The following is a 72089-nucleotide window of genomic DNA, read 5'->3' on the forward strand; positions in this document are numbered from 1 at the left end:
ATTTCAGGACAGTCATATACAGTCAATCAGACTAGTTCTTCATAATCAGAATTATCAGGAATAGTCATTCCTTTATCAATAATACGACATCAGTTCTGCTGTACTTTATAGACTCAGTTACTCAGTATCCCAGTACTAGTACCAAGATATCAGTAAATCCATATTATTAGAATTCATGAGTAAGTGTTATGATGATCTCAGTTACTGTTATGTATCCAGGTATGTATTCTCACGTTCATGTTATACAGTCAGTTATTATTGTTTATGTATATGGCTCCTTGCATTTAGCCTACCTCATATGCATACTATTACATTCAAAGTACAAACGCATTTGCACTATGGTGAATTACACCATAGGTTTAGAATTACGAGCTCCCAAGCATCCTTAGTAGATCAGACATTTAGCATCCAGACTAGCAGTGAGTCATCATCATTCGAGGATCACATGATTATTTTATTATTTTACTATTTTAGTAGTCTAGAGTTAGTTGGGGAAATGTCCCATCCACTCCGTAGATTTCAGATAGTTTAGAGGTTTTCAGACTTTAGTATTTTCAAACTACAGTATTTTCAGATTACAGCATGTTTTCAGATAGTTTATTTTAGTTTTTTGGGTATTTTTATGCCTCATTTAAAACATTATTCTATATTCAGTATTAGTTCAGTTTTGAAACTTATGTCCTTACAACTTACATTCCACATCTTTACAGTATGTTATTCAGTGCTCAGTTACTGATATCATTCATGGGTTAACTTGTGTTCCTTTGAGTTTATGAGCACCGTGTAGTATTTCGGGTACTATATTTGGGGTGTTACAAACTTTGTATCAGAGCCTAAGGTTCAACAGTGTCCTAGGAAGTCTGAAAACCGACATCTAGTAAAGTCTTGTGCATGGGTGTGTTGTGCACCACAATTATGGATAGGAGGTTATGAGATGTTTTAGGAATAGTTCCCTTCTTTCATGTCTCAGATCATGCTCTAGAAAGGTTCTTTAAGAAACTCATGTAGATTCTCCTCATGCTTCTCTTATGTCAACTTCACCTTACTTTCAAGGTAACAGAAATAGTTAAGCTCAAAGTCCTAGAGATAGGGCTTTATTAGAAAGTCCTCACCGATAGTTAGTATGGGATTGCCCATAGGCTCAAAAAGTATCCCATCAGTTCAGTTATGTTCTAGAGTTGTACAGATCCCATTTATGATTATGAGAACTCATTAGCAAACCTAAAATTAGATATGTCATTAGATCCCTTCTCTGAATCCTATGATAGCATATGACTTAGAGTTAGAGGCATAAACTTAGGAGTTTAACAGTACTAGAGTTTGGATAATATTATCCAGCTTAAACAAATTATGTATTCATGGGGATAGATGTACCAGAGTAAATCGTTAGTCTTTAATAGTACAAGCTAGCACTTAAGTTATTAATTTGATACTAAGACGGAAGGTGTGGATATGAATAAGGTGATGTGGTATTAGTAGTCTATGAAGAAACAAAAGCAGATAATGTGTTTAGTAAGGTAAGTATGTGTTGAATAGAGTATTAGTAGGTGACGATGATAAAGTGCTCACATACTTACAATGATGGCTTAAAGCTAAGGTGGAGATGATCAATCCAGTGACAGAGTAGGTTCTCACATCCTGTAGTAGTGCCAGTACGTACAGAAAAGAAGTAAGGGGAAGTTAATTCCCTGACTCATCCTTATCTCAATGTAAAGTTTGGTACTTCAGTTAGTATAATTCCTACACATGCTTCACATCTCAGTTCCATGAATGTAACTTATATTCATATGCTTTCCAAAGAATAATGTTCAAATCTAGTTCCCAGAATAAGGAGTTCAAGTCTATTCTCCTCAGTAATACAAATCATGTCCCATGAATGCAGAGAACTCCCAAATTTAGGTCATGTAACTCACAACTCATGTACTCATGCTATGTTTTACTTTAAGTTGATCCCACATGACTTATGTTCCACTCCTAGTGATTAGCCAAGCTCAGACTATGTTATATATATTCTCAGCTCAAAACTTTTTGGTAAATCCATGTTGTTGATATTCTATTCCTCAAGTATCGGTCATGTGTTAAGTTCTTTTAGTGTCCATTCATGCTTCATGTCCTCCTGATTTAACCCTTTAGTGAACACTCTTTATGAAAATAGTGTATTAGAGAGCCACTGCTTAGAAGGAAGAGAGTGGATATTTTATGTTAAGATAAGATTATTGCTTGCTTATTTTATACGAGGGTGTAGTGCTAAAGATACGCTTGAATGTCATTTTAGTATGCAAGTAAATGGCTAGCAAGAGATTGTATTTAGAAGTTGGAAAAGTGTAGATTGTGAGTGTGCTTATGGATCCCAGACTTATGTCAGCCCCCATCAGGTAACTTTCAGAATTCAGTTGCTATATCAATTAAAGTTTTAGTGTTTATTACTCTATATTCAGTGTTCAGTCTCAAAATTTAGTACTTCAACACCAGTCTAAACCTTAGTTATCAGAAACCAATATTCAGTCCCAGCTATAGTCTTAGTTATGGTTACACTCTCAATTACAGTCTTATCTATAATCTCAGTCTAAGTCTCAGTCCCAGTTTAGTAATCAGTTCGATAACTCAGTTGAATTTTAGGATTATCAACAATAGCATATAGCTATTAGTAACTCAATCATTAGTATTTCAGTACCTCAGTTATGGAACATTTTTGAATCATGTCATATGCTTGGTCTCACAATTTCAAGTAATACAATTTTCATAAATTTATGCCCAGTCATCTCATGTCACTCAGTCATTCCTTATCTCATATTCATAATGCTCTACAGTTGTAGTCCAATTATTCAAGACTAAGTACAGTTCTATCTTGCAGATGCAGTATTCAGCTATCAGTCATTTAGTTAATCAGACAAGTTATTATGTTTAGGTATTCGTGCTCAGCACTCATGCGAATATTTTCAGTTGTCTCAAGTAAAGAAGAAGTTCTTGAATTAAGTGTAAGTATTCAGTATGAGTTAAATTGACCAGCCAGTAATCCAGTTTAGAAATCAAGCATCAAGTTCATATGGTATAGTTTCCCATCTTTCCACTTAGTCCTACTATCAGAAATCTTAGGAATATAACTATTCCAAGATAGAAAGTCCCAGTAGTTATGAGATCAACTCAGTTTATGTATTATGCCTTAGTTTCAAATCCTAAATATTCAGTCATGATTAAGTTCGTAGGTGCCCTATGCATCATCCTAGTTTTCCTTAGTAACACAGTCAAGTCAGTGTTCTTCTAGGTACATAGTCCCAAGATGGAGATACACTATGAACCCCCAAACTTTCATGACAAAAACATCCCATTCTTTCTTCACGTAACTAATCCAGTTTGGAGTAGTGGCTACCCATAGGTTGACCCTCTATCTCCAATCTCGATCGTATGCCATGTGTTCAAGGTACTCAGTTCAGATCATGATATTCAGCTCATGTATCACCTTCCAGACCTAGTTACATTCTCATGTTTCTGCTAATGCATATTTAGTAATTAAGCTTAGGCCTAGCCCAAGGTAATAGCTTTGCTTAAGCTTATCTAGTTACATGTTCATATTTCAGTTACAAATGTTGTATTCAGTTCCATGCTCAGTTTTTATTTCAAACCTTGTATCTTTAACCTTACATTTTCATTTTCATATTCATGAGTTGGTTAAGTCATGTATTTATGCATTAGATATGCTTGATTAGCTTATCAGTACTCTTATTCGTGTAGTCATGCATCAGCTCAGTCATAAAATCATGCATTAGATATGCATTCTCAGTATGAATCTTAGTAATGTTAGTCATGTAATCATGTTTAAGTTGTTCATGTTCAGAATGAACTTTAGCATATCATTTTGCCCATCTTAGTCAGTCTCATTCAAGGATGAATGTTCGCAAGAGGGAGATATTGTAATACCTCACACTTCTACCTAGCTTGAATTGGTCCTAAAAATACTAAAGACCTATTTCAAAGATGAATCCACTTTTATACATGTAGTATTTTCAATATTTTCACTTTTTTCATATGGAAAATTCAATAAGCTTTCCATCAATATAAAATTTTCCCAAATCCGACACCCGGGTAAAGATTTAGAGCCATTTTAGTAAGACAGGGTCCCACCTGAGCCATCAGTGCATCACGGAGTAGGGCAAAGTGAAAATTTTCAGAATCCGATGAGCCCCAACGATTATAGCATATTGTGCCAGGGCTTAAATTCAGAATTATCTTTTTTTCGGTGTCTCAGCGCGATACCACTACATCGTGGTAAACTTCCAGGTCCCATCCAGTATTGCAATGCGATTTCCTCGTGTCACGCCATCAACCCAGTTTCCATTTGGAAATTTCCAATGACACGACTTGATAATTCCATATCGCGCCAACCTGCCAAATTAAGAAATTTTCTCAGAAATAAAATATATGTCCAAGGGTTAAAATGGTCAACTTCTCAACCCTATATAAACAAAATAACATGTGATTCAGCCATATTTCACCCAAAATATATAGTTTCTCTTAAGTTTCTCTCAAGAACAATAAAGGGTTTTCAATTAGGGGTTCAAATTCAAGAATCTCTCCATCAATATTTGTAGAATCAAGAACTAAGGTATGCGTAGTGTTCATTCATGGACTCCTTTTGTCCATTAAGCTCAAGAATATCTTTTCAAAGTTCAAGTATATGGATTTTGTATGATTTCCATGTTGGGTTTGTTTTTGTTCATGTTGATAATAACCAATTGAATTCTAATCTATGTTTGGTGATAAATTTTATGTGGAATTAGTTATTATATGTGTAGATTCATGAGGACCCATGTTTAAAACCCTTGAATTCTGAAACTAGAATTTAATCATGATGTTTACTTGTTGTGAAATATAGTCTAGATATACTATGTTCACTATGTGTTTGATTAAATACCTATGGGAAGGAAAAGTTCCATACTAGTATGATAATATGAAATGCCCATTCATATGCATGTTCATGCATGTCAAGTGTTTGATGAAATGTCTTAGTCAATGTATTATGGATATATGTATTGCCATTGTTGTGCTTTAGAATTTATGCCATGAATTACTTTTATTATATCAAGTCTTGGGGGTATTTAATACCTAATAATATAGCCATGTGACTAGAGCTAGTATCATGTTTTCAAGATATTCTCAGTCAAGACTAGTTCAGTAAATTCAGCTAGTCATGTGACTCAGGAAAACTCAGTAAAGTCAGTATCAGTCCAGAAATCTCAGAAATTCCAATTAATTTCAGTAATCTAGTAATTTCATTGATCTCAGTACTCAATAATCTTTGTAACCTCAGTATTCCTACAAATATCAGTAACTTCAGTACTCTCTGTCAGTCCTCAGATCTAGGAAGCTTCCGTCAATCAACAGAACTTAGTGAACTAAGATTTGCTCTAATAAACAATACCATTAGTATCAGTTTAGTTCAGTTAATCAGTTTAGTGTCTATTCAGTTCGGAGTAGGAATTAGCAATGAATGAATCCAAGGATGGGAACACACACTGTCAGATAAGGGTATGATTCTTAAAAGTCATCCTTGCATTCAAGAACTTTGTAGCCAACATAGGTTGAGACATCAACACTGTCAGGTGAGGGTTGATAAGGTGGATAAACTCTATCAGATGAGGGCCCTACCATTTTCTTTTGGGGAAACTGTCAGTTGAAGATCACTCACAGTTTATCCTTACCAGTGGCACGGTATTGACACCCTTCCAATTGGGGTTATATATTGGACCCTAACTCAGCCATAATGGCATATTGGGGGAATGTAGGTTAGATATCTACCTCCCACCATATCAATTTAAGATCTAGTCTCAGTGATAAAACTCAGTTTAGTTCTACAGATTTCAGGACTGTCAGTGCTCAGTACGAAACTCAGCTAGGTCCATTAATATTAGGACAATCAAATATAGTTACTCATGTTATCAGTATTCAGACTCATTAATCATGCTATCACAAACCTAGTTAATAGTATTTTAATTTATACGAAACTCATGTGATCAGCATTCAATTTTAGGATTAACATATATAGTCAATCAAATCAATCCTTCATAATTAGAACTGTTATGAATAGTCATTCCTTTATCAGTAATACGATATCAGTTCCTCAGTTCTCTATAGACTTAGTTACTCAGTATCCCATTATTAGTACCTAGATATCAGTAAATCCACATTATCAGAATTCATAAGTCAGTGTAATCACGATCTTAGTTACAGTTATGTATCCATCCATGTGTTCTCACATTTATGTTATACAGTTAGTTATTATTGTTCATTCATATAAACCGTTTCATTTAGCCTACCTCACTTGCATACAAATACTTTCAAAGTACTGATGTATTTGCGCTCTGTGTGTTTTATACCATAGGTTTAGAAGCATGAGCTCCCGAGCATCCTTAGTAGATTAGGCATTCAACAGCTAGACTAGCAGTGAGTCCTTATCATTTAAGGATAGCATGATTATTTTATTACTTTATTATTTCATTAGTTTGGAGTTAGTTGGGGGACATGTCCCATCAACTCCACAGATTATAGATAGTCTAAGGTTTTTATACTATAGTGTTTTCAGACTACAACGTATTTTCAGACAGTTTATTTCTATTTTTTAGGTATTTTATACTGCATTTCAGACATTATTCTTTATTCAGTATTAGTTTAGTTTTGAACCTTATGGCCTTACATCTTAGATTTCACATATTTACAGTATATTATTTAGTGCATAGTTATAGATATCATTCATGGGTTAGCTTATGGTTCTTCGGGGTCATGAGTACCTTGTAGCATTTTGGGTACCAGATTTGGGGCGTTACACACACTTTTATGCATTGTATTAATATTCTTATGCCATTATTGCTATCGCGTTAGAGAAAATTTTGAAGTTTATAAAGGGGTTAGATGTTTCTCTTTATCTTGCTATTACTGAGATGGTAGAGTATGGAGTATCATTTTCAAGTATTATGGATCATGCTTAGTTGACAAAGTCTATTTTTCAAGCGTCTTAGGAAGGTACCAAAAACATATGCCATTAGGGTGAGTTCATGGGTCACACTTCTCAAGGTAGAGATTTTAGAGTCTTTCATGGGTATCATGGTAGACCATTATAGGAACTTTGTAGAGTTTAGGTAGTGGGTCTTATGGTTTAGTATCTTTGGGTGGTCGTCCTAGTTCAGCTACCCCACCTTTCATTGAGTTGGGTCATAAGATTTTTTATGTATGTGATGAGATGGGACATTTAGCTGAGGACCTTTGTTATTATGTTTTCGGGGCTACTCCTATACTGGCTGTGAGAGGTAGAGGTTCTACAAGGGGTTTAAGAAATAGATATGGTGGTGCCATGGTGGTGGTAGCAGGGTTACTCAACTAAGTAGTGGTCATGGTTAGTCTTATGCTACACCTATCAGGCCAGAGGTAGAGGCCTCTGATCCTGTCATCATAGTTATCTTCACTATTTGTTTCAGATTTGCATCTATAGTATTTGATCCAAGATTTACTTTTTTCTATGTTTTATATATATTGATTTGAGTTTTGATTCTGCTTGAGAGACTTTTGATGTGGTTATCTGTGTATCTACCCTCGTAAGAGACTCTTTAGTGGTGGATTAAGTGTACTCATCTTGTGTTGTAACTTATTCTAGGTGTGATACTTGGGTAGATCTAATTATCGTTAATATGGTATATTTTTATGTCATCTTGGGGACGGATTGGTTAGCTCCTTATCATAATGTCTTAGATTGTTATGTTAAGTCTGTGACTTCAGCTTCGTAGGGGTGCCAAGGTAACATGAAAGGGTATGCTTCATTTGGGTCTCAAAATATTTTTATATTTCCTTAAGGCTTATCATTTTGTAGAGAGAGGATATTTCTCTTATGTTTCAAATATTAGTGATACTAGTATTGCTTCCTCTCCTTTTATAGATTTTGTTTATGGTGTCTGCGAATTTATGGATATTTTCTCGATGAATTTATCTATATGCCTCTAAGTTGTGATATTGACTTTGCTATTAATGTCAAGATGTGCACTTATCCCATTTCTATTCCACCTTATAAGATGGTCCAAAAATAGTTAAGGGAATGGAAAAATAAGCTATAGGAGTTGCTGGATAATGGATTTATCTCACTTAGTGTATCACCTTGGTTTGTGCCCATCTTATTTATGAAGAAAAAAGCTGGGTTTATGCATATATGCATTGATTATCGATAGTTAAAAAAGGTGACTTTAAGAATAAGTATCCTTTTCCTCGTATTAATAATTTTTCAATCATCTTTAGGGTGCTTGTATGTTTTTAAAAATTGATTTGAGGTTTGAGTATCACAGTTGTGTAATACCCCTAAAATAATGCAAATCAATATTTTGTTCCATATTTCAAGCTTATGTATAGTACATCAGGGTTCTTTGGTTGTTTAATGATCAAGTTTGTTGTCAATTAAGGTCTCAAATAAGTCCTAGCTATTAGGCAAATCAAAACATTCCTTACCGATTGAATTTTTGGGAAGGATATTAGTATAGTCAACTTCAAACAACCATATCTCTTGTTAAACTATGAATTTTTGAGCTCATGACCCACCAACAGATACATAATTTAATTAGATTTTCAACGGTACCAATTTCACACATTTGATATCGGAGCAAAGAGTTACAACCATTTTACTCTAGCATGTTAGCCTGGCAACTAGGTGATGACATGAGCTGACAACTTATCACACATCTGTCGACTTATAAGCTAATGTTGTCAGCCTTAGGTATAAAGTCATAAATTCCAGCATCAAGTGATGACATGAACTGACGGCTTGTCACATATGTGATGACATCAGCCCAATGTCGTCAGCTGTAGAATTCAGCATTTTCCAAATGGTTTTGGAGGGGTATTTTTGTAATTTCCCTTAACCCCAAAGCTCCATAAACACTAAATTCAGCCTTCATTTAACCAAAATAAATTCTTTTCTCTTAAATTCTTCCAAGAACAAGAAGAGGGGTTTCCAATTCAAGATCCAAATTTCAAAGATTCTTCCATCAATCTTCCTAGATCAAGTATCAAGGTATGTCATGTGTTGATTCATGGGTCTCTTTCACCCATGAAACTCAAGAGTCTCTTTTCAAAATCAAGGATTTGTGTATTGATGAATGTTCATGATTTAAATTTAATTGAAATTCTTGTTCATGTTGTTTTGGGTTTTGATTCATGTTTTAAATTACATGTTCCAATGATTAATCCTAGTATATGAAGATTTGTATAATAATCATGATAAACCCCCTTTAATTTACAAGTTGATTATGGTATACCCAAAGCATGCTCCACATGTGTTTGACTAAATTTCTATGTAAAGGAAAAGTGTCCTACTAGTATAATAATATGAAATCTCCATTCATGTACAAGTTTATGCATGTCAAGTGTTTGATGAAATGTCTTAGTCAATGAAGTATGGATATATGTATAGCCATTGTGGTGCTTCAGAACTTGTACTTCATGAAATCTCCAACTTATTATATTATAGATTATGATGTTGGTCATATATTCAAAAAAGTCATTCTTTGTCAGTTTCTTCCCATCGAGTCCTAGGGGTACTTGTACCCAAAAAATATAGGTATGTTCCTAGAGGTAGTGTCATGTTTTCACAATTTCCTCAGTCAAGCCATGGTCCATAGAACTCACTCAGTCATGTGACTTAGGAAAATGTAGTAATACAGTAATCTCAGTACTATTTCGTCAATCAATGAAAATTCAGTTAAATCAGTCCAGTTTAGTTTAATAATCCAAGTTTAGTGTCTGTTTAGATGAGATTAGGAATTGGCCTTGAGTAAACCCAAGGATAGGAACACACACTATCAGATGAGGGTGTAATTCTTAGAAGTCATCCTTGCATTCCAGAACTATGTAGCCAGCGTAGGTTGAGACATCAACACTATCAGATAAGAGTTGTTGAGGTGGATAAACACTATCAGATGAGGGTCCCACCATTCTCTTTTGAGGAGACTGTCAGATAATGGTTACCCATAGCTTGTACTTACTAGTGGCGCGGTATTGACACCCTTCTAATTGGGGTTACAAATTAGATACCAGCACAACTATATTGCATTATATGAGGCATGTCGATTAGATAACTACTTCTCACTGTTTTAGTTACAGATTAGGACTATCCGATACAATCATTCAGTCTCAGTAATAGAACTCAGATAGTTCTACAAAATTCAAGACTGTCAGATATATTTACTTCAGAGCAGAACGGAACTCATCTAGTTCAATCAGAAACTAGACTATCGAATACAGTCACTCAACATTAATTATTTTAGTTATACGGTTATCAGTATTTCTTGTTATCAGTACTCAGATTCAGTAATCATGTTATTACAAACTCAGTTACAGTTATTATGCATTCACACATATATTCTCATGTTTATATTGTTCAGTCAGTTAGTATAGTTCATGCATGTGAATCCTTTGTATTCATCCTACCTCACATGTATACCAGTATATTCAATTATACTGACCCATTTGCACTATGGTGTTTTATACCATAGGTTTGAAAGCACGAGCTCCAAAGCATTAGTAGCATTCTAGTACTCAGCAGTAAGAGTCAGAAGTGAGTCATCATCCTTTGAAGACATGAGCTTTATCTTATTATTTCAATACCTAGTTTATTTTTGTAGTTGGAGTTAGTTGGGAACATATCCTATCAATTCCTTATTCAGACAATTATAGGCTTTTCAGACTATCATGTTCAGTTAATTTATTAGTTTGTTTTGGGTATTTCTACCCCATACAGATGTTATATTTTATTAGATATTGTGTTTCAGTATGAACCTTATGGCCTTATAACCTTTATTTACATATTTACATAGTATATTATGTAATGTTCAGGTATAGATATTAGTCATGGGTTAGCTTTTGGTCCTTCGAGGTGATAAGCACCGTGTAGCATTCTGGGTATAAGATTTAGGGCATTACAAGTTGAGGATTAGAGCTTTAGATATCCCAAAGATAACCTTTTAGACTTAGTATGATCATTGGTTATATACTTTAGGTTGACTAATGCCTAAGTCGCATTTATGGAAATATTGAACTGGGTATTTTGATTGTTTCGCGGCTTTTTTTTTATTGAATTTTTAGATGATATCTTGATTTATTCCAAAAGTGAGGCCGATTATAAAGAGCATTTACGAATTATGCTTTATGAATTAAGGGATGAAAAGTTGTATGCAATGTTCTCCAAGTGTGAGTTTTGGTTGGAGTCCATTTCTTTCTTGGGTCACGTGGTTATCAAGGGTTGAATTATGGTCGATCCATCCAAGATTCTAGTGGTTTGAGATTGGTCTAGGCCTACCTCTCCTATTGAGATTTAGATTTTTGTTGGTTTTAGCAGACCACTATCGGCATTTTGTCGAGCCTTTTTAATCTATTGCAGCTTCATTTACTAAGTTGACTCAAAAGAAGATTTCCTTTTCAATGGTTCAATGTTTGTGAGGTAAGCTTTCAAAAGATCAAGGATTTGTTGACTTCAACTTCTATCTTGACTGTGCCCAAGGAGGGCATGGGTTTACCAGCCACTATGATGGTTTTGGTGTTGGGTTAAGTGTTGAGTTGATGAAAGAGGGTAAGGTTATTTCTTATTATTCTCGCCAATTAAATCTCCTTAACATGAATTAGACTACCCATGATTTGGAGTTGTGCGTGGTTGTTTTTCATTGAAGTTGTGGAGGCACTACTTATATGTAGCACACTATGAGATTTTCTCGGTTCATCATAGCCGCCAGTATTTCTTTATCTAGATAGATATTAATATGAGGCTTATCTATTGGCTTGAGTTACTTAAGAATCATGACTTTACTATTTTCTACCATTCGGGCAAGGCTAATGTGGTTGTGGATGCCTTGTGCTCGAAGTCGACAAGCATGAGTAGCTTGGTGTATCCTTTTATCCAAGATGGGCCTTTCTCCTTATAGGTTCAGTGTTTGGATAAATAAATGGCTAGGCTTGGTATTTGTACACTTGGTGTGTTTTAGATTTCACGAAGTCTAGGTCTTCCTTGATACAACAGATTCGGACTCATTAGTTTTATAATGTTGGTTTAAGAGTGATTCAGGATAAGATGTTGAGTGATAAATCTAAGGAAGTGCCACTTTATCCAGATGGTGTCTAGAGGATTAGTTATCTAGTTGGTGTACCGAGAGCGGGTGATTAGATTAGATTGATTTTGGAGAAGGCTCATTGTTTCGAGTATTCCATACATTCAAGAATGACTAAGATGTTTTGTGATCTAAGATAACATTATTGGAGGTATGGTATAAGGAAGGTTGTAGCGGATTTTATAGTTCGTTGCCTTTGTTGCCACCATGTAAAGGGAAAGCACTTGAGACCTAGTGGTTTGCCTTATAGGTTACCCAGGCATATTTGGAAATGTTAATAGATCACTACGGACTTCTTTACTGGGTTTCCTTGTACTTCATGTGGTTTGTATAGTATTTGGGACATTGTTAATCGATTGACCGAATCTTCTTATTTTATTTTGATTTAGGTCTCTATTTGTATTGAGAAGTTGACCCGTATGTATATTAGTGAGGTATTTCATCTTTGTTGTGTGCTAGTTTCTATCATCATAAATTGAGGTTCAGTATTCACATCTCAATTTTGGATGACTTTATGGGAGGATTTTTGTCCCTAGGTTCATCATAGTATAGATTTTCACCCTACACTAACGGTCAAATTGAGAGAACTATTCAGGTTTTGGAGGATACGCTCTATGCATGTGTTGTGGACTTTGGAGGATAGATGGAGAAATATATAGCTTTTGCCAAGTTTGCATATAATAATAGATACCATTACAGTATTGAGATAGCTTATTTTGAGGTTTTGTATGGTAGGTTTTGTTGCCCTCTAGATTGTTGGTTTGAGGTTTTAGTGATTACGCCTCAAGGTATGTGCTTTCTTAGTGAGTCTTTGGATAGAGGTCATTCGGCATAGAGTACGAGCAGCTTAGAGTACGCAAAAGGGCTATGCGGATCGTAGACTTTGTACCTTGAGATTTAGTGTTTATGATTATTTCTTTCTTCATGTGTCACATATGAAGGGCGTTATAAGGAGAGGAAGAGGGGTAAGCTTTGCCCCAGGTGTATTATACCTTTTGAGATCCTACAGACTATTGGAGCCATTTCTTATGAGTTAGCAATACCTCTAGATTTATTAGCTATTCAACCAGTTTATTATGTTTCTATGCTTCGGCATTACATTGTAGATGAGTCTCATGTTATTCGTTGGCATTCAAGTTAGATGAGTCATTGTCTTTTGTAGAGAAGCTTGTCTCCATTATAGCCAGGGACGTTAGACTGTTGTATTCTAGAGTTACTCTTTTGGTTAAAGTCCACTAGAGGCAACAACATGTAGTTGAGTCTAATTGGGAGACCACGTCTAATATGCATAGAAGTTATCCCAACTTTTTGTTGATTCAGGTATTTCTTTAGTCCTTAGTTTGAGGCAAAAGATTCTTAGCGATGGATGATGTAATGAACTAATTTTTTGTAATTTGTGTGTAATATATATATTTTTATCTGATTAGACCATTTTACCCTTGCCTAGTGTTTTCATTATGGTATTTTTAGAGTATGGGGATGTTTTGAATGATTCCTGATGCATTTCAGTGTGATTTATGTGGAAATCTGATTTTTATTGTAGAAAGGCTTACTAATTAAGTTCGGTCAACATCTTTTGATTTCTAGATCAGATGGCAAAACCGATAATGCAAGGAGATTTAAAACATTGATTTCAGGTAGGTAACATAGTTGGTGTGGTTTTTTGGCTTTAATTTCTTATTTTGGGTATCAATTCAGAAAAGTGCAAAAATAGGTCTCGAGGGTCAATTATGTGATAATAACTTTTTTCAAAAATTTGATATCTTCATTGTGTTTGGAGCATCAAATTTGATAGGGTAGCATTATTTGTTGGCCTTCTTGAGATTTAAGAGGAATCCAGGGGGTCTGCGGAGACTTGGAAATTTCTAAGTCTCCATAGTTGGTGCACCACTCAGCTGGTGCAGCTGCTAAAGTGCCACTTTGGCCTCTTTAGCAGTAGGCTCTAAATCTCTACTTGACCGCTTTATTGGCCAGCTACCAGCTAGGCAACGACATTATAGTGGGCCTCGTCCGCATTAGCCGAGGTCACTAAAGTGAACCTTGTCCGCTTTAGAAGACAGAAATGCATTGGCGGATACCACCAAGCTATACTTGACCGCTTTAACGGCGATCGCTAAAGCGACCACTTGGCACCTAGGTATATAATATTCTATTCTCATTTTTTCACCATTTTTGACACTTAGATATTTGAGTTTTAGGGAGTTTACGTGATTTCCTCCATATCCAAGCTTGGGTAATCTCTAAACTCCTATTTCAACTACTTTTCTTGATGCTATTATCTAAATATTTTTTAAACTCGGATTTAAAGGTGGAATATGGGCATTCGGCCCCAAAGTCCCAAAAAAGTATTTTTCATATTTAAACACAAATTTCACCCCATTTTGCATGGGTTTTCTCCTATGAGTTTCTTTAATCTCGAAAAAAAACTTTTGGATGAAAAATGCAGTCTTACCCTTTATTTTTGTAACCCATTTTAGGGGTCCATTTTGACCCTTATTTAGAAATGGCCAATATGGATATCATTGGCTTTTGTTTGCCACATAGATTCTAATTTTTTGTGTTTTAGCTAATTACGGGTTTTTTCATGAGGTGAAAACATGGTGATAGAGGCTTATTTATTCCAGTTTCAACATTATATGTAGGTTATGGCTTAACTTTCTTTAAACTGGGTTGGGTAGCTAGTAATAATGTAAAAGCATGCTATAGGTATGGAGTTGTGATGAGTGGTAAATTTATCACTCATTTACATCCAAATTCGCGCGTACTACTATGGTTAAAAGGTGCTAATGAGATGAATTTGTCATTTGAATGCACTAATTCTCATGTTTTGCAAGCTATAGGTAATGGTAACAAAATAAGAGAAGTGAGATTAAAATAGATCAAGGAGGGAAGAAGTAGTGCAAAAAGGCTGGAAAAGCAGGAGCTAGGATCAACCTTAGTTACCATGATCGTAGTCTGAGGACCACGATCACGTCTAATCAAGACCAGGTAAACTCATGGCGATCATGATAGGTCCAATGTGATGGCAAGAGTCGTGATTGCGGTGAAGGAATAGCGATCATGTTGGAGCGGGATTCTCCCAATGGAAGACTTGTTATTTCACATAGCTGAATCTAATTATTTAAAGGGAAAAAATCATTTAACTTTCGGATCATCTCCCAACTACCTTTGCAGAATATAGAGAGAACACATCCAATTAGTGTGAAAAGAATAATCGAGTTAAATCTTAAAAAATGAGGATATTTTTAGTTGTATTTGAGCTTAGGATTTTTGGATTACTCTCGCTTTATTTTCAAATGAGGAAATTAATGTCAACCTGGGTAATTCTTTTTTCCCTATTTTCATGACTAGTTAAATATTCAACTTTGGATTATGTTTGAATAGGGTGCAAATATTTGTGGGTTTTAATAGTTAGTTTAAATTCTAAGTTGATGATGGTGGGTTTCACAAACACTAGATTGATAAGTTGGGATTTGTGGGTGAAAGCCCAAATTTTCCTAACCTGCACATCATCCTTGAAAGAGGGATGTGGTGAATAGCATTTGTGAACATTAATTAGATATTAACTTATACATTGTCTTATAAATAAGGGTGGATTGTGACTTCGCTATATTTTGGGCAGTTTCCTAGAAATTGGAATGTCCAATTAAGGCTTTGGGTGGATTTTCTTTTCATACCCATGACCTATCCAAAAGGATCCATGGGTGATATATTTTGTGTTTGGTTGAAAAACTAGCATCAAAACCCCTAACTTAGCATACCCATATAGCGATCAACTAGAATTTGTATTTGATTATCATGAACCCATGCACTATTTAACCCTAGGAAAAAATAATCCCAAGACTCTTATCCTACAAAAATTCTATCTAAAATTGTTGCTCTAATTTGGTAGTTCAAGTAGTTTCATTTGGATAATCTTCAAAACCATAAACCCACTATTTTAATTTATGTCTTTCATTTTATTTACATTATGGGTATACCATGAGTATCTCTCAACGCGCATACTATTTAAATAGTAATTCAAATCCTTGGGTATTCAACTCCAAATCAAGTGGGTTATTATATTTTATAATGATCTCCTTTCCCATAAATCATGGAGTAAGTTGAGCGTGATCAAAATGGCATTATTGCCGGGAAGTTAAAATTAGTTTTGTCTGTGTAGTGTTGTTTGTAACTTTGAAATTACTCGTAGTTTCTTATTTCAATTTAGTTGTTGTTTCTAGTTTTGATTAGGTAATCATTATTTCATCCAAATAACCATGAGTCAAGTGGGAATCATCAACAACACATCATATGATCATGTTGAGACTTTTGATTATCTTTGCGACGAAGAGCATGCAAGTTCCATACGTATCCCTGCTACTGAGGGAAATGGAGTATTTTATGTCACAAACATGATGATCCAATTTATTTATAAGAAGGGTTTGTTTAGGGGTGAATCTCATGAAGACCCAAACTTGCACTTGAAGAATTTTTTGAAAGTATGTACTCCTTTGGACATTGCTCAAATATCACAAGAGTTCATAAGGTTATGCTTCTTCCCGTACTCACTGACGGGTGAGATTATTGTGGGTATGATCTCTACCTACTTGGTCCATCACCTTAATGGTATAACTCACAATGACTTTCTTGGATCAATACTTCCTAGCTTCAAAGTTATTAAAATTGCAGGACAAAATCATAATTTTTGGTCGATTTAATGGACAACATTAGTATAAAGCATGGGGATATTTAAGCATAAGATTAAGAAATTCCCTAACCACAATGTTCTGTAGAAGATGATTCTCCAAATATTCTATAGGGTGTTGGACCAAATCAACAAAGATATAGTGCACAATGTAACCGATGGATCATTTGTGAAATCATCGTATGGAGTCGCATAAAATGTGTTAGATCAAGTGGCTAGTTTTGCTAGTGGTTGGCATATAAAAGATGTTGAGGTGGAATTGGAGTTCCCTCTTCATACTTTATGTGTCAAGATTGAATATTGAAAGAGGTGAAAAGAGAAACAAATATGATCAAGGTGATTTCACACCTTGAAATTCTTACAAAATATGTGTTGGGAGCCTCCATTACAAGAGTCAACATTATAATTGCAAGGGTAACTAGGGCATATAAAGATTCAAAAGAAGAGATACTTGATAATTAAATGAGACTGTTTCCTAAGTATTCGGAGGGTTTCCATGTTGCCTCTCAAAGGCAAGGTGGGAATCAAGGTCAGAACAATGAGAACCAGAGCATGACTCAATGCGAAAAGAAGGGGTGCCTTAATAAAGATATTTTGTCCAAAATTTTAACTACCCAAAATCGTCACACGGTGCTTAAGGCTACAAGTAGCCCCAAGCTAAACCTTTGAGCCTACTTCTACTAATAAAACTCATTTCAAGATGAAATAATTCAAACACTAGCATAGTCATATCATATGAGAAAAACTACGGAGAAAATGCTCGGTCCAAACGACCACAGTACTGGAAACGTCAACGCAACCACCACTGATAACTAGTCTGACAAAGCCTCTACTAATCCATGAACAAGAGAGCCATTGGGACAGGTCCCTAATTGACTCAAAATGAACTGAGAGTAATAACATAGTCTCTCAAATTCTGAAATCTCTGACGATAGGTCCTCGAACCATGAGGACTCACCACTGTAGATATGTAGACAGAGGTACTCGAAATTCACTGACGAGGCTAGGACTGAGCACCTGAACCTATATTATAAGACAATGTAGCACATAGATGTATATATTGATCAGGACTTGTGAATGTACTGAGTATGTGGGGGTGCATGCATTTATGTAAAACAACATCAATACTCTTTAATCAAATCATGCATGAAATAAGTAATGACTCACATGGCTTTAATAAGTATAAAATGTAAAGCTGATGAATCATGTAGAATGGAGCATGTATAAAAAATCTCGTGAGCCATTATACTTTCATATTTGAAATTTGTACTCTTCTCTTATTCTCATTACTCAAGGCTAAAGGAAACTTTAAGCAATACTTTGAACTCATGCATATGTATTATGGAGAGTAAAACTTCTTCAATGCTCAAGAACTCATAACTCTTTTGAACTTAGATACTTGGAATTCGAAATCATATAACTCTGGAACATACTTGAAGGCATTTCATTCACGTTAGGAAAATATCTCATTTCAAGCTTAAGGGAAAAATACTCATATCAAGGAAAAGTATTTTAGTTTTAAAGGAAAATATCTTATCTCAATGGAAAATACATTAGTTTAGGGAGTTTCTCTTAACTGACATAAACCATGCGAGCTACATGGAGTCCAACGTTTCGTCCTCCTAAGGAAGAGACCTCACAGTGGGGAGAGGCACCATACTCTTGCCAGGGAGTATAACCTAGGTCCAGTGATCACTAAACAAACTCAGCCTCGGGCATAATATCAACTCGGCTTTAGACCTAATAATAATCATAAACTCAGCCTCAGGCCCAATCTACTGTGGCATGTAGTTTTGGGGTAAGAAATCGTAGTAACTTACTCGCTCGATGCTAAATGCTTCCTCCTTTAGATTATCTGCGCTCATCTCATAAAAATCAACTTTAGAATAATCTCATGGTTTAATAAGAACCTAATAATCAAATCTATAATATCATGTAGTAGAGTAAATTTCAAAACTCAATGACCATTAGGTCAAAACATTTCTAAATAATCTCAGAATACTCTAATCATGGGTGCTTATAGCATAATAGTTCATAAAATCTCAAGTCTCAAGTAGGGATTAATAAACCATAATTCAATCTCAAGTTAGAACTCATCAAAAGCATAATAGATAGAATATAGATTCATAACTCATGTAGAAATCTGAAAATTTCAGCAATTTATCTGAAAATCTTAACATACTCATATACTTCAATGTTTCAAACATTTCAACTATTAACTTCTCAAGTATTAAAATCATGGGGTATAGACCCAGCTACAATTTCTCAAGAAAACATGTAAAAATCATGCCATTAGACTCTAAATTCAAGGGAAACATCAAAAGCTTGCAAACAATAACAATGGGTGAAAACCCCCAATTCAATTTCATGTAAAATCTCATAAACTGCAGAGAATTGTAGTTTGACTAAGCCTTCGGGCAGAAGGGTGAAAGGATTACCCTTGTTCAAAACCCCACATACCTTAGATTACGAAATTAAATGAACAATCTTACATTAAACTCTTCTTATTAATCTTGAGAGAGGGTTCTTGCAACCTTTGAACTTTGAGAACTCAAATATCAACTCAATTTGTAGAATCCATGGTGAGTTTAAGATTTCTTAGAGTAGAATTTCAGATTTGGTCTTGAGGGAGAAACCATATCCTTTGGATGTTTTGGGAGATAACGAGGCTATCAAGTTTAATTGGAATATATATATGATTGATAAAAGAATGGTAAAGACCGAAAAAACCTTTTAAAAATGAGCTAAGAATACTAAACGGGGTCTGCGACGGTCGGAACGACGGTCTATTGTAAGTCTGACGGTCTGTCGGGTCATCCGTCGGATGATGACCAAGAAAGGGACATACTTCCTTGATACGATGGTAGGATCTACGGTCCATCATAGGATTAGCGATCCATCGGATCGTCCGTTGCTCGATGGCCAAGATGAGACCACACTGCCTTAGTGCCGACGATCTCGACGTTCGCGATGGTACAAGTGACTGTCCGTCACAGACTCGATGGTCCGTCGGATCGTCCATTGCATCAGGCGGTTCCAAAAACTCTCAGTAAAACGGCTATAACTGCTCACTCCGATGCCAGATTTGGACGAAATTTGTATCATTGGAAAGCTAATTCAATTCACTACATTACAAAATGTCAAATTTAAGAAAATTCTATATAGTTTAAATACCAATCACTTGGGAAGTCTCTTCTCTATCTTTTAGGGCCAAAATTATACTTCACTTGACACGCTCTAAGGCCCGGACTATGAGGGAACTTTGTGGGGTCTTACAATATCTCCCCCTTGGAAATATTCATACTCGAATGTCACTAGTTAGACTAGGAACACAAGAAAAAATAGAGTACACATAGCTGAAGTAATTTGCTAAAAGGCTCAAAATCTCTTTAAACTCTTGAATACCCAAGAAATTGCAAGAACTCATGCAAGAATAGATACATAGCTGAAATTTAGATTAGAAGGGCTGAATTAAGGTAGAATAATACCTTCAGATCGATCTGAACTCACAGAAAAGAGGTGCGGATACTGTGCTCGCATGTCTTCTTCTTCCTCCCAAGTAGCGCCCTCAACAAACTTGTTCTGCCACAACACTTTGACCCAGGAAACCTCTTTGTTCCTCAGTCTACGGATCTACAAATATAGGGTCTCAACGTGAATCTCATCGAATGAAAGACTATTCTGAATATCAACATTCTATGAAGGATCTACCACAAGAAAATCACCAATATGCTTTTTAAGAATGGAGATATGTAAAACAGGATGAACAGATGACAACTCTGCATGCAACTCAACCTCATAGGCTATTTTCCCAACACGTTTCAAAAATCTATACGAACCAACATAATAGGGACTAAGGTTTCCCTTTTTACCAGACCTCTTCACCCCTTTCATGGGTGAAATCTTCAAGTGCACCAAATCACCCACCTCAAACTTAAGATCTCTTCTCCTCACATTGGCATATGACTTTTGACAACTCTGAGCAGTCTTAAACCTCTCTTTAATCAACTTAACTTTCTCCATAGCCTCAAACACTGCATCAGGTGTAATCATGGCAGCTTCACCCACTTTAAACCAACCTATGGGTGACCTACATCTCCTACTATACAAGTCTTCAAATGGTGCCATTCCGATGCTAGCATGGTAACTGTTGTTATAAGAAAACTCTATCAATGGAAAATGCTCATTCAAACTACCCTTGAAATCAAGAGCGCACACCCACAACATATCCTCTAGGGTTTGAATGGTCCTCTCAACCTGACCATCTATCTGCAGGTAAAAAGAGAAACTCAAAAGAACTTAGGTACGAAGACCCTGTAGAAATGCCCTTCATAACTAAGAAGTAAATTCAGTACCCCTATACAAAAAGATAGATGAGGTAACTCTGTGCAGGACTAACTCCCAATTATATAATCTAGCATAATCCTTCGCTATATAAGATATGGGAATGGGCCAAAAATGTAGGAACTTAGTTAGCCTATCGGCAATTGCCAAAATCAAATCATGATGACGATGCAAAAAAGGTCACCTGGTCACAAAGTCCATATTCACCACCTCCCACTTCCAAGTGGGTCTACCAAACTCTTGCATCACACCACCAGGTCTTTGGTGCTCTATGTTAACCTGTTGGCACGTTACAGACTTTGCTACAAACCCAGCTATATGTTTTTTTATGCCATTCCACCAATAGATTTCCATATAAGTCACAGTACATCTAGGTAGTGCCGAGATGAATGAAATACTGTGCACCTTGCGCTTCTGCGAAAATCCTCTACCTCAAATCATCAATACGCGAAACACACAATCTACCCTCGTAGTCTCATCATACCATCTCCCCCTTGGGTGAAAACCTCTACCTTTTGGTCCTTAACTGACTCCTTCAGTCTAAAAAACTAGGATTTTTCTCTTCCTTCTCCTTTACTTTCAAAACTAAATAGGATTTGAACTACTCTATACCAAAGTACTTACCTCTGCTGAATCAAGAAACCTAATGTCCAATCTATCCAAATAATGCACATTACTAGCTAAATCTTTCTTACCTTCCTCTACATGGGCAGCACTACCCATAAACGATTTGCTAAGGGCATCTTCCACTATATTGGCCTTGCCTAGGTGATACAACACACTCATATCATGGCTTTGTAACAACTCCAACCACCTCTTCTACCTAAGATTCAACTCCCTCTAAGTGAACACATACTGCAAGATCTTATGATCAGTAAACACATCAACATGAACACCACAAATATAGTGTCTCCAGATTTTAAAAGCAAAGACTATAGTAGCTAACTCAAGATCATGGGTTGGGTAATTCTTCTCATGCGACTTCAACTTCCTAGAGGCATAAGCTAAGAACTTACCTTTTTGCATTAACACACAACCCAAACTAATTCTAGAGGCTTCATAATACACCACAAAACCATCTGTACCATCCGACAAAGTCAACACAAGGGCTGAAATAAGACGAGTCTTCAACTCCTGAAAACTCTCCTCACAGGAATCTAACCACTGGAACATAACTTTCATTTGGATTAATCGGGTTATGGAAGACACAATAGAAGAGAAACACTCAACAAAATAGTGGTAGTATTAGCTAGACCCAAGAAACTCCTAATGTCAGATGGGGAGATAGGTCTAGGCCAATTTCTTATAGTTTCTATCTTTTGGGGATCAACTCTAATACCCTCGGCTGAAATAATATAACCCATAAAGGCTACAGACCTTAGCCAAAATTTGTACTTCCTAAATTTGGTGAACAACCGGTGATCTCTAAGAGTTTGCAAGACAATTTTAACGTAGTTCGCATAGTCATTCTCATTACGGAAGTACGCAAGGAAGAAATCTATGAAGATGGTGACAAATATATCAAGATATTTCTTAAATACTTAGTTCATATGGTCCATAGAGGCTGTCGGGGCATTGGTTATCCCAAAAGATATGACTAGAAACTTAAAGTGACCATAGTGGGTTCAGAAGACTGTCTTTGGAATATCGCATTCCCTCACTTTAAGTTGATGATAGTCGAATCAAAGGTCTATCTTGGAGAAATAAATTGCACCTAGCAACTAATCAAACAGGTCATTAATTCTCGAAAGTGGATACTTATTTTTTAGTGTGACCTTGTTAAGCTGATGATAATCAATGCACAAACACAAAGAACCATCTTTTTTTCACATGAATAAAATAGGTGTGCCCTAGGGAGAAATACTAGGCCTAATGAAGCCTTTGTCTAAATGATCTTTGAGTTGTTTATTCAACTCCTTAATCTCTTTAGGTGACATACGATATGGCAAAATAAAAATGGGTCGAGTGTTGGGAAGAAATTTAATCCTGAATTTAATCTCTCTATTGGGAGGTACCCTTGGGAAATCATTTGAAAAAATCTGGAAACTCATTAATAATATCGACTGACTGAATACTTATAGGCTCGAACTTAGTATATTTGACTCTAACTAGGTGATAGATACATCCTTTGGATATTAGCTTTCTGGCTTTGAGATAGGAGATAAAATGATTCTTAGGAGATACCAAACTCTCGAACTACTTAAAAGCTAGTTGATCAGGAAACTAAAACTTGACCACACAGGTATGATAGTTTATAGATGTATAATAAGATTGAAGGCAATCCATACCTAGAATAAGGTCAAAATCTACCATATCTAACTCTATCAAATCCGCAAGTATATATCTATGAAGAACAGTAATAGGACAATCTCTATACACTTGTTTAACAACAACCGACTCCCCTACGGGGATGGATACTAGGAAAGGCTCAACAATTTTTTTAGGACTCATTTTGAAATTCAGAGCAACAAGTAGGGTCACATAAGAGATACTTGACACGGGGTCCAATAACACATAAACATTAAAACAAAAGATGTGGAGTATACCAGTAACAATATTGGGAGAGTCCTCCTACTCCTGATGGGATGGTAAGGCATAGAATCTATTTTGACACTAACTGCTAGTATTGCTAGATGAAGCACCCTGAGCAGGGGCAGGATGGGGTGTAGAAGATGGTGCACTAGTATCCGGTGCCTGAGGTCGGGCATCTCTGTTCCCCTGTTTAGCATGAGGACAATATCTAAGTTGGTGGCTATACTTGCCACAATCAAAACAACCTCTTAGATCTACAAAACACTCCCCGAGATGACTTCTACCACACTTAGCATAAGGAAGACACGTGGACTGTTACCAATACTGTTCTGTGACCTAGGCATAAAAGATCTACCCTCTTGGTACTACCTGCTTCTAGGCATGGGAGCCCTATCTGATGAAGGCACTAGCATAGCTGATGAAGCCCGATGCAATGTGTTCTAAAAAAGGTGGTATTACAATAGTTGAGAATGAAAATAATGACCTTTCTCTCGCCTAATCAATCATGGGGTGGAGGTTATGTATGGACAACCATAAATTGAATTCTTGGACCAAAAAACACCACTTCTCTATGCCCTTTATGGATCAAATCCTAGATATGTTAGTAACGGGAAGGGGAGAGGGGGTATTGCTCTCTAGATGGTTATTCGGGACACAATCAAATTTATATTGCTCCAGAAGACCAAGATAAGACATCATTCATGTGCCCCTAAGGAACATTTGCATTCAAGTGGATACCGTTTGGATTGTGCAAGGCACCAACAACTTTCTAATAGTGTATTTTATCAATCTTTGCACATATGGTTGAGGATTTGATGGAAGACTTCATGGAAGATATCTCGGTGGTGGAAAACTCATTTGAGTAATGACTTGATCATCTAAGAAAGGTACTTGAGAGATGTATGGAAACCAACCTTTTACTAAATTGGGAGAAAAGCCATTTTATGTTCAAGGAGGGTCTTGTGTTGGGCCGCAATATCTAAGTTAAGGGTATACAAGTTGATCAATCAAAGGTAGAGGTAATGGATAAGTTACTCACTCCCCCCTTCTGTAAAGGGTGTTTGGAGTTTCCTTTGTTATGATAATTTCTATATGTATTTTATAAGGATTTATCCAAAATAGCTTATCCAATGTGGAAAATCCTTGAAAAGGAGGAAAATTCAAATTTTATGAAGAATACTTGAAGTCATTTACTTATTTTAAGGAGTTGCTTATATCGGCTTGTATTATTGTGGCTCTAAATTGGTTGACTCCATTTGGAGTGATGTGTGATGCAAGAAAAATTGCATTAGGAGCGGTGTTGGGTCAATGCTAAGAAAATTTATTTCATTTGATTTTATTATGGGAGCAAGAACTTGAATGATACTCAACATAACTATACAGTCACGAAGTAAGAATTTTTTGTTGTGGTTAATGCTTTTATAAAGTTTTGCACCTATTTGTTGGGCACAAAAACGGTGGTGCTCATTGATCATACCACTCTGAAATACCTCATAACAAATAAAAAAGTAAAGCCACTCTTAATTAGATTGATCTTACTTTAGCAAGAGTTTTATTTTTAGGTAAAAGAACAAAAGGGTTGCAAAAATCAAGAGGCCGATCATCTTTCAAATCTTGAAAATAGTCATAAAAATCATGGTGAGATTGACATTGACTATTCTTTTCCCGATGAGCTATTCATTTCAATCCCTGAGAAACTTGCACAATGGTATGCTGACCATACTAATTATATGTTGAGTGGAGTACTTCCTAAGGATCTTAGAAATCATCAAATAAAGTGGTTATTGTTCAATGTAAAAAAATATTTCTTGGATAAATTATTTCTCTTATGAGAATATGAGGATGGTGTGATTAGGCGTTGTGTTACGAAAGTTGAAATAAAGGATATCCTTGAAGCATTCACACCTCACCTTTCGGTGGTCATCAATGGGGGTATTCAAATTGCCACCAAAGTTATTAATAAGGTTATTACTGGTCCACCATTTATAGTGTAATACCCCGTACTAATCTTAGTTTGATTCAACTCTTAGTTGCATGTATGAGGGACAATTTCACTAATAATTAGGGATATAGCCATTTTTTAAGGCTTTTAATCTTGGAGGATTTTTAACTTTTAAGGGTCTTAAGGCATGTCTCAAAGAAGTTTTGGACTTTTTGAAAAAAGTTTAGTTCATGTTTGACTGATGAAACCAGAGGGCCATCGCAACAAAACCACGTCGCAGCTCTATTCCCATTCTTACGCAGACCGCATCGCTTTACGGAAATGAACGACCCTAAAAGGACTGTATTGCGGTAAGCCTATCACATCCAATATTTTATTTAAATGGTTAAGGGGCAATTGAGTCTTTTAAACCTCAACCCAATCGTTCATATAATGAATTAGGCATTAGTTAGGACATAATTTTGCCCTTCTTCTCCAATTTTCCTCCAAAGAAAGCCATTCCCTTTCCCCAATAACTAAAATTTAATTCTTTCATCCCTAAGAAATCAAGAATTCAACTCCCTAAGTTCAAGAACCTTCATGAAAGCATCAAGATTTTTACATCCCTTTTAAGTTAAAAGCTTAAGGTATGTGGGGTGTTCATTCATGGGTTCCTTTCACCCATGGAGCCCAAAAACCTTCTTTTTAAGTAAAGAACATATTTTTCTATTATTATGGTATTTTATATTGATTAAGATGGGTTTAGTTCATATTTTAGTGATGATTTTAATTCAATTCAGCCCATGAATTATTCTATGCAAAATTTTGAATTCCTCATGCTATGAATTTAAGTTTCCCATGCTTTATTCAAGTGAATTCCACGTTAACACTACAACTTTATAATTTTAGTCATGTAATCATGTTGTTTTCTCCTATTTAAAGCATTCACATGTTTAAATTCATGATCCCCACATGTTTGATAGAATGTCTATGCTTTTGGGTTTTTGATCATTCAGTATTGGTGGGTTATGGATACCCGATACCTACGTGTTTTACATAATTTTTAGATTTTAAACTATATTTCAATTAAACAATGATTATTCCTATCTATTTAGTTATTATGATCTTCATAAGCACTATTAGTCATGAAATCATGTTCAGTTAAACTTAGTCTAGTTTTAGTTACAGTGTCAGTTTAGTTGGGAGTAGGATTTAACACCAGGTGAACTCAGGGATGGGGTCTCACCTTCTAGTAGAGGGTGTGACCCTTAGTAGCAATCGTTGAGTTACCAAACTATGTAGCCAGCATAAGTTAAAGATGTCTACCAAACAGTTGAGGGTTGACAAAGTGTTTCCCCATAAGTTGAGGGTGACATATATCTCAATAGAGCACCTTCCAATTTAGGTTGACTCATTAGTCCTTCCGAACACTAGTTTAGTAGATCGACACAGCCAGTGTTAGTATCTGTGGAACGGTACTGACACCCTTCCAATTGGATTACAAGTTTGACCCAAATTAGCTTAGATTGGGGCATGTTGGTTAGATGATACCTCCCATAGTCTAAGTACAGTATTCAATATGTATATATATTTAGTTTAGTTTTGCTTGACTAAACCATACAGACTCATAGTTATTCAGTTATATAGATTTTAGCCTTTCAGTTTATATATTATTTAAGAAATATGCATATGCTTGGTCTTACATTCTTAGATGCTATTGCTTTCATGAGTTCATGATCAGTTATTTTATGTTGTTCAATTATTCCTTGTATTATATGCATAGTATCCCATGCATTTTAGCCAGACCTCATTTCATGCATACTTTTTTTTGTGATATGATATCTTATATCATAGGTTTAGAGGCTAAGTTTCCTAATCCAAGTTAGACAGCTGGTGTTACTCAGCAGCAGTAGCGATGACTCCTTATCCATAGAGGACATGATTCATTATATCAGTTATTCTAGTAGTTCTTTATATTAAGTCAAAGGGAGTTAGTTGGGGGCTTGTCCCATCAACTCCTCAGTCATTTTGAGGGTTTTTAGACAAATATTTAGTTACTTTTAGCTTTCATTAGTTATCTAAGACACAATAGTTTTACATATTTCTGTATTTTAGTTTTCATTTGCTTATCAACTTATCTTCTATATATGTTGTATCAATGCCGTTTTATCCGATTCTTAAAGTAGGTACCACCTTATGGGTTTGCTTGTGGGCAGTTATAACCATTAGCAATGTAGTCGAGGCTAAGGGTAGCCTCGGGTGATCACAAAACTTTGTATCAAAGCCCAAGATTTTATATTGTCCTAGGGTGTCTGAAAGCCACATTGAGTAGAGTCTTGTATATGAGTGTGAAGCGCGCCACACTTATGGAAAAGAATGTATGAGACATTTTAAGAAAAGTTTCCTTTATTTTAATATTCATGTTGTGTAAATGAGCATGAACTTTATTTTAACTCTCTTTCTAACTCATCGTTCATTCTATTTACAGACTATGCCTCTTAGAATAAATAACGAAAAAAGGAACGGGGACCAGCCCACACCTCCACCTATTATGGTAGATACCCTAAACAAACATGTATCTCACACATAGGTTAGAGCTACTTTTACTACTTTACACCATTTAGTAGCTTTTTAAAATAATTAGGGAGCTATTGCCCCAGCCAATCTAGTGGCAAATACAACTGCAGCTAGGATTTGGGATTTCACCTGAATGAATCCCCCATTATTTTTGGGATCCATGTTTTAAGAGAATTCACAAGAGTTTCTTGATATGGTTCAAAAGGTGAAAGATATTATGAGAATCACTTTAAGTGAGAGTACAGAGTTGACTACATATCAGTTGCTGGATGTAGCTCACACTTTGTTTAAGCAGTGGAAAGAGGATCAAGGTATTGATGCAGGGCCTGTTGAGTGGGAGAAATTTGTCATGCTTTTATAGATATATTCTTTCCATTAGAGTTGAGAGAGGCTAAGATTCAGGAGTTCATTAATTTGAAGCAGGGCAGAATAAGTATAAATGAGTACTCGCTTAAGTTTACCCAGTTAGCGAGGCATGCTCCTTATATGGTTGCATATAATGTCTAGAATGAGTAAGTTTGTGTCTGGTATAGCTTATAGTGTTGTTAAGGAGTGTAGGATTGCCATGTTAATTAAGGATATGGACTTCTAGACTTATGATTCACGCTCAACAGATTAAAGAAGAGAGGCTTAAGGAGAAAGAGAGAAAGAATAAGAAGGCCAGAATAGGTAGTTTTATCTTTTCTCAGCCAAGGTTGGAAGGTGGTAAATATTCTTAGTTTTGTAAGAAGTTCTCAAACCCATCTCCATCTTCATCTAGTGTGCCAATGCCAAAGTTCTGGCAAGATAGTCAGGATAAGGCACCAGGCTCTAAGTCCCAGGGTAGTGCCAATAGTGGTCAAACTAATCTGCTCTACGGTAAATATGGTAGGCATCATCGAGGTATGTAGAGCTAGAAGTGATATATCTTTTTTATATGTCAAGCTGGGCCATAGACTCAGAGATTTCCCAAAGTTTGGTCAGCAGGGTCAGTCCAACTGTCCTCTAGTTCTAGCTGGTTGCCTGACTCAGCAGGGTGTTTTTTCCAGCACAACCAGTGGGCAACATTAAATTAGGTTATATGCCCTTCAAACTAGGCATGATCAGGAAAGTTCTCCTGATGTATTCACAGGTAAGTTATAAGTATTTCATCTATGTGCTTATGTTTTATTACACCTAGACATTCACTCTTATTTCTAACCCCTATATAGCAGTCAATTTTACTGTTAGTCGAGAACTTTAGTAGAACCTTTCTCAGTTTCTACCTAATGGGTAAATCTATTATAGCCAGACGGGTGTAAAGAAATTACCCAATCATAGTATCTAAAAAAATTATCTCAGTTAATCTTGTGTAGTTACAGATGACTGATTTGGATGACATTCTCTACATGGATTGGCTCCACTCATGCTATTCCTTAGTTGATTGTATAAATATAGTCGTTCAATTTTAGTTTCTTAATGAACTAGTCATTGAATGGAGGGGTAGTACCTCTATGCTTAGGCGTCAGATCATTTCTTATTTTAAGGCAGGAAAAATAATATCTAAATAGTATGTTTGCCATCTTGTTCAAGTCAATGACTCAAGTTCTGAGACTCTAAGTCTTGGGTCAGCGTTAGTAATAAGATAATTTCCAGATATGTTCCCTAAAGAACTTACCAGAAATCGTCTTAAAAGCAAAATTGACTTTGAAATAGATCGACCTCCATATTCCCAGCCTATCTCTATTCCTCCATAAAAAATTGCCCAAGACAAGTATAGGAAATTAAAAGAATAGTTGAAATATCTATTAGATAAGGGATTCATCAAGCCTAGTGTTTCGCCATAGGGCACTCTAGTCTTGTTCTTCCATAAGAAAGATAGTTCTCTCAGAATGCGTGTTGATTGTCATCAGTTGAACAAAGTCATAATAAAGAATAAGTATCCACTCCCTAGGATTGATGACTTGTTCGACCAACTTTAGGGTGTTAGTTACTTCTTTAAGATAAATCTTAGTTTTGGCAATCATCAGCTCAGAGTTAGAGAATGTGATATTCCAAAAATTGCTTTCAGAACTCGGTAAGGTCACTTTGAATTCCTAGTTATGTCTTTTGCACTAACAAATGCCCCTGCAGCTTTCATGGACATGATTAATAGAGTGTTCAAGCAGTACTTAGACAATTTTGTTATAGTCTTCACTAATGATATTCTTGTCTATCTCATAGTGAAAAAGATCATGCAGACTATCTAAGAATTGTATTGCAGACCTTTAGAACTCATGAGTTTTTTTCAATTTCAGTAAGTGCATGTTTTGGATAAGATAATTATCATTTATTGGCCATATTATTTCAAGTAATGGTATTTGGGTTGACCCTCAAATGACCAAAGAAGTGAGAAACTATTTCACCATCAGATATTAGGAGTTTCTTGGGTTTGGCCAGCTATTACAGATGGTTTATTGAAGGTTTTTCTTCTATTACGTCCCCCATATCTCAATTGACTCAGAAAAATGTCCAATTTTAGTGGTCAAGTTCTTGCAAGAAGAGTTTTTAGGAGTTGAATACTAGACTCACTTAATCCATAGTATCAACTTTGCCAGATGGTTTGGATGGGTTTGTAGTTTATTGTGATGCTTCCTTAGTCGGTATTGGTTGTGTATTAATGCAGAGAGGTATGGTCATAGCCTATGCCTCTAGAAATTTTAAAACCCCTGACAAGATTTATCCTACCCATGATTTTAAGTTGGCAGCTGTTGTCTTTGTATTAAAAATTTAGAGTCATTATCCTTATGGAATTCATGTTGATGTGTTCACGGATCAAAAAAGTTTGCAGTATGTGTTCTCGCAGAAAGATTTGAATCTTTGATAGAGAAGGTGGTTAGAGTTATTAAAAGATTATGACTTGAGTGTTTTGTATTATATGGACAAAGCCAATGTAGTAGCAGATGCCCTTACTAGATTATCTACAGTAGTCTTGCGAATGTTGGGGAGGATAAGAAGAAGTTAGTTAGGGAGGTTCACCAGCTTCCTAGGTTAGGCATTCTGTTGGTTTATTCAGCCGAGGGTAGTATATAGGTTCAAAATCTTCATTGGTTGCTGAAGCAAAAGAAAATCAAGATAGGGATCCCAGTTTTGTTATGATAAAAGAAACAGTTAGAGATCATAGAGGTTCTCTCCCAAAGGGGAGATGGTATGCTTCGTTATCAGGGAAGGTTAAGTGTTCCATGTGTTGATAATTTGAGGAAACTAATTTTTGCAAAAGCATATGGTGCGTGATATTCTATTCATCCATGAGCCACTATGATATACCATCACTTTCGGGAAAGCTATTGGTGGAATGATATGAAAAAGGACAATATAGAATTTGTGTCTTAGTATTTAAACTATAAGTAAGTTAAAGTTGAGAACTAGAGGCCTTGTGGTACATTTTAGAAGTTCAGTATCCCCAATTGGATGTGGGAAGTGGTGAACATAGATTTTGTGACAATTTTAACTCGTACATGTCGTCAGCATAATTTGATATGGGTCATTGTAGATAGAATGACTAAATCAGCTTATTTCATGTCAGTTCATACTTCATACTAAACTAAGGATTATGCCAGGCTTTATATTAGAGAGTTGGTTAAGTTTTTTGGAATTCCATTATCTATAATTTTAGATAGAAGTATTTAGTTTACCTCTTAATTTTGGAAGGCTTTTTAGAAAGATCATAGTGCCCAAGTTTATCTTAGTACTTTTCATCCTCAGATAAATGATTCGGCAGAAAAGGCCATTCAAACCTTAGAGGACATATTGTGATAATATGTTATTGACTTTAAAGGTAGTTTGGATAACCATAACCTTTGACTAAGTTTGCCTAAAATAATAGCTATCACTCCAATATACAAATGTCTCTATTTAAGGCTCTCTATGGGAGGAGGTGTAGATCTACTATTGGTTGGTTCAAGGTAGGTGAGGCTACTTTCATAGGGCCAAATTTAGTATTCGATACGATGGAGAAATTTTTGTTGATTAGGGAGAGGCTGAAGATTGCACATAGCTGTCAGAAATCTTATGCATATATGAGAAGGGGATACCTTGAGTTTGATGTTAGTGACTTATCCTATTTGAAAATCTCACCTATGAACGGAGTAAAAAAATTTGGCAAGAAGGGGAAGTTCAGTCCCTAAACTATTGGTCCTTATTGAATCTTGAACCATTTTTGGAAGGTAGCTTATGAGCTAGAGTTACCTAAAGATTTAGCATATGTGCATCTGGTATTTCATGTTTCTTTTTTAAAGAAGAGTATTGGAAATCCAGACATTGTTACTCCTTTAGAAAGTGCAGTTGTTAAGGATAGCCTTTCTTTCGAAGAAGTCACATTTAAGATCCTAGATCGTCGGATTCATAGACTAAGGAACAAAAAAGTTTCCTTGATTAAAGTTACATGGCAGAATCAGTCTATTGTGGGAACTACTTGGGAAGCAGAAATAGATATGCATACCAAGTACCCTCATCTTTTCACCGCAAACTCAGACTCAGCTTCAGTTAAAAGTTTTTCTTAGATTGACTCTTTCCCATTCTAAGTTCCAGCTATATAATCATCCACATGTCATTGCATGCATTGACAAAGTTAGTTCATTTCATGTATCATGTTTTTGAATCAGTTATGTAATCATGTTTCTAGACATGTATGTTCAGTATGTGATCTTAGGTTTTTTAGTACAGTGCTCTCAATCTAACTAGTCTCATTCAAACACGAATGTTCCTAAGGGGGAGATAGTGTATTACCCTGTACTAATCTTAGTTTTATTCATCTCTTAGTGGCATGCATAAGGATATTAAGGCCTAAACATTTTACAAAGTTTTAGGGACTTAGTTATTTTTTAAGGCTTCTAAACTTACAGGATTTTAACTTGGTCTTCCTGGCCATCAAATATTGGTTTTTAAGTTAATTCATATTTAGGGGTGTAAGGAGCATATCGCAGAGAGGTTTTAGATTTTTTAAAAAAAGTTTGGGTCATATTTGGATCAAAACACCAGAGGGTCATTATGAAAAGCCCGCATCATGGCTCTACTCCCATTCTAATGCAGACTATGTTGCGGTGAGGGAAATGAATGTCTGCGATAGAAAGATATCGCGATAATCCTGTCTCATCCAATTTTTGATTTAACTGGTTGAGATAAAATTGTGTCTTTCCCCCCTAAACCCAACCCATCATATCATGACTTGGGTATCAGTTGGGGCATACTTTTGCCCTATTTCACCAATTTTCCTCCCAAAAAAAGGTATTTTCTTTCCCCGAGAACACAAATTCAATTCCTTCATCCATGAAAAATAAAGAATTCAAGTTCCCCAAGTTTAAGTACCTTCAAGAAAGCATCAATATTGGTGTTTCTCTTTCAAGTTAAAAGCTTAAGGTATGTGTTGTGTTCGTTCATAGATTCCTTCAAACCATGGAGCCTAAAACCCATATTTTTAAATAAATAATGAATTTTTTGTATTGTTATGGTATTTTATATTGCTTAAGATGGGTTTGATTAATAATTTCATGGTGATTTTAATTCAATTCAGCCCATGTATAATTCCATGAAAGATTTTGAATTCCTCATGCTATGAATGTGAGTTTCCCATTCTTTATTCAAGTGAATTCTACGTTAACTCTTCAAATTTATGATTTCAGTCATGTAATAATTTTTTCACCGATTGAAATCATTCCTATGTTCAAATTCATGATCCTAGTATATTTGATGGAATGTCTATGCTTATGGGTTTTGAACCATGATCCTATACTACAGTTTTGAAGCTTGTTATTACATTCAATGATCATTCAGTGCTGGTGGATTTTGAATACCTGATACCTATGACTTTTATGAGACTTTCATATTTTAAAGTATGATTCAGTTAAACAGTGATTATTCCAATCTATTTAGTTATTATGTTCATAATGAGCACTATTAGTAATGAAATATGTTCAGTTAAACTCAGTCTAGTTTTAGGTCCATTGTAAGTTTAGTAGGGAGAAGGATTTAGCACTGATCTAACTTAGAGATGAGGGATCACCTGACAGTAAATGGTGTACCCTTAGTAGCAATCCCCGAGTCATAGAACTATGTAGCCAGTATAGGTTAGAATGTCTACCTGCCAGTTGAGGGTTAAAAAGTGTTTACATGCCAGTTGAGGGTGACACATATATTATTTGGGCATCGGCCAGTTTAGGGTGACTCATTAGTCCTTTGGGACACTCGCTTAGTGGATCCACACAGCTAGTGTTAGTACTCGTGGCACAGTACTCACATAGCCTACCCATACATAAAATAGTATCCTTAGCTATTCATTTTGAGCCTTCAAAACTTTCTTCAGCAACCATATCACAAGCCTTGAACCATTTAAAGTTTATAACCCGACCCTTCTTGAACTTAAAAAATAAAAATTGAGGCTAAATGCCAAAGTTGGGGGTGGTAAATCTTGGGATATGTGACTTTGTGCCATGATATTGTAAGTGGATACCTAAGAACATAAGCAAAGAAAGAAAGCAATAAAGTGAAAAAGAAAGGAATAATCAAAATAATAGCATAGATTTCAATAGGATAGTCCAAAAGCGAGTGATTTCAAAGAGATGGGTATGTCCAAAAGTAGGCATGTCTGAATTTTGGAAACAAATAAAGTGATCTATGCTCAAAAGTTGGGTTGAATGGTGTGATGTAGATGTTCTAGGAGGGTTTATTCACTTTGTTCCTAAATGAGATCCTACCCTTTCCCGAACCTATGTTATAAGCTTGAAAAAGCCCATCTAGATTTTTAACCAAATGTATTCAAAGTGGTAGAGATTTAAAATAAGGGCAAACATAAAGTATGGTACTTGTTAGCATTGCGAGAGTCTTTGTGATAGTGAGTCTTTTTCACTAAAGTACCTTGTTGCATAATAGATAAGTTGTTGTGTCGAATTTTCTTTTCATAAGGAGACATGTAGACTAATTAAGGCAGGTGAAATTTTCATCTTTAAAAAATAAGGCAAAGGAGTATAATTGAGTCACTATCGATAGAGAGTTACTTCTAGGGTGTTGGTGATTGTTCTATTATTTGTTCTTTAAAGTCTTTTGCATTCTTTAAATTGTGTTTCATGTGAGGGGAGTCGTGAGAATAGTTTTGCCAATGCTTGAGAGCTACTTGTTGGTGTTAATCAAGTCTGAATTCATTGTGATCATTGGTCAAATAATTAGGCTTAAATTTGTATAGTCTCATTGAGTAGTGTTTCTTGAGGTAAGAAAAAGTTTAAGTTAAGGGTGTTGATGAGTGGTAAATTTACCTCTCATTTACGTCCAAATTCGGCACACTACTAAGGTAAAAGGTGCTAATGAGACAAATTGATCATTTGAATACACTAATTCCCATCTATTATGGTATATAGGTAATGGGAAAAAAAGAAGTGAAGTGATCTTAAAAGATATCAAGAAGGTAAGGAGTAGTTCAAAAAGGCTAGAAACTAAGAGCCAGGATCAACCTCAGTTTGTGTGATCGCAATCTGAATGTCGCGATCACGAATAGTCAAGGATAGTTCAACTCACGGAGATCGCAATATGTCCAACTTGATTGCTGGCATCCCAATCACGGGCAATAAGTGGAGATCACAATGGATTGGGATTCTCCCAAGGGAAGACTAGTCACTACACACAGTTGAATCTAATCCTTCAAAGGGAAAAATCCTTTCATTTTTGGATCATCTCCTAACAAAATTTGAAGAATATAGAGAGAAATTCCAATTACTTCGACAAGAACAATTGTATTAAATCTTTCAAAAAGGGATATTTTCTGCTGTAATTGGAGCTTGGAATTTTGGGATTAATTTTGCATTATTTTCAATTGAGAAAATGAATGTCAACTTGGGTAATTCTTTTTTTCCTATTTTCATAAGTAGCTAAATATTAAACAAGGTACTATGTTTGAATATGGTGAAAAGTTTTGTGGGTTTTAATAGTTAGTTTAAAATCTTAGCTGATAATGGTGAGTTTTACAAAAACTTGATTGCTAAGTTTGGATTTGTAGGTGAAAGCCCTAATTTCCCCCAATTTGCACATCAACCTTAGAAGAGGGCTGTAGGTAAATAGCATTTGGATAGCTTAATTAGATATTATCTTATTACTTTACATTGTCTTAGAAAAAAGGGTGGATTATGAATTTGCTATGTCTTAGGCATTATCCTAGAAATAGGGCTGTCCAAATGAGGCTTTGGGTGGATTTGTTTACCACACTCATGACATATCCAAAAGGATACATGGATGATATTTTTGTTGTTTGTTTAAAAAACTAGCATCAAAATCCCTAACCTAGCCTACCCATATAGTCATCAACTAGAATTTGCATTTAATTATCATGAACCCATGAACTATTTTCCTCTAGGAAAACATAATCCCAAGAATCTTTTCCTATTTAAAGTTTATCTCTAATTTTTGCTCTAATTTGGTAGTTTAAGTAGTTTTGTTTAAACAATCTACCAAACCATAAAACCCCTATTTTAATTTATGTATGTCATTTTATTTTTATTACGAGTATACCTTTTGTAGCACTCAAAACCCATAGGGTTTTAATACTAATTCCAATCCTCGATGATTTGACACTAACTCAAGTTGGGTTATTATACTTGACAAGGATTGCCTTGCCCATAAATCATGAAGTAAGATGAGCGTGATCAGGTTGTATCATGGAAAATATGCTTATGAGATTTACGTGCTCGTGTGGGGGGCCTATGTTTATAATATTTGGTGGTTTTATGACACTGTTCGATATATGTGACTGTGTGAGGTCTTGTATGATGTTTTTGGTTTGATATTTCTATTTGTTTGATTGATTTCACTCATTTTTTGTGGGAAAAGCCTAAATTGTAGGATTTATATTGTATCAATGACATTTTTTTGCATGTTTCACTTAATGGTTTTGGATAATATTTGATCATGGATGGTTGGTTAAATTGAGTAGATTTTTGGATCATATGTTCGCTATATTTGTTAGATATTTGATATTCTCACTTTTGTTTGTTGTGAGCATTATATTCTCACATCATATTCATTAATGAAACATTGGTACTACCATGTAAATATTGAAAATATTGATTTTTTGATAGAAAATATGACATCTTTAGAAACTTCTTTACTGATGTACGTGCCAGAGAGGAGTTAAGGATATTGGTATTGGTAGATTGACAAACCCCAATGGGTCTTACTTTGGGAGCACAGATTGGTAGGTGTATACAACGATTGTACGATGACCTCGTGCATATCATCTTCATCTTCATTGCATTCTATATATTATACTTATTGTGTAATTGTATTTCTGTTCTTAACTTAATATTTGCCTATTTTTTCTATCTTCTTATAATTATGTTTAGTGCGTGTGTATATTTTTCTTCTCTCCCTTACCTATATATGTCATATGTATATATAGTAGAATTATTAGTGGAGATAGTCTGAGCTATTATTTGGGACATTTTCTGATTGCAGGTGAAGTGCCCGTAGTTTATTTTTATAGGCCTTATATTCTACTTTACTTAGTCATCCTATGATACCTACTGAGTACAAGTAGATCGTACTCATCACTACTATGCCATTTTGGTGTAGATCCCAATATGAGTGAGTCATAGAGATAGCTGATGCCGATGACATTTGGAGTCGATTCAAAGTAGAAACTTATCTATGAAGTCGGAGTTGGGTACTACCTTTTCTTATCTAGACTATGTTTTATTGTATTCAGAGACAGAGTTTGTCCCCTTTTAGATATCCTTTGTATACTTTGACTTCAAGTTATATCAATGGTTCTTAAACTGTGGCACCAAGTTTTGGGATTTTGTTGGTATCTTGACTATACTTTGGCTAATATCATGTTTGTGTGGTTCAGCTTCACTCTAGAAGACTTGCCTTGTGTTTCTAGTATTACTTTCTTTTTTTATAACGGTTTGTGCGGTAGTCTTACTGGTCAAGGCTTGCCAAAAAGTTCCATTACGACCCTTGGTTTTTTGGTGGTGATAGCCATTTTATCAGCCTTGGGCATATGGATAAAGTCCATTTTAGTAATAAGGAGCCGCTTAAGTAGGCATCACCTTATCGGTCAGGAAACCGCTTTAGTGGTACCCGCAATTCTAGTGCAGGACTGCTTTTGCAGATTTGTATCCCTTAATTGGTAGCTGATTAAGCTAACAATTAGACACTTTAGCGATACCTGGGGATGGATAAATCCCTTTCTTAACCCAATTATCCTTCATTTCCTTCACCATTTTACACCATTTTTGGGTGTTTAAAAAGGGGAATAAGTGGGGGATCATCCATTGAAGCCAAGGTAAGTTAGGATAACACTCCTTGGTTATTTTCCATTGATTTTCACATCAATTTCCATCCTACATCATGGTAAATTCTAAGAAATTAGTTCTTTAATCCTCAAATATCTGGGGCTAATTAGGGCCCTAATTGCACTCAACTTTTAAGCACACATTCCTTGTCCTTCTAGGGACCTTGTGATAGATTTAACTTTGTATGCCATTTTTCTTACCCCACAGTCCTATTCATGACTCAAATTCTGACATGATCCTTTATATAGAAATATGAGACTAATATTGCACCAAATGATGTTTAGATTAATGTTATGATAGTGCGGCCACATTTAGGGATCATGGAGCAAAGATAGATGATTTATGGATGATTCAAGGACTTGCAGTTCAACATCAAGGAAAGCCTCTGTCTACTTTTGTTCATGATATAGTGTATTATATATATTTCATGGTATGTAAGAATGGTAGGATATATTATGGGTCGAATACCATGACCTATCCTAATTTAGGAGTTTGGGGATAAAAGGGTGGATAGACCCTTAAGATGATATCCTTGTTATGCCTATAGGATCCTAATACCCTAGAGTGCTAACACATTATATATAGATGAGGATAGGACCCTTTAGTATAAGTTTACTACTTGACTGGGTGGAATATCATGCTTACCCAGATTATTGTATTACTGTGATGACATTCTTATGATATTAAGCCCGAGGTCGTAATATCGATATTAGTTTGACTGTGGGTGAGTGATCTATTCTTTTAAAGGACATAATCATTGTCTATGAACGTATTGTTTGGATACTGGTGACAACATGGATAGATTCGATATATTTTTGCTCACTTAGTGGTACGATTCAAACTAAAATCATGATTTTACTACTATTTTCATAAAAAAGAATTTATTCCCAGTTTTCACTATTAAAAAAGATTCTTTCATAATGGAAATTATAATACGTTAATGGATGATTTATGTTTTTTTGAAATTAAAAATAATGTTTTAAAGGTTTGACGTAGATTGATTCCGATGCATGGTTTTACTACTACTATTTGCTTTAACCGAGAGAGATTATGACCCTTTCTACATTTATATGATGATTTAGTCTTGGAGTTGATCACAAGAAATTAATTTAATGACTTACACTCTTTTATCCATGATTTATTCAATGCATTTATTTTATATTCATCGCTCTAGTACTAGAAAGAGTGGATAGATGAGGATGATGTTCAGAAAACCTAGATCTGGACCAGGACAGTGCATACGAGTACTCCCAAACCCCGAAGGGGCCCCTTCATGTATTATTTGTTGTACTAGAGAAGCAAGGCTGTCACATGTCCTGCCTTTGCGAGGCATTGAGTTGGAGGAGGTATATACACTCGGTTACATTATGACACTTGGATCATTTATGTTATCATGCATTTACTTGCATTCATTCATGTATGTACATAGCCTATAACTAGTATATTGTTTGATTCTAATATCTATCAGTCTTATGGGGGGCTGCATGGGTATAGGTTATGAGTGCTACTTCTTTTGTGTTGTGCGCTGATTAAACCTTCTATTTATATGGCCCAGTTAACATATTATTTATTAGGACAAGCCGATTATTATGTTGTTTTTATTATGGATAGTTCATGTGAGGTTGATTATGGACATCTACTGAGGTTGGAAATATGATTTCGATTCTTTTATTTGACAATAATTATATTACATAAAATTATCTAATGGTTAGACATTGTTACTATAGGCCAAGATCATGTTTGTATTAGCTTTCCTACTTTATTAGGATTCCCTCGAGAGGTTAAGTTGAGCTTGTACGTTTGAGTTAGCATTGTGTATATATGTATATACATATAGCTATGGTATTACCGTTTATCCCTCTCTTGCTCTTATTTATTCATATTTTGTCTGTATCCCTTGGCTATGTATACTACTATATATCCCTCTTCTATCCATTTTTGTATATTGGCAAGTGATATATGTTATAGTGCTTTACTACCTGAGTATGGATACAATATAATAGTTCATCTTTATTGCCTCCCTAGTTTATTATGTTAGGTTCCTGGACATTTGGTTTTAGTTATATTTCTACTTGCATGTTTTCTATATTTGCATCATCTTTGGAGCTCTGTTGGTAGTTGCCTACTGAGTATCACATGTTTTTTACTCATGCCACACATCTAACACCTGGACATTATAGTACAGGTTCTCACCATTATGGTTGGCATCTTGCGGAATAGCTTTGGATTGGAGATATAAGGTGAGCTCCTGGAATTTGGAGTATCACTATTCTCCCTCTTATGGATTAGACCTATCTTTATTTTGTATTCGAAGACATTACATGTATACTCATTTAGTGCTTCTTTTGTATTCTTATTATTCTAGAAGTTCATGTACTGATTCCACTAGTTTTTGGGACTGTCTTGATTATATTTGTCCATTTTTCAAATTTAATCCACTATCTTCATGCATTTCTATTAGTAGTCAATTATCAACAGTTCTTGACAACAGATTGACTTACCTACTGGTGGGTTATAATAGGTTCCATCATAATCTAAGAAATTGGATCGTTAAAAATTAGTATAAGAGGCAGATTTACTAGTGTGTTTCTACAAGAGCTAAGTGTCTAGTAGAGTCTTGTGGATCAGTCCCGAGACATTCATTTCCTAATTTCGGGAGGCTATGAGTTATTTTTAGGAAATTGCGTTCTTGATTCCTTTTTGTGTGTCAGTATTTCTAAGAGCCTCAAGTGCATTCTTTGACTCCATTTTGTTCCAAATATATGATATGAGGTTATCAATAGATACAAATGGGACTTCGACATGAATTTCTAGAGTTTTAGCACAATGTTGGACTAGGGAGTCATAGATTAATAAAGAAGATCTTCCATGTCAGCTAGAGGCTTTAAGTCCAACCTAGGCTCCCATAGAGTTTGCCACCACTTCAGCCCTTTAAGATTTAGTATTAGGGATTTCAAGTCTTTTTATTGATACCTCACCTATAGAGTGCCACAACCTAATTTCTCAGTTCATGATAAAACCTACTATAACCCACTAGTAGGTAAGCCAACCCGTAGTCTAGTACTTCTTATGACAGACTACAAAGAGAAATAAGAGGATAATGAAAAATAAATATAATATAGGACTAATACATGTAAGACCATTCCAAAACATGGTGGAATGAGTACAAAAGTTTCTAATATAATAAGAATACACAATGAAGTATCATATGATATATAAGTACAACCCATCTCTAAATAAAACATAGAGATTAGTCTAATCCATAAGAGAGAGAATAGTAATACTCTGAATGCCAGGAGCTCGCCCTAATTCTCCAATCCATAGCTGCTCCGCACGATGCACAAAACAACAACGAGAACCGTAACTATGATCTGCAGGCAGCAGAAGTTAAGTATAAGTAAAAAAACACATGGTACTTTGTAGGCAACTGCAAACTGAGCTCCAAAGGTAATGCAAATATAGATAAAATGCAAGAAAGAATGTAAACTACATCCAAATATCAAGGAAGCTAACATAATAAAACTAATAACGCACTAAGGATGAACTATCTTAACCTTTTCATACTCAAGCACTAAGCACTGCTCCATATATCATTGATTCAAATACAAAATAATGTATAAAAGAAGGATATATAGTATTATAAAAGGCCAAGGAATTGATATATAACATGAATAAATAAACAAGGAGAGAAATATACCTTAAAACCATAACTATATATATTTATGTACATATAGGTGTACAAAACTAACTCAAAGGTACACCATAAGACAACCACACTAGTATCTTAAGGCTTCCTAATCATAGAGAACTGATGTTAGCATAAATAGGCTTCCTAATTCAAATGTCTAAATATGAGTTAACTATCCATGATAAAATTACTGTAAAAGAAAGGAATGAGAAACACACCTCCTATCTTAGACCAACCCAATAGTCAACCTTCCATGAACTAACCATAATAACTAGCTAGTCTAGACAAATAATACCTAAACTGGGCACCATAAACCAGAAGTTCCAATTAGCACACAGCACACAACAAGCTACACTTATAATCAATACCTACGCAACCCTCATAAAGCAGATAGATAAAGGAACCAATTAAAATATTGGTAATAGGAAATGCGTATATAAGAATGAATGCAACTAAAGAGATAATACCATAATCAATTCAAGTGCCATAATGTAACCCAATATATACACCTTCTCTATCTTGATAATTCAAAAAGGAAGGACCTATGCTGACCTATCTTCTCCGGTATGATGGCTTATATATGAAAAGGTCCCTAGGAGGTTCGAGAATACCCATACACACCAACCTAGTCTGATACAAGATTTCTAATAACCATCATCATCAATACCATTCTACTCCATCTATTGTTAAAGCAATGTATATATAATAAATGCATAAACTTGAATCGAGGCTAAAAGAGTGTAATTCTGTGAATCCATTTCTCGGGATAAACACTGAGACTAAATCTTCATAAAAGTCTAGAAAGGATCAGAATCTTTCTCGACCAATGTAAATAGTAGTGATAAAACCATGGGATGGAATCTATCTTGGTCATTTTTCTAAACATAAGTTTTGGTTCCAAAATCTCATCATCCATTAAGGTGGTGCGATTCTAGTTATGAAAGAATCCACTATAAAAGTAAGAAGTTGGAATAAATTCTTTTTTTAGAAACACAGTAGTATAACAATGTTTTTACTTTGAATCATACCATTTAGTGAGCATGAAAGTACCAAATCCATGCAATATCATTAGCAGTATCCAGACAACACCATTATAAGCATTTAAATGTAAATAGATTAAACCATGTCCTTTTCAAGGATAAATCACTCACTCGAAATCAAACTAATATCATAAGCACGGCCTATGACCCAATGATATATAAGCGTCATAACCATATCATAATTTGGGAAACCATCATAATCTACTAGAAAGTGATAAACCTTATACTAAAGTGCTATTGGCCTCAACTATATCTAAGATGGTATTAACCTAGGATAATAGGATTCTAGAAGCAGAATAAGTACTTCATCTTAAGGGTCGACTCTCAATTCCATTCATCGATACTCCTAAATTAGGCTAAGTTATGGTGTCTATCCATAATTATATCCTAACATCCTTATCTAACATACAACACATCTAATACACTATCTCATGAATAATTGTAAACAGAAGACTAACTCGATGCACAACTACAAGTCCTCGAGTTGTCTACAAATCGACCTCCTTTTCTCCACGATCTAGATATGTCACCATGCCATTAAAATGGTAATAAACACATCACAAGGAGTAAATTATACCCATATTGCAATACAAATAGTGTTAAAATTTGGGTTGAGAATAGGCTCGCAGGGCCTGCAGGGCCTATAAATAAAATTCAAAATTAAATCTGTCATAATGTCCTGTAAGGAAAAGGAATGTGTTCTCAAAAGTTGAGAACAAAGAAAGTGTAAGTCCAGCCTCAAATCAACTATAAAGTTTAGGAATTTTAAGACCTAAATCTAAGAATTTACATAAAAAGGATGGAATTTAATGGGGAAAAGTAATAGGAAATGACAAAGTAGTGTTGAACTAACTAACTTAGATCAATGGATTATTGTAACCACTTTACCTCTTCTAAAACTCTCAAAAATTGTAAGAATGGACTAAGAAAGGAAGGGGAAAATCTAGTGAAGAAAGTGATACAACACCAGCAGGATTTTCTTAAGCGATCAAATGATCGCTTAAGAGAACCAAAGATCGCTTAATCAATCCACAATGACAGGTAGCCCTTCAATTAAGTGGTCCAGTCTTTCGTAAGTGAACTTCCCTTAAGTAACCTAGTATCTCATAAGTGACCTTCACTTAAGCAATAATGTTTCAACTTATGTGACTGGGAAAAGGGGGGAAGGACCAAGCTTGTCTCTTAAGTGATCAAATGATCACTCAAGAAATCATCACTTAAGCGACCAAAGTGTCTCTTAATTGATCACACCAGTTGATGCCAAGCACTATATTTTTCTAAGTCCAAATGGACTCTGATCGGGTTCTCAAAATTCATTCAAAATCCCGTGTGCCAAAATAAAAACTGCTACCAAATAAAATTTGATGTTCCAGACTCAATTGAACCATCAAAAATTTCATCCAAGATCATTTTGAATAAATATAGGTCCCACACCTATAGTTCTATTTTTCATAAAATCTGCCCAATAGCCCAATATAAGTCTGAAAGCATCAGGACCTAAACCAACTATCCCCTAGCCTAAATCAATGTTCTGGAGCTATAATGCTATCGTAATTCTTATTCAATGGCATCTACTAAGAGTTTGGGTCTGAGACAAAATCCTAAAAAAAAAACTACAAAATAAAAAAATGAGCCTAAAACCCAAATAAACTATTTTATAAGTGAATCAACAGTTTTGGCAAGAAATAAATGACATGAAGTCATTGTAGGAGGGCTTAAAATACTACAAATACACATATATCAAAGAAATGACCTAGAGGGTCATTATAATATCCACTCTTAAAAAGAATTTCATCTTTGAAAATGAATGGATCGGAGGAGCATGAAATATGGAACGGATGAAGTACTTGGCTCGCATACTCCGAGCAAAATTACCTGATAACCTCCAAGAAGAGACAATGGTTACAAGCCATTTTACTATATGGATATCTTTTTCCCCTAACTTATTTTCTTCATTTCTTAAATGGCAAAAACTTACCCTTCATAACTAACTGACATCACATGTACTGAGGAAGGCTGGCATACATAAAGCTAAGCCATAACACACTAAGGTCACCATATACTAGCACAAAAAAGTGAAGATTAATCAAAGACAAATGAAATCCAATTCATGAATCATACATCCAAATACAATACCCATATATAACCTCATTTTTCCTTTCCAAACCTGATATCTACTCTACACCAAGAAGAAAGTCACTTGAGTTTTACCAGCGCAACTCCATCGCAATATCTCCAAAAAAAATCCGATCAACCAAAAATCAATAATGGCAAGCATGAGAATAAGCCCATTGGGTGATACTGATCCATACAAATAGAGATAACCAAGGTTTGAAGCCTACTGCAATACTGCAACTAGTCTAAATAACCCTTAAAACTGATAGTCGAGAGTCTTGAGCATAATCATTCACTTTAGAATCCTCTCTAGGATATCCCATCAACAGAGGACAAAGCCATGTTGAATCCAACTCGATGATACTAATCCCATTAAGTAGATTATCTAAAATTATGATGAAAACTAAAAACCAAATTTAAGAGAAAAATAAACCCTATTTAAGTGCCAATGAGCTATCATTCAGACATTAATTAACTAGAACCAATTTAAACTAAGAAGACAAAATAGGTAGACAAGGAGAAGGCTTAGCTAGCCTATAAACAACTACTCAGCTAACACAAATATGAAAATAGTGGCTGCAACCAAACTACTTCATCAAAAATTATGACTTTAGCTTCGAAGATGGACTAATCAATCCCAACCATCAAAACTAATCCTATAGATGTGCAAGTATTCATGCTCAAAATCTATCATAACCCCAAAAGTGCTAAATTCAAATGGAAGTAAGAAAGTCAAAATGAAGGCAAACAGCTAACTCACTCTCACTATCCTAGATTAGGCATATCCCTACTAGATAAACCTAGAGCAGATGTCAAAATATAGTTGAAGAAAAAATATCAATAGAGGATAAACCATAGGTCAAAAGCACAATAATTAAATTTATATCCACCCAAAGGCCTGAATTATCAAATCATACCAAAAAACTCACAAGGTTAAAAATAATGCTTGCAATAGATAAAAACTTTAGCAACTCACAGAAATGCAGCCTTAGCCAAAAATTTGTCAATCCAATACTCCATCTCAATAATAAATACCTAAAATACCAACTAAAGATACGATTACAAGAAAGATCACCTATATCCACTTTTCCTAACTATACTAGAACAAAAACTACATCACAGTAAGATTGAAGTATTCAACTCCACAATAATACCAAGATCAACTATCACTAGCAGACGAACCCAAGAAACCTAAAATATAAATCCAAGACCTCTGAACATCAACAACAAGAACACTAGCACATGATGAACTAACTAATTCAAAAGAATGGGTCCCAAACTAATCAACCTCAAAATCAACTCTAAATCCATAACAAAACAAAAGAGAGCTGACTGATCACCTCCTTGATAGCCCACTCAACAACTAATAGATGTTTGCCAATAGAAGAGGAAAATAACCAACCTTACTTTACTATATTAGAGAAATCCTCCAACCAATCTTGTCGTCTAAGCCAACAAATAAAAATTACAACAAAGAGAATTCTAACTAGATAATCCTTGTGTACACAGATACAAAGGATGATTTTGATCAATATGAAACAATAAAAATAATAACAATAGCAATAGAAATGCTAGTATGAATAGTATGTGGTGCCAAAAATAAAATCAAGAACAAGTGTCACTATATGGCCATAAGAAGACCAATATGCCATAGTAATAGGACTCGAACGCAAATAGTAAACCCTCAAGAATAATATAAAAAGTGATGCACTCTTTCTACTACTGCAAGAAATTATTTATAGGGATAGCCGTGTAATCATTAACTTTATATAAAGGCATACAACAATCAATATTTTGATACCACATTCATATTTATTTACAGATTTGAACCTTATGGCATATGTTTTCTCCTATTTCCATAATCATTATAGTATTTATTACATAGTTATTATAGCAGGTACCAGTCATGTGTTAGCTTGTGGTCCTTCAAGATTATGAGCATCATGTAGCATCTAGGGTACAGATTCGAGGCATTACAAATTTGGTATCAGACCCTAAGGTTCAATAGAGTCCTAGGATGTCTGAAAGCTACATCTAGTAGAGTCTTTTGCATGGGTGTGAAGTATGCCACACTTATGGATAGGAAGATATGAGATGTTTAAAGAAAAGTTTCCCTTCTTTAAGTATTCATGTTGTGCGAGTGAGGATGAGCTCCAGTTAAACTCTCATTCTAATTCTTTCTCTTTCATTTATAGACATATGCCTCCAAAGAGGACTAAGGGAAGAGGAATAGGAGATAAGCCAAAACCCCAGCCTGTCCAACCAGATCCATTGGACGAATACATCTTACACACTAATTTTAGAGAAGCCTTTACTACTTTAGCTCATTCTATACCAGTTGTCGTTCTAGCCAACCCAGTGTCTAATACTATTGCTGTAAGGATTCGATACTTCACTTGAATAAACCCTCCATTATTTTCTTGGTCTAAGTTAAATAAGGACCCTCAGGAATTTCTTGATCAAGTGCAAAAGGTTACTGATATTATGGGGGTGAATGTTGCTGAGAGTGCTGGGTTGGCTGCATATCAGTTCCAGGATATATCTCACTCATGGTTTAAATAGTGAAAGGCACAGATAGTCGTATCTATAGAGTCCATAGAGTGGGAGAAGTTTGTAACTTTTTTTCTGGATTGGTTCTTCCCACTAGAGTTGAGGGAAGTGAAAGTTCTGGAATTTTTTAATCTAAAGAAGGGTAATATGATAGTGAAAGAATATTCTCTTAAATGCTCTCAATTAGCTAGATATGATCCTCATATGGTGGAAAACAATAGACCTTGAATGAGTAAGTTTATGTTAAGGGTATCCAGTAGCATGGTCAAGGAGTGTAGAACTGCAATATTTATTAAGAAGATGGATATATCCAGGATCATGGTCCATGCTCAGTAGATAGAGGAGGATAAGAATAGGGGGAAGGAGAGAAGAACAAGAGAGAAAAAATAGGTAGTTTCAACATTACTCAGCCTAAGTCAGAGGTTGCAAATCATTCTCAGTTTTGCCTAAAATCTTCAATTCTAGCTCCATCCTCAGCCAGTGCTCCTATGCTAAAATTCAGAGAGGGCAATAGGTATAGGGCACCAGGCCCTAAACCCTAGTATAGTGTTAGTAGTGCCCAAACTGATCCCCTTTATTAGAAATATGGCAAAACTCACCAGGGTACCATTAGAGCAGGCCGTGATGTATGTTTTGGGTGTGGCTAGCCTAGCTACAAAGTCAGAGATTGTCCCCAGTTAATTCTTAAGGTTTGAATAGTCATCCCCCAACTCAGTCTGGTTGCCCAAATCAGCAGGGTGCCGCTTCTAATGCCACTAGTGGGCAACACCCAAATAGATTCTATGCTCTTTAGTCCCGACATGATCAGGAGAGTTCTCCTAATATGGTCACTGGTATGTTATAGGTTTATTATTCACATGTTTATGCTTTGATAGATCCAGGAGCATCTTTATCCTTTGTTACTCCTTATATAGCTGTTGACTTCGAAGTCAGTCCTAAAATCCTAGAAGAGCCTTTTTCAGTCTCTACCCAGGGGGTAAATCTATCATAACCCAATGGGTATACAGGAACTATTTGATTATGGTATCTCAGAGAGTCACTTCACCAAACTAAGTTGAATTAGAGATGACTGATTTTGATGTCATTCTCAATGGGGATTGACTTCATTTCTTCTATGCCTCTGTTGAATGAAAAAACAAAATTGTTCAGTTTCTATTTCTGTAATGCCCCAAATTTGGTACCCGAAGTGCTACACGATGCTCATGACCCCGAAGGATAACAAGCTAACCTATGACTAATATCTATACCTGAACACTGCATAGTATATTGTATAAATGCAGAAATAAAGGTTGAAAGGCATGAGGTTCAAAACTGATAAAACATAACATCTAAAAGTATGGTATATCACTACCAAAACAAACTAAAACAAAACTGTCTGAACATATTGTGGTCTGAAAAGCCTCAAAAACTGAACTATCTGAATAAAAAGTTGATGCGACATGTCCCCAACTAAAACCAACAACTGAAAACTACTATGTAATAAATAAATAAAGTAATGATCATGTCCTCGAAGGATGAGGACTTAGTGCTAACTCTGACTGCTGAAACTGGAATGCTATTGATGCTTTGGAGCTCGTTCTTCTAAACTTATGGTATTGAATAAAATAGCAACGCGCAAATATATCAGTATGATTGAATATACTGGTATACATGCGAGGTAGGCTGAATACAAAAGGGCTCAATTATATAAACAATGCTAACTGACTGTATAAAATCAACTTGAGAATACATATATGAATAAGCTATTGTAACTGAATTCATGATGGTACTGACTATTGAGTCTAATTACTAATAACATAAGTTACTGATAATTGATATAACTGATACTGAGTGACTGTATCTGATAGTCTAGGTTCTGATGGAACTAGCTGAGTTCAGTACTATGCTGAGTTGACTATATTTGAAAGTCCTAAAATATAACGAACTATCTGAGTTCTTTTACAGAGATTGAGACTTTGGGAAGTAGTCATCTAACCGATATGCCCCAAATAATGCCTTATAGCTGAGTTGGGGTAAAATCTGTAACCCCAATTGGAAGGGTCTAAATACAGCGCCTGTAATCCCCTAAATCTAGTACCATAAATGCTACACGATGGTCATGACCTCGAAGGACCACAAGCTAACCCTTGACTAATATTTCTACCTGTATACTGCATAAAATACTGAATAATGTGGAGACATAAACTAAACGGCCATAATGTTCACATAACTAAAGTAAAATATAACATCTAAATGGGGTCTGAAATACCTAAAACAAAACAAAAAATACTGAAGTCTGAAACATGATAGTCTAGAAAGCCTCTAACTAACTAAACTATCTGAGTAATGAGTTGATGGGACTTGGCCCCAACTAACTCCAACTAATAAAATAATTAATGAGATAATAGATAAATAATCATGTCTTCAAATAATAAGGACTCATTTCTAACTCTACCTGCTGAAATTGGAATCTACTGTTGATCTGGAGTTCGTGTCTCTAAACCTATGGTATAAGACACCATAGCACAAATGCATCAGTACTTTAAATATACTGGTATGCATGTGGGGTAGGCTGAATGCATGGGCTTCATATGGATGAATAATACTTATTAACTAACTAATATGAACGTAAAAATACATACATACATACGTAGTAACTAAATCTGAAATCGTGATAACATAAGAACTGAATTTGAATACTGTTAATATGACATACTAATAACTGATATAACTGATAACATGAGTGATGGTATCTGACAATCCTAAATCTGCTGGAACAATCTGAATTTAGTTCTGTATTTAAGTTAACTGTATCTGAAAGTCTTGGACTCTAAAGAACTATCTGAGTTCTTTTACTGAGACTGATACTAGGATTGTAGGAGGTAGTTATCTAACTGACATGCCCCAAATGGGGCATTATAGACAAATTAGGGTCCAATCTATGCCCTGATTGGAAGGGTGTCAATACCGCGCCAATCATAACGACAATATATGAGTAACCCTAATATAATAGGTAACTCTAATGAGAACGGTGGGAACCCTCATATAGTAGGTTAAGCTACCTCTTCTACCCTCATATAGCAGCCTATGATGTCTCAACCTATGCTGGCTACACAGTTTTGGAACAAAATAATTGCTTCTAAGAATCACACCCTCATATAATAGGTGAGTTACCACCCTTAGGTTTGCTCGATGCTAATTTCTACTCCCATCTAAATAGACACTAAACATGATTTACTAAACTGAACATGGACTGAGTTACTGACTTTCGTTGACTAATGGAATACAACTGATATCTGACAAGTGTTTGAGGTCATGAGATCATGGAGATTTCCTGAGTCATAAGACTATCTGAAGTCCAAGGATCATGGCTTGACTGAGAGTATCATGAAAACATGAAATGGCTCTAAGCACACAACTAATGTTACGGGTACAAGTACCCCCAGGACTCAATAGTAGGAAACTGACTAAGCATAACTTGCTAGAACATATAAGTAACATTATAACCCATAATACATTCATAAAAGTATTCCATCAAAATATGTGAAAGGCATAACTTGTACATACATAGGGATTTTATAATATCATAGTAGTTGGGCATTGTTCCTTCATCTAGGCATTTAATCAAACACATGGTAGGCATAGCATATGTAGACAACATTATATAACAACTAATCATCATGATTCATCTCTAATTTCATCATCCTAGGGTTTATTCATAGGTTCACATGAATATATATCTATGTAAATCAATTCCACGAAAAATTGATCACCCAACATGGATTTGAATTTATTTGATCATTCTCACCATAAACAAAAAGAAATACAACATTAAATTCATAAAGAAATCCATAAACATAAACTTAGAAAAGAGATTCTTGGGCTTCATAGACGAAAGGAGTCCATGAATAAACACTATGCATACCTTAGTTCGTGATTTCGTGATTATTGATGGATAAACTTTCTTGGAATTGGATCTTCTATGAAAACCCTAGCTTGTTCATAAGAGATTTTTGAGAGAAGAGAGTGTATTTTAGGTGAAGAGTGGCTGAATAATGTGTTAAAGGGCTTAAATAGGGGTAGGAAGTTGACCCTTTTAACCCTGGACACGTTATTTAATTTAAGTAAATTTTCCCAAACTCGGTCCCTAGTGCGATGTGACACTATCGCGTCGTGTCACTGGAATTTGACAATTGGAAAACTGAGGGATGGCATGATGTGGAGCCATCGCATTGCCCCTTCTTTTACGACCTGGAACTTTAGCGCGACATGGAGGAAATTACGCTTAGAGACTAGAAAAGGAAAATTCTAAATTTAGGCCCTGGCATGATGCACCTTAATTGCGGACCCATACTAGAATTTGCTAAATGCCATCATTCAATTTAGAAGCTAATACTAGACATTCTTGAGATAAAATTATCTAGGAAAAAGTACAGGGTATTACAATATCTACCTCTTGAGAATATTTGTCCTCGAATGATACTGACTGACAGGGAAGAAAAGACAACAGACTTACATACTGAACATAAATAACTGGAACATGATCTCATGATTGACATGACTAGCAAGAAGAACATATAATGATGAACAAGCATATCTAATGCATGTGTAACTGATTCATGAATGTATGACTGAGTATGCAATGGTACTTGATACCATCTTTATAATGGGAACATGAGCATGAAACTGCAGACAAAGTTTGTGATGAACATTGAACATGAAACTGAGTAAGCTTAAGGTTAATTCTTACCTTGAGCTTGATCTGAGTTGGAAAAGAAGAGGTGAGCATACTTGGTATGCATGTCTGCCTCTGCTTCCTAACTAGCTCCGTCGACGGACTGATTTCACCAAAGAACATTAACTAGAGGGATTTCATTGCTCCACAATCTATGAGTCTGATAGTCTAAGATTTTGACTAGAATCTCTTCATAAGAAAGAGTGTTATAAACATCAATTCTCTGGATAGGGACTACAACTGATGGGTCACCTATGCACTTCTTGAGCAAAGAGACATGAAAGACTGGAAGAACTGAGGCTAGATCTGAAGCCAATTCAAGCTCATAGGCTACCATGCCAAAGCAACTGTGAATCTTGAAGGGACCAACATATCAGGGACTTAGCTTACCTTCTTGCCGAATCTGTTCGCACCCTTCATGGGAGAGATATTTAGATAGACATAGTCACCAATCTCAAACTCGAGATCTTTCCTATGAACATCTACATAAGACTTCTATCGACTCTGAGCAGCCTAGAGTCTTTCTCTGATCAACTGGACTTTTTCTAAGGCGTCGAATACTAAGTCAGGCCCTAGGACTGAGGCATCACTAGCTCCATACCAACCAATTAGAGATATACATCTCCTACCATAGATAGCTTCGAATGGAGCCATTCAAATACTAGAATGATAGCTGTTGTTGTATGCAAATTTAATCAAAGGTAAGTGGTCATCCCAACATCCCTTGAAATTGATTCCATACGCCCTTAGCATATCTTCTAACTTCTGAATGGTCCTTTCTGCTTGACCATCTATCTGAAGATGAAAGGTTGTACTGAGATGAACTTGTTTTTGAATGCTTTCCAGAAATAAGAGGTGAACTAGGTACCTCTGTCTGAGAAAATAGATAGCAAAACACCGTACAATCTAACCAACTCCTTGATGTAGATTTTGGCGTAATCCTCAGCTGACTAAGAGGTATGAACTGGATAGAAATGAGCTGATTTGTTCATTCTATCTACAATGACCCAGACTAAATCATACTTGTGATGAGTTTGAGGTAAACCCATCACGAAGTCCATGTTTACAACTTCCCACTTCCAAGTAGGATTACTGAAATCCTGCATGGACCCACTTGGCTTCTGATGCTCTATCTTAACTTGTTGACATATAGAGACCTTAGCCACAAACTCTACAATGTCTTTATTTATCCCACTCCACCAATATATTTCCCGCAAGTCGCGATACATATTTATGGCCCCGGGATGAATAGAGTAGCGAGCACCATGTGCTTTTACAAGAATTCACTACCTTAAGTCATCTACACCTGGAACACAGAGACGACCCTAACAATGCAAAACAGCATCTTCCCCTTGGGAGAAAACCTCTAGTTTGTCATCCTGAACTGACTCTTTTAACTTGACAAGGCTGGGATCTCTATCTTAGTGTTCTTTCTCCTAAGAAACTAAAGGTGATTCTGAACTACTCTAAACCCATATATCACCCCCATATGTATCGACTAAGAGAATGCCTAATTTAGTAAGCTGATGGACTTCCTGAGCTAACTTCTTTGTACTCTCCTCAACATGAGAAACACTACCCATGGATAGTCTACTAAGAGTGTCGGCCACTACATTGGCCTTGCCCGGATGATAGAGGAAACTCATGTCGTAATCTTTAAAGAGCTCTAACCATCTTCTCTGATGAGGATTTAGATCTTTCTAAGAAAAGATATACTAAAGATTCTTCTGATCTATGAACACATCTACATAGACACCGTATAGATAATGCCTCAAAATATTTAAGGCAAATACTATGGCTTCTAACTTAAGATCATGAGTAGGGTAGTTCTTCTTATGAGGCTTAAGCTGTTTGAAGGCGAAGGATATGACCTTATAATGCTTGATAAGGACACGACCCAAACCTACTCTAGATACGTCACATTACACTACGAACCCATCTGGACCATCTACAAAAACTAAATCTGGAGCTGAGGTTAGTCGAGTCTTCAACACCTGAAAACTCTTCCCGCAAGGATCTAACCACTGAAATTGACTTTCTTCTGAGTCAATCTGAACATAGGGGATACAATAGAAGAAAATCCCTTAATAAACTATCTGTAATAGCTAGCCAAACCCAAGAAACTCTAAATATCTAATGGAGAGATAGGTCTGAGCCAGTTTGTTACTACTTTGGTCTTTTGAGGATCAACTCTAATACCATCACCGGAAATGATGTGACCAATGAAGGCTGCAGAACTTAGCCAAAATTCACACTTACTAAATTTGGTGAATAGCTAATAATCTCTGAAAGTCTGAAGTATTATCCTGAGATGGTCTGCATGATCATGCTCACTGGGGGAATAGACCAGAATATCATCTATGAAGACTATGACAAACATGTCCAAGTACTGCTTAAACACATGGTTCATCAAGTTTATGAAAGCGGTTGTGGCATTGGTAAGACCAAATGACTAAAAATTTAAAGTGACCATACCAAGTACGGAAAGCTATTTTCGAAATGACACATTCCCTAACTCTGAGATTATAATACCCAAATCTGAGATCTATCTTAGAGAAATAAATAGCACCTTGTTGTTTGTCAAACAAGACATCGATTAGGGGAAGAGGATACTTGTTCTTGACCGTGACCTTATTGAGTTGGTGGTAGTCTATACATATTCTGAGAGAATCTTCTTACACACGAATAATACTGAAGCGCCCCATAGAAAAATACTGGGCCTGATAAATCCCTGATCTAAGAGATTCTTCAATTGTTCATTCAGTACTCTGAGTTTTGCTAGTGCCATTCTATATGGAAGAATAGAGATAGGTTGAGTATTTGGAATAAGATCAATGCTAAAGTCTATTTCTATTTTGGGAGGAATTCTTGGAAGATCTTTGAGAAAGATATCTGAATAATTATTCACTACTAGGACTGATTCAAGGCAGGGAGTTTCAGAACTAGTGTCTTTAACTCAAACAAGATTATAGACACATCCTTTAGATATCATTTTACTTGACCGAAGGTAGGAAATAAGCTGACCCCTAAAAGTGGATACACTACCCTTCTACTCAAGGACAGGTTCACTTGGGAACTGAAATAAGACTATTTTGTTTTTGTAGTCGACTATGGCATAGCAAGAATAAAGCCAATCTATGTCAAGAATGACATCAAAATTAGTCATATCTAATTCAACTAAGTATGTTGAAGTGACTTTCAAAAATATCATAATTGGGCAGTTTATGTGTACCCATCGGGCCATGATATTTGGGGTAGATCTTGAAAAGGGCTCGATTAGGATTTTAGGACTGATTTCAAAATTGCCTTCTATATAAGGAGTAACAAACGACAAAGAATCTCCTAGATCTAGCAAATTGTAAACATATAAATGAAAGATCTATAACGTACCACCAACTACATCAGGAGAATTTTCCTAAACTTGTCGGGACTGAAGAGCATAGAGATGATTTAGGCATTTCCCACTAGTAGCACTGAAGGTGGCACCTTGCTGAATTGGGCGATCGGACTGAGCTGAGGAGCGATTCTTTTTACCCAGAGGACCTGGCTGAGGATAGTCTCTGACTTTGTAGCCTGGCTTGCCACATCAAAAATAAATACCGCTGCCAGCTCTGTAAATACCCTGATGGTGCTTTCTATAATTCTGGCAAAGAGGATAGGTGCAAGCACTGCTAATATGCAGCTAGCTCAGCACTCTCAACAGTAGTCACCCGCATGATGTCTGTCACCTTCATCACCTAATCTAGAAATTCCTGAGGGTTCTCATCTGTCTTAGACCCTAGAAAGGATGGAAGATTCATTTAGGTAAAGTCTCGAATCCTAACTTCGGCTGAATTGGCCACTGGGTTGGCCAGAACAACAGTTGGTCATTCATTTTGAGCAATAACTAAGTTAGCAAGAGTAGTAATTACAGCTCAGAACTCTGCATGAGAAACATGTTTGCCCAAAGGTTCTTCGGGTTAAGGGGCTGGCTGATTCCCATTTCTTCTTTTAGGAGGCATGTTTTGTAGATAAAAGGGAGAAATGGATTAGACTGAGAGATTGACTTGATATTATGCTCACTGGCATGACATAAATAGCAAAAGAGGGGAAACTGTTCCTAAAACATCTTATAGCCTCCTATACATAAATGTGGCGCGCAACACACTCATGTACAAGACTCTACTAGATATGGATTTCTGTCTTTCTAGGACTCTACTAAACCTGGCTCTGATACCAAGTTTGTAATACCTTGAATCTGGTACCCAGAATGTTACATGGTACTCATGACCCTAAAGGACCACAAGCTAACCCATGATTGATATCTATACATGTATACTTCATAAAAAACTGAATAATATGGAAACAAAAACTGAAAGGCCATAAGGTTCACATAATTAAAGTAAAATATAACATCTAAATGGGGTATGAAATACCCAAAACAAAATTGAAAATACTAAAGTCTGAAACATGATAGTCTAGAAAGTCTCTAACTGACTGAACTATCTAAGTAAGGAGTTTACGGGACATGTCTCCAACGAACTCCAACTAATAAACTAATTAATGAGATAATAGAGAAATAATCATGTCCTCAAATGATGAGGACTCATTTCTAGCTCTGACTTCTAAAATTAGAATCTACTGCTGATCTAGAGCTCGTGTCTTTAAACCTCTGGTATAAGACACCATAGCGCAAATGCATCAGTACTTTAAATATAGTGATATGCATGTGGGGTAGGCTGAATGCATGGGGTTCATATGCCTGAACAATACTAGCTAACTAACTAATCTAAACATGAGAATACATGCATGCATATGTAGTAACTATATCTATAATAGTGATAACATGAGTATTAAATCTGAATACTGATAACATAGCATACTGATAACTGATACAACTGATATCATGAGTGACTGTATCTGACAATCCTAAATCTGGTGGAACTATCTGAGTTTTATTTTATATCTAAGTCGATTGTATCTGATAGTCCTGGATTCTAAAGAACTATCTAAGTTCTTTTACTGAGATAGATACTGAGATTGTGGGAGATAGTCCTCTTACCGACATGCCCCAAATGATGCATTATAGCTTAATTAGGGTCTAATCTATGCCCTAATTGGAAGGGTGTCAATACCGTGCCACTATTAAGGACAACATGTGAGTGACCCTAATATAACAGACAACTTTAATGAGAACAGTGAGAACCCTCATATAGTAGGTTAAGCTACCTCATCTGCCATCAAATAGCAGGCTATGATGTCTCAACATATGTTGGCTACATAGTTTTGGAATGGAAGGATTGCTGCTAAGAGCCAAACCCTAATATAACAGGTGAGTTCCCACCCTTGGGTTTGGTCAGTGCTAATTTCTACTCCCATCTGAATAGACACTGAACATCATTTATTGAACTAAACATGGATTGAGTTACTGACTTCCGTTGACTTACGAAATACTACTAATATTGGACAACTGACTGAGATTATCATGAAAACATGACATAGCTCTAAGAAGACAACTAATGTTTCAGGTACAAGTACCCCTAGGACTCGATAGAAGGAAACTGACCAAGCATAATTTACTTGAACATATAACTAACATCATAATCCATAATACATTTATAGAAGCATTCCATCAAAACATGTGACAGGCATAACTTGTACATACATGGGCATTTCATGCTATCATACTAGTTGGGCATTGTTCTTTCTTCTAGGCATTTAATCAAACACATGGTAGGTATAACACATGTATACAACATTATACAATAATTAATTATCATGATTCATCTCTAATTTCATCATCCTAGGGTTTATTCATTGGTTCGCATGAATATACATCTATACAAATCAATTCCACATAAAATTGATCACCTAACATGGATTTAAATTTAATTGATCATTCTAAATATAAGCAGAATGAACCCGACATGAAATTCATAAATAAATCCATAAACTTAAACTTAGAAAATATATTCTTAGGCTTCATGGACGAAAGGAGTCCATGAATAAACACTACGCATACCTTAGTTCGTGATTTTGTAAAGATTGAGGGAGAAATTTTCTCAAAATTGGATCTTCTATAAAAACCCTAGCTTATTAGTGAGAGGTTTTTGAGAGAAGAGAGTGTATTTTGGGTGAAGAGTGGCTGAATCATGTGTTAAAGGGCTTAAATAGGGGTAGGAAGTTGACCTTTTAACCCTGGATGTATCATTTAATTTCAGTAAATTTTTTTGAACTGGGCCCCTGGTGCGACATAGCGCTATCGCACCGTGTCACTGGAATTTGGCAATTGGGAAACTGACGGATGGCACGACGTGGAGCCATCATGTTTCCCCCTTTTTTATGATCAGGAACTTTGGTGCGACGCGGAGAAAATCGCGCTAAGACACTGGAAAAGGACAATTTTAAATTTGGGCCCTGGTGCGACGCACCATAATTGTGGACCCATACTGGAATTTGCTAAATCCCATTTCCTATTTTGGCGCGGTGCGCCACTAACTAATATGGCATTGTTTTATGATGGGAACTTAAAATAGTCATAACTTCTAACTAGGTTATTGGATTTGGGCGAATCTTATATCGATGGAAAGTTTATTGAATTTACCACATGACAAAAAGTGAAATCTAGAAGATTCCTCATGGAATAAGCATCATTAAATTTGGAAGATAATACTATACATTCTTGAGATGAAATTAGCTTGGAAAAAGTATGGAGTATTACAGCGCCACTAGCAAAGACAAGTTGTAGCTGACCCTCATCTGGCAGTGTTTCCAAAAGGGAATGGTAGGACCTTCATCTGACAATGTTTATCCACCTCATCAACCTTCATCTGTTAGTTTTGATGTCTCAACCTATGTTGGCTACATAGTTCTGGAATTCAAGGATTGTTTCTAAGGATTACACCCTTAACTTTCAGTGTGTGTCCGCATCCTTTGGTTCACTCGATAATAAATTCTAATCCCATTTGAATAGACACTAAATGTAATTAACTGAACTAAAATAGACAGAGTTCATTAAGTTCCATTGACTGACGCAATACTATTGAGATTACTAAATTACTAAACTTTCTGAGATTACTGGGATTATAGAGTTTACTGAGTTTTCCTGAGTCGCATGACTGCTTGAATTCTACTGAACATGGATTGACTGAGGATATCGTAAAAACATGACACTGCCTCTAGACACACAGCTAAATTTTTGGGTACAAGTACCCCTAGGACTCGATAAAAGGAAACTGCCAAGGCATGACATTCATGAATACATGACCAACATCAATATTCCATAATACAATAAGTTGGGGATTTCATGAAGTACATGGTTATAATAATCTTGTACATGGTAGGAATGCATATACTCAATGCCATAATTTTATATTCTAACATCACGAGCATTCTAACAAACATCTATATTGCACATCAATAGCATGGGAGTCATTAAACATAAGGATAAAATATGAATTCATCATATACGTCACAATTGAGCTATATTACATAATTTCTAGTCTCTTAGGCATTTTATCAAACACTTAGGTTACATGAATTAAGGCATGGAATAATCATCAAATTAACATATCATAACCAACAAAACTTCATGGTTTTCAACTCACATGCTAACATATTTTCATAAAAACACATGAAGATTCAAACTTGGGAATCATACCACAACAACCACATAAACATAATCACCCCATAGCATGAATATCATAATCTATAGTTTAAAACTTGATTCTTAGGCTTCATGGATGAAAGGAATCCATGAATAAATACTATGCATACCTTAGTTCTTTATTTTGGAAAGATTTATGGTGGAATTTTCTTGAATTTGAATCCCTAATAGAGAACTCTAACTTGTTCTTGAGAGAATATTGAGAAAAGTGACTATATTTTTGTTGAATTAGGGCTAAATCCCATGTTATAAGCTTATATAGGGGTGGGAAACACTCATTTTGCCCTTAAAATAACTCAAAAATGGGGTTTTTACGTCATTGGGCCATAAAAAATATGGTGCACAACTTATCGTGTAAGCTAGGTTTTGTGTCGCATAACTTATGGCATAAGTTAGGTTGTGCGTCACACAACTTATGGCATAACCATTCCAGTAGCCTAAGGTGATCTGTTAGGCGACGTACTCCACTTTGAAAGCCATAACTTCTTGTTCGGGTGTTGGATTTTGGTAAAATTATTATCGTTCAAAAGATGATTCGATCCTCTACATATTAGTGGGTCTAAATCTGCCAAAATACCACATATACATCAAGTTATGCTCGTTCAAAGATGGCCCTTGCAAAATCAAATACTAAAACTTAATGGATTCAAATACTAAGTGACTCTTATGAATACGCTTAACATATCATAAGCTCTCTTCTCACTAGGATACATATTTTATGTCATGTACTAAAATATGAATCACAGGATAGGAGGTTTCATATGTAGGAACAATGGTTCATTTTCTAGCTTAGAAATATACGAGGTATTATAATATCTCCCTCTTGGAAACATTCATCCTCGAATGGGACTGACTGAAAGGGGAGGAATCATAACTAAAGTACACACTAAACATGAACAAATGACACATGATTACATGACTGACATGACTAATAAGCTGATTGTGTTATCTGAGCAAGCATATCTGATGCATGTTTTCATTACTAAACTGATTGATGAATACATGACTGCTATTTCAGATAAACTAAGTTTCTCACAAGGTAAATGCATATGTAATAAATGAATACATGACTGATCTGATGTATGAACACGTGATTGAGTATGCAATGGTATTTGATACTAAGTTTATGATGGGAATCTGAGCATGAAACTGGCTTGTAACTGAAATTTGAACATAAAACTGAATAAGCTTAAGGAAATCTATAATCTTGAGATGAGACTAGATTAGCGGAGAAGAGGTGAGGGTACTTGGATCGTATGTCTGCTTCTGCTTCTCAAGTAGCTCCATCAATGGACTGATTCCACCAAAGTACTTTGACTAGAGACCTCTTTATTTCTCAGTCTACGAATCTGGTAGTCAAGAAATTTGGCTGGAATCTCTTCAAAAGAGAGGTTTTTCTAAATGTCTACACCCTTAATAGGGACTACTACTACTGGGTCATCTATGCATTTCTTAAGCAAGGTGACATGAAAGACCAGATGCACTGAAGTTAGATCTGAAGGCAGCTCAAGATCATAAGCTACTTTTCCAAAGCAACTAAGAATTTAGAAGGGACTGACATATCGGGGAATGGGCTTTCCCTTTTTGTTGAACGTCTTCAGTCCCTCCCTGAGAGAGATTTTCAAATGTTTGAAATTTTCTAACCTTATCTCGAGATCCTTTCTAAATACTCATGAACAGAAACATGAGAACATGGCTGAGTCTGTAACATGTGAGGTGGATTGGGTATCGTGAACTAAACTGAGCCATTGAGTACATGTCTTACGACTGATATTGGAGCTAGATGGTCAACCTATGGGTACCCACAACTCCTAACTGGATTTGTTATGCAAAGAGAAAATTGGAGGATTTAGGGCATGATAGCTTGGGGGTAATAGAGAATCTCTTTCTTGGGACATTATGTCCCTAGAAGAATTCTGACTTGATTGAGATACTAAGGAAAACTAGGAGAATGCACAGGGCACCTATGAAATGAATCAGGACTGAATATCTGGGATCTAAAACTGAGACATAATACATGAACTGAGATAATCTTGCAACTACTGGGTCTTTCTATCTTGAAATAGTTACATTCATGAGATTTCAAATAGTTAGACTAGGTGGAAAGATGGGAAACCACACCATACAAACTTGTTGCTAGATTGCTAAACTGCATTACTAGCTAATCAAGATAACTTATACTAAAAACTTATACTTAATTAAAGTATTTATTCTTCACCTGAGACTACTAGAAATATTCTCATGAGCGCTGAGCATGAATTCCTAAACATACTAACTTATCTAATTAACTGAATGACTGATAGCTGAATATTGGGCCTGCAAGATAGAACTTTACTTAGTCATAAATAACTGGACTGCAACTACAGAGCATTATGCATAGGAGATAAGGACTAACTGAGTTACATGAGATAACTGAGCATAAATTGAGGGTAACTGTATTATTTTAGAATATAATACTAGAAGTACAACAAGATTCTGGAATAATCTTGTAAACTGAGGTACTAAAAGGTTGACAACTGAGTGACTAAAAACTGTACACTATGGTCAAGTAAACCTGAAACTAAATTAAGTTACCAACTAGATTACTGGGCTAGGACTGGGACTGAGATAATAGGTAAGATAGTAATTGAGACAGTAAGTGTAACTAAGACTGTAGTTGGGACAGAATATGTGTTTCTAATAACTGAGGTTTAGACTAGTACTGAAGTACTAAATTCTAATAGTTAAGTAACTGATAGCTGAGAGTCGTGGTTTTGTAGGACTATCTAAGTCCTTTACTGAATATTGATAACTAAACTGACACACTATAACTGAGACTCAAGGGATATTTCATCATCCCAACGAATTCACCAAGGAATCTAAACTAAGGGCATACATGACATAGTCTGAGTTTGGCTGATCATTAGGTGTGGAGCATTAGTGATATGAGATGAGCATAATGTAAAGCATAACATGAGTGTATGATTCATGAGCTACATGACCCGATTCTGAAATTTCTAAACTTATGGAACATGATTGTAACACTGAGTGAACTAGGACTTCTTATAATAGGAACTGTAAGTGTACATGATTTTCACTAACGTGCACAAATATAAGTGATGATCATAGAGCTGACTTATGGGCATAAATAGATATCATGATAACTGATGGGTTTTAAGGGTCTGTAATACTATTCTGCGATGGTCTGTAGGATCACGCTCATTTTAGAAATAGACAAGGATGTCATCTATGAAGAGTATGATGAACATATCTATGTACTGGATGAACACTCGGTTCATCAAGTCTATGAAAGTTGTTGGGGAATTAGTAATACCAAATTACATGACTAAGAATTTGAAGTGACCATACCGAGTTCAAAAAGCCATTTTTGGAATGTCACTTTCTCTGACCCTGAGTTGATGATAGCCTGATCTGAGGTCTATCCTAGAGAAATTAACTAAGACTCTAAAGTTGGTCAAATAATTCATTGATTCTAGGAAGTGGATACTTTTTCTTGATTGTTACTTTATTGGGCTAATGGTAATCTATGCACATTTTAAGGCAACCATCTTTGTTTTGTACGAATAAGACTGGTGCACCCCACGGGGAAACACTAGGTCAGATGAATCCCTCATCAGGAGAAATTCCTGGAAGATCTTGGGGAAAAATATCTATGTATTCATTCACTAGTTGAACAGACTTAAGACTGGGAGTTTCAGAACTAGAGTCCTTAACTTGAAAAAAATGGTAGACACATCCCTTAGATATCATTTTCCTAGCCCATAGGTAGGAAACAAACTGACCCCTGAGCCAAAATACTACCCTTCCACTCAAGGACAGGTTTATTCAGAAATTGAAACTGGACAATTCTATTTCTACAATTGACTATGGCATAGCAGGAATGAAGACAAATCCATGCTGAGAATAACAGTCTAAATCCGTCATCTCTAATTTTACTAAGTCTGCTGAAGTGACTTTCTGAGATACCATAACCGAGAAGTTCCTGGATACCCACCAGGGTATGATGGTTTTTCCCACTGGGGTAGCGATTGAGAAGGGATCTGCTAGAATTTAGAGACTAACTCAGAAATCAACTGCTATACAAGGAGTAAGAAAAGACAAGAAAGCTCCTGGATCTTGCAAAGCGCAAACATACAAGTGAAAGCACTATAATGTATCAGTGACTGCATCAGGAGAATTTTCCTGATCTTGTTGGTACTGAAGAGCATAGAGTTTGTTTGGGCATTGCCCATTGGCGGAACTGGATGTGGCATCCTACTGATTTAGATGATCAGACTGAGCTGAACGATGGTTATGCTGACTTTATGGACTACGCTTAAGATAGTATCGTACTCTGTGAGCTGACTTGCCACATCTGAAGCAAACATCACTGCCAGCTCTGGAAACACCCTTATGATGCTTGCCATAAGTCTGACAAAGAGTATTGGTCTGGGCACTTCAACTACTACCCTTAGGTTTAGGACCTAGCGCCCTATCTTGGAATTTAGAAATGGAGCACTGGCTTAGTAAGAAACTATAATGGATGCCTTTGGTCAAAACTGATAATGGTTACCACCCTCTGACTTAGGCTGAGCAAAATTGAAATTACTTATTCTTGCTCTCTTATTTTCTCTCTTTCTATACTTTCCTACCTCAACTGCTAGGTATAAATCATATGATTGGGTGGGACAATAGATTGATGAATGCTCTAAGCTACTATTGAGTAAGATAAGTTAAGGGACTCAGTTCTAAATTTTCCATGAAAGACATGCTCATTAAGGGAATTTGCCTGAACGGGCGGAGGTGCCAACTGATTCTCAGTTCTCCTTTCATTATTCCTTTTGGGAGGCATATTCTATAATGAAAGGGAGAAAAGGATTAAACTAAGAGTTAAATTTGAGCTCATGCTCACTGGCACAACACGAATACTGAAAGAAGGTAAATTGTTCCTAAAACATCTCATAGCCTCCTATGCATAAGTGTGGTGCACAACACACCTATATACAAGACTCTACTAGATGCGGCTTTTTACACTTCCTAGGACACTATTGAACCTTAGGCTCTGATACCATGTTTGTAAAATCCCAAATCTGGTACCTGGAGTGCTATACGGTTCTCATGTCCCCAAAGGACCACAAGCTAACCCATGACCGATATCTGTACCTGAACACTACATAATATTTCTATAAATGTAGAAATAAAGGTTGAAAGGCCATAAGGTTCACTACTAATATAACATAACATATGAAAGTATGGTATATCAATACAAAAACAAATTGAAAAAAAATATATGAACATAATGTAGTCTGAAAAGCCTCTAAAACTAAACTGTCCGAATAAGGAGTTAATGGGACATATCCCCAACTAACTCCAACTATTGAAAACTACTAAGTAATGAAAAAATAAAGTAATGATCATGTCCTTGAAGGATGAAGACTCTCTGCTAACTCTAACTGCTAAAACTGGAAGGCTACTGATGCTCTAAAGATCGTCCTTCTGAACCTATGGTATAGAATAAAACACCATAGATCAAATGTATCATTACAATTGAATATACCGGTATGCATGTGAGGTAGGATGAATGCAAAAGGTTCAAATGCACGAAAAATGCTAACTGTCTGTATAACATGAATGTGAGAATACATGCATGAATAAGTGACTGTAATTGAATTTGTGATTGTACTGACTACTGAGTTTGATTACTAATAACTGATATTACTAATACTCAGCGATTGTATCTGATAGTCTAGGTTATGATGGAACTATCTGAGTTAAGTACTGTGTTGTGTTAACTGTATCTGACAGTCCTAAAATCTAAAGGACTATCTGAGTTCTTTTACTGAGACTGAGACTATGGGAAGTAGTTATCTAACCAACATGCCCCAACTAACGCATTATAGTTGAGTTGGCCTCTACTCTGTAACCCCAATTACAAAGGTGTCAATACCATGCCACTTGTAAAGACAAGCTCTGGGTGACCCTCATCTGGCAGTGTCCCTAAAAGAGAATTGTGGGACCCTCATCTGACAGTGTTTATCCACCTCATCAACCCTCATTTTTCAGTGTTGATGTCTTAACCTATGTTGGATACATAGTTTTGGAATGCAAGGATTGTTTCTAAGGATCACACCCTTAATTGTCAGTGTGCGTCCTCATCCTTGTGTTCACTCGGTGGTAAATCCTACTCCCGTTTGAATAGACACTGAACATGATTAATCAAACTAAACTAGATAGAGTTCAATAAGTTCTGTTGACTGATGAAATACTACTGAGATTACTGAATTACTGAGCTTTCTAAGATTACTAGGATTATAGAGTATTGAGTTTTCCAGAATCACATGACAACTTGAATTCTACTGAATATGGCTTGACTAAGGATATTGTGAAAATATAACACTGTCTCTAGACACACAGCTAAATTATCAGGTACAAGTACCCCCATGACTCGATAGAAGGAAACTGACAAGGCATGACATTCTTGAATAAATTACCAGCATCAATAATCCATAATACAATAAGTTGGGGATTTCATGAAGTACATAGTTATCATAATCTTGTACAAGGTATTTGATACTAAGTTTATGATGGGAATCTGAGCATAAAACTGGTTTGTAACTGAAATTTGAACATAAAACAAAATAAGCTTAAGGAAAGCTATAATCTTAGGCTAAGACTAGATTAGCAGAGAAGAGGTGAGGGTACTTGGATCGTATGTCTGCTTTTGCTTCTCAAGTAGCTCCATCAATGGACTGATTCCATGAAAAAACTTTGACTAGAGGAGCCTCTTTGTTTCTCAGTCTAAAAATCTGGTAGTCAAGAAATTTGACTGGAATCTCTTTAAAAGAAAGGTTTTTCTAACTGTCTCCACCCTCAATAGGGACTACGAATACTGGGTCATCTATGCATTTCTTAAGCAAGGTGACATGAAAGACCTGAGCACAGAAGTTAGATCTAAAGGCGACTCGATATCATAAGCTACTTTTCCAAAGCGACTAAGAATTTTGTAGGGACCGACATATCGGGGACTAGGCTTTCCCTTCTTGCCAAACGTCTTCAGTCCCTTTATGAGAGAGATTTTCAAATGTTTGAAATTTTCTAACCTCATCTCGAGATCCTTTCTAAACAGTCATGAACGAAATATGAGAACATGGCTGAGTCTGTAACATGTGAGGTGGATTGGGTATCGTGAACTAAATTGAGCCATTGAGTACATGGCTTACAGCTGAATTTGGAGCAAGATGGTCAACATATGGGTAACAAAAACTCCAAACTGGATTTTTTATGCAAAGAGAAAATTGGTGGATTTAGGGCTTGATAGCTCGGGGGTTATAGAGAATCTCCTTCTTGGGACATTATGTCCCTAAAAGAATTCTGACTTGACTGAGATACTAAGGAAAATTGGGAGAATGCACAGGGCACCTATGAAATGAATCATGACTAAATACCTGGGATCTAAAACTGAGACATAATACATTAACTGAGCTGATCTTGCAACTACTGGGTCTTTCTATCTTGAAATAGTTACATTCATGAGATTTCTAATAGTCGGACTAGGTGGAAAGATGGGAAACCACACCATACAAACTTGTTGCTAGATTGCTAAACTGAATGACTAGCTAATCGAGATAACTCATACTAAAAACTTATACTTAACTGAAGTATTTCTTCTTTACCTGAGACTACTAAAAATATTCTCATGATCTCTGAGAATGAATCCCTATACATACTAACTTATATAATTAACTGAATGACTGATAGCTAAATATTGGGTCTGCAAGATAGAACTTTGCTTAGTCATAAATAACTGGACTACAACTGCAAAGCATTATGCATAGGAGATAAGGACTAACTGAGTTACATGAGATAACTAAGCATAAATTAAGGGTAACTGTATTACTTTAGAATAAAACACTATGAGTACAACAAGATTCTAGAATAGTCTTGTGAACTGAGGTACTAGAAGGCTGACGACTGAGTGACTGAAAATTGTACACTATGGTCGAGTAAACCTGAAACTGAATTGAGTTACCAACTAGATTACTGGGCTAGGACTGTTATTGAGATTATAGGTAAGATGGTAATAGAGACAGTAACTGTAACTAAGACTGTAGCTAGGACTGAATATTAGTTTCTAATAAATAAGGATTAGACTAGTACTAAAGTACTGAATTCTAATGATTAAGTAACTGATAGCTGAGAGCCATGGTTTTGTAGGACTATCTAAGTCCTTTATTGAATATTGATTGCTTAACTGACACCATAACTAAGACTCAAGGGATAGAACATCATCCCTACAGATTCACCAAGGAATCTAAACTGAGGGTATACATGACATAATCTGAGTTTGGCTGATCATTAGTCTGAGCATAATGTAAAGCATAACATGAGTGTATGATTCACGAGCTGCATGAGCCGATTCTGAAATTTCTAAACTCATGGAATTTGATTCGTAACACTGAGTGAACTAGGATTTCTTATAATAGGAACTGTAAGTGTACATGATTTTCACTAACGTGCACAAATATAAGTGATGATCATAGAGCTGACTTATGGGAATAAATAGATATCATGATAACTAATGGGTTTTAAAGGTCTTTAATACTATTCGGCGATGGTCTGCAGGATCATGCTCATTTTAGAAATAGACAAGGATGTCATCTATGAAGACTATGATGAACATTTCTATGTACTGGATGAACACTCGGTTCATCAAGTCTATGAAAGTTGTTGGGGAATTGGTAATACCAAATTACATGATTAAGAATTTGAAGTGACCATACCGAGTTCAAAAAGCCATTTTTGGAATGTCACCTTCTCTGACCCTAATCTGAGGTCTATCCTAGAGAAACTAACTAACACTCTAAAGTTGGTCAAACAATTCATTGATTCTAGGAATTGGATACTAGTTCTTGACTGTTACTTTATTGGGCTGATGGTAATCAATGCATATTTTAAAAGAACCATCTTTGTTTTGCACGAATAAGACTGGTGCACCCCACGGGGAAACACTAGGTCAGATGAATCCCTCATTTAGGAGAGATCTTTCAACTTTTCTTTTAGTTCCCTAAGTTTTATTGGTGCTATTTTGTATGGCAGGATATATAGGGCTGAGTATCTAGAAGAAGATCAATGTCGAAGTCTATTTCCCTTTCGAGTGATATTTCTAGAAGATCTTTGGGAAAAATATCTACGTATTCATTCACTAGTTGAACAGACTCAAGAGTGGGAGTTTCGAAACTAGATTCCTTAACTTGAAAAAAATGGTAGACACATCCCTTAGATAACATTTTCCTAGCCCATAGGTAGGAAAAAAACTAACCCCTGAATGCCAAAATACTACCCTTCCACTCAAGGACAGGTTTATTCAGATGCTGTAACTATACAATTCTATTTCTACAATCAACTATGGCATAGCAGGAATGAAGACAAATCCATGCTGAGAATAACAGTCAAAATCAGTCATCTCTAATTCAACTAAGTCTGCTGAAGTGACTTTCTGAGATACCATAATCGAGAAGTTCTTGTATACCCACCAGGCTATGATGGTTTTTCTCACAGAGTTAGCGATTGAGAAGGGCTCTGCTAGAATTTTGAGACTAACTCAGAAATCAACTGCTATATAAGGAGTAATAAAGGACAAGAAAGCTCCTGGATCTTGTAAAGCACAAACATGCAAGTGAAAGAACCATAATGTATCAGTGACTACATCAGGAGAATTTTCCTGATCTTGTTGGTACTGAAGAGCATAGTGTTTGTTTGGGCATTGCCTATTGGTGGCACTAGATATGGCGCCCTGCTGATTCGGGTGATCAGACTAAGCTGAAGGACGGTTATACTGACTTTATGGACTAGTCTTAAGACAGTATCATACTTTGTGAGTTGACTTGCCATATCTAAAGCAAATATCACCGCCAACTCTGCAAACACCCTTATGATGCTTGCCACAACTCTAAGAAAGAGGATTGGTCCGGGCACTTCTAATACTACCCTAAGGTTTAGGACCTAGCGCCCTATCTCTGAATTTAAAAATTGGAGTACTGTCTTAGTAAGAAACTAGAATGGATGCCTTTGGTAAAAATAGATAACGGTTACCACCCTCTGACTTAGGCTGAGCAAAATTGAAATTACTTATTCTTGCTCTTTTATTTTCTCCCTTTCTATACTTTCCCACCTTAATCTGCTAGGTATGAATCATATGATTGGGTGGGATAAAAGCCTGATGAATGCTCTGAGCTACTATTGAGTAAGATAAGGTAAGGTACTCAGTTTTAAATTTGCCATGAAAGACATGCTCATTAAGGGAATCTGCCTGAACTGGCGGAGGTGTAATTGATTCTCAGTTCTTCTTTCATTAGTCCTTTTGGGAGGCATGTTCTGTAATAAAAGGGAGAAAAGAATTAGACTTAGATTTAAATTTAAGCTCATGCTCACTGGTACAACATGAATACTGAAAGAAGGTAAATTATTCCTCAAACATCTCATAGCCTCCTATGCATAAGTGTGGTGCACAACACACCTATGCACAAGACTCTACTAGATGCGGTTTTTCAGACTTCCTAGGACACTATTGAACCTAGGCTCTGATACCATATTTGTAACACCCCGAATATGGTACCTGGAGCGCTATACGGTTCTCATGACCCCAATGGACCACAAGCTAACCCATGACTAATATCTGTACCTGCACACTACATAATATATTCTATAAATGAAGAAATAAAGGGTGAAAGGCAATAAGGTTAAAAATTGATATAACATAACATATGAAAGTACGGTATATCAATACAAAAACAAACTGAAAAAAAATATATGAACATAATGTAGTCTGAAAAGCCTCTAAAACTGAACTGTCCGAATAAGGAGTTAATGGGACATGTCCCCAATTAACTCCAACTATTTAAAACTACTAAGTAATGAAAAAATAAAGTAATAATCACGTCCTTGAAGGATGAAGACTCACTGTTAACTCTAACTGCTGAAACTGGAATACTACTGATGCTCTAGAGATCGTCCTTCTGAACCTATGGTATAGAATAAAACACCATAGAGCAAATGCATCATTATGATTGAATATACCAGTATGCATGTGAGGTAGGCTGAAAGGAAAGGGTTTAAATGCACAAAAAATGCTAACTGTCTGTATAACATGAACGTGAAAATACATGTATGAATAAGTGGCTGTAATTGAATTTATGATGGTACTGACTACTGAGTCTGATTACTAATAATTGATAGAACTAATACTGAACGATTGTATCTGATTGTCTAGGTTATGATTGAACTATCTGAGTTAAGTACTTCCTGGGTTGACTGTATCCGACAGTCCTAAAATCTAAAGGACTATCTGAGTTCTTTTACTGAGACTGAGACTATGGGAAGTAGTCATCTAACCGATATGCCCCAACTAACGCATTATAGTTTAGTTGGCCTCCAATCTGTAACCCCAATTAGAAGGGGGTCAATATTATGCCACTTGTAAAGACAAGCTCTGGGTAACCCTCATCTGGCAGTGTCCCCAAAAGAGAATAGTGGGACCCTTATCTGACAATGTTTACCCACCTCATCAACCCTCATTTTTCAGTGTTGATGTCTTAACCTATGTTGGATACATAGTTCTGGAATGCAAAGATTGTTTCTAAGGATCACACCCTTAACTGTCAGTGTGTGTCCTCATCCTTGTGCTCTCTCGGTGGTAAATCCTACTCCCATCTGAATAGACACTGAAAATGATTAATTGAACTAAACTAGAAAGAGTTCATTGATTTCCATTGACAGACAAAATACTACTAAGATTACTGAATTACTTAGCTTTCTAAGATTACTGGGATTACAGAGTATTGAGTTTTCCTGAATCACATGGCAGCCAGAATTCAACTGAATATGGCTTGACTT

Source organism: Capsicum annuum, chromosome 10 (assembly GCF_002878395.1).
Source record: "Capsicum annuum cultivar UCD-10X-F1 chromosome 10, UCD10Xv1.1, whole genome shotgun sequence".
In the NCBI taxonomy this organism is placed as follows: Eukaryota; Viridiplantae; Streptophyta; class Magnoliopsida; order Solanales; family Solanaceae; genus Capsicum; species Capsicum annuum.